The sequence below is a fragment of the Aegilops tauschii genome, chromosome 7 (genome assembly GCF_002575655.3).
Source record: "Aegilops tauschii subsp. strangulata cultivar AL8/78 chromosome 7, Aet v6.0, whole genome shotgun sequence".
In the NCBI taxonomy this organism is placed as follows: Eukaryota; Viridiplantae; Streptophyta; class Magnoliopsida; order Poales; family Poaceae; genus Aegilops; species Aegilops tauschii.
Window position 1 is genome coordinate 443,846,362 of NC_053041.3, and position 71,130 is coordinate 443,917,491.

General features: G+C 47.4%; 4 protein-coding genes, 1 long non-coding RNA gene, 1 other non-coding gene and 1 pseudogene across 6 annotated transcripts; 6 read left to right on the forward strand and 1 right to left on the reverse strand.

The window, feature by feature from the left end:
- The first annotated feature begins 19,790 nt into the window (after window positions 1-19,790).
- On the forward strand, window positions 19,791-20,782 carry LOC109735995 (uncharacterized; annotated as a pseudogene).
- Window positions 20,783-21,530: 748 nt separating this feature from the next.
- LOC109735994 (uncharacterized) lies at window positions 21,531-23,417 on the forward strand. The gene is made up of 2 exons (XM_040394021.3): window positions 21,531-22,406; window positions 22,557-23,417. The coding sequence occupies exons 1-2, from the start codon at window positions 21,531-21,533 to the stop codon at window positions 22,914-22,916; spliced, it is 1,236 nt and encodes a 411-aa protein (XP_040249955.1). The 3' UTR covers window positions 22,917-23,417.
- Window positions 23,418-30,624: 7,207 nt separating this feature from the next.
- LOC123494946 (uncharacterized) lies at window positions 30,625-35,579 on the forward strand. The gene is made up of 3 exons (XM_073504230.1): window positions 30,625-31,756; window positions 33,883-33,910; window positions 34,206-35,579. The coding sequence occupies exons 1-3, from the start codon at window positions 30,625-30,627 to the stop codon at window positions 35,566-35,568; spliced, it is 2,523 nt and encodes an 840-aa protein (XP_073360331.1). The 3' UTR covers window positions 35,569-35,579.
- A 1,487-nt stretch (window positions 35,580-37,066) lies between these two features.
- LOC120970037 (U2 spliceosomal RNA) lies at window positions 37,067-37,261 on the forward strand. The gene has a single exon (XR_005764808.1). It is a non-coding gene; the product is annotated as a U2 spliceosomal RNA (small nuclear RNA).
- On the forward strand, window positions 37,087-37,760 carry LOC120969389 (uncharacterized). The gene is made up of 2 exons (XR_005763549.2): window positions 37,087-37,430; window positions 37,554-37,760. It is a non-coding gene; the product is annotated as an uncharacterized lncRNA (long non-coding RNA).
- Window positions 37,761-39,510: 1,750 nt separating this feature from the next.
- On the forward strand, window positions 39,511-44,943 carry LOC109735997 (exocyst complex component EXO70E2). Its single transcript, XM_045230625.2, has 2 exons — window positions 39,511-41,611; window positions 43,524-44,943. The coding sequence occupies exon 1, from the start codon at window positions 39,949-39,951 to the stop codon at window positions 41,425-41,427; it is 1,479 nt and encodes a 492-aa protein (XP_045086560.1). The 5' UTR covers window positions 39,511-39,948; the 3' UTR covers window positions 41,428-41,611; window positions 43,524-44,943.
- Window positions 43,536-47,967, reverse strand: LOC109735996 (uncharacterized). Its single transcript, XM_020295205.4, has 3 exons — window positions 45,189-47,967; window positions 44,167-44,384; window positions 43,536-44,051 (listed from the first exon to the last, which is right to left on the reverse strand). Exons 1-3 carry the CDS (start codon window positions 47,859-47,861, stop codon window positions 43,967-43,969), a joined length of 2,976 nt encoding a protein of 991 aa, XP_020150794.3. The 5' UTR covers window positions 47,862-47,967; the 3' UTR covers window positions 43,536-43,966.
- Window positions 47,968-71,130: the final 23,163 nt, after the last annotated feature.

The following is a 71,130-nucleotide window of genomic DNA, read 5'->3' on the forward strand; positions in this document are numbered from 1 at the left end:
AACCCACAATTCATCGGATCTCGACAAACACACCGCAAAAGAAGAATTACATCAAATAGATCTCCAAGAGAATCGAGGAGAACTTTGTATTGAGATCCAAAGAGAGAGAAGAAGCCATCTAGCTAATAACTATGGACCCGAAGGTCTGAGGTAAACTGCTCACACATCATCGGAGAGGCTATGGTGTTGATGTAGAAGCCCTCCGTGATCGATGCCCCCTCCGGCGGAGCGCCAGAAAAGGCCCCAAGATGGGATCTCACGGATACAGAAGGTTGCGGCGGTGGAAATAGGGTTTTGGCTCCGTGTCTGATGGTTTGGGGGTGCATAGGTATATATAGGAGGAAGAAGTAGGTCGGTGGAGCTACGAGGGGCCCACGAGGGTGGAGGGCACGCCCAGGGGGTAGGCGCGCCCCCTGCCTCGTGGCTTCCTCGTTGGTTGCTTGACGTCCACTCCAAGTCCTCTGGATCACGTTTGTTCCGAAAATCACGTTCCCGAAGGTTTCATTCCATTTGGACTCCGTTTGATATTCCTTTCCTTCGAAATACTGAAATAGGCAAAAAAACAGCAATTTGGGCTGGGCCTCCGGTTAATAGGTTAGTCCCAAAAATAATATAAAAGTGTATAATAAAGCCCATTAAACGTCCAAAACAGAATGTATAATAGCATGGAACAATAAAAAATTATAGATACGTTGGAGACGTATCAAGCATCCCCAAGCTTAATTCCTGCTGGTCCTCGAGTAGGTAAATGATAAAACAGAATTTTTGATGTGGAATGCTACTTAGCATAATTTTCAATGTAATTCTCTTATTTGTGGTATGAATATTCAGATCCGAAAGATTCAAGATAAAATTTTAATATTGACATCAAATAATAATACTTCAAGCACACTAACAAAGCAATCATGTCTTCTCAAAATAACATGGCCAAAGAAAGTTATCCCTACAAAATCATATAGTCTGGCTATGCTCTATCTTCATAACACAAAGTATTTAATCATGCACAGCCCCGATGACAAGCCAAGCAATTGTTTCATACTTTTGATGTTCTCAAACTTTTTCAATCTTCACGCAATACATGAGCGTGAGCCATGGACATAGCACTATATGTGGAATAGAATGGTGGTTGTGGAGAAGACAAAAAAGAAGAAGATAGCCTCACATCAACTAGGCGTACCAATGGGCTATGGAGATGCCCATCAATAGATATCAATGTGAGTGAGTAGGGATTGCCATGCAATGGATGCACTAGAGCTATAAGTGTATGAACACTAGTATATGGAAGTGACAACATAGGAGACTCTCTATCATGAAGATCATGGTGCTACTTTGAAGCACAAGTGTGGTAAAAGGATAGTAACATTGTCCCTTCTCTCTTTTTCTCTCATTTTTTTTATTTGGGCCCTTTTCTCTTTTTTATGGCCTCTTTTTTTCTCTCTCTTTTTTATTTTTCGTCCGGAGTCTCATCCCGACTTGTGGGGGGATCATAGTCTCCATCATCCTTTCCTCACTTGGGACAATGCTCTAATAATGATGAACATCACACTTTTATTTACTCACAACTCAAGAATTACAACTCAATACTTAGAACAAAAATATGACTCTATGTGAATGCCTCCGGCGGAGTACCGGGATATGCAATGAATCAAGAGTGACATGTATGAAAATTATGAACGGTGGCTTTGCCACAAATACGATGTCAACTACATGATCATGCAAAGCAATATGACAATGATGGAATGTGTCATAGTAAACGGAATGGTGGTAAGTTGCATGGCAATATATCTCATAATGGCTATGGAAATGCCATAATAGGTAGGTATGGTGGCTGTTTTGAGGAAGGTAATGGTGGGTGTATGGTACCGGCGAAAGTTGCGCGATACTAGAGAGGCTAGCAATGGTGGAAGGGTGAGAGTGCGTATAATCCATGGACTCAACATTAGTCATAAAGAACTCACATACTTATTGCAAAAATCTATTAGTTATCGAAACAAATTACTACGCGCATGCTCCTAGGGGGATAGATTGGTAGGAAAAGACCATCGCTCGTCCCCGACCGCCACTCATAAGGAACACAATCAATAAATAAATCATGCTCCGACTTCATCACATAACGGTTCACCATACGTGCATGCTATGGGAATCGCAAACTTTAACACAAGTATTTCTCAAATTCACAACTACTCAACTAGCATGACTCTAATATCACCATCTTCATATCTCAAAACAATTATCAAGTATCAAACTTCTCATAATATTCAATGCACTTATAAGAAAGTTTTTACTAATCTTGGATGCCTATCATATTAGGACTAATTTCACAATTAAAGCAAACTACCATGCTGTTTTGTAGGACTCTCGAAATAATATAAGTGAAGCATGAGAGAACAATAATTTCTATAAAATAAAACCACCACCGTGCTCTAAAAGATATAAGTGAAGCACTAGAGCAAAAACTATATATCTCAAAAGATATAAGTGAAGCACATAGAGTATTCTAATAAATTCCGAATCATGTGTGTCTCTCTCAAAAGGTGTGTACAGCAAGGATGATTGTGGTAAACTAAAAACAAAGACTCAAATCATACAAGACGCTCCAAGCAAAACACATATCATGTGGTGAATAAAAATATAGCTCCAAGTAAAGTTACCGATGGACGAAGACGAAAGAGGGGATGCCTTCCGGGGCATCCCCAAGGTTTGGCTTTTTGGTGTCCTTGGATTTACCTTGGGGTGCCTTGGGCATCCCCAAGCTTAGGCTCTTGCCACTCCTTGTTCCATAATCCATCAAATCCTTACCAAAACTTGAAAACTTCACAACACAAAACTTAACAGAAAATCTCGTGAGCTCCGTTAGCGAAAGAAAAGAAAACACCACTTCAAGGTACTGTATTGAAATCATTCTTTATTTAAATTGGTGTTAAATCTACTGTATTCCAACTTCTCTATGGTTTATAAACTATTTTAATAGCCATAGATTCATCAAAATAAGCAAACAACACACGAAAAACAGAATCTGTCAAAAACAGAATAGTCTGTAGTAATCTGTATCTAACGCAAACTTCTGGAACTAAGAAAAATCTACCAAAATAGGACGACCTAAATAATTTGTTTACTGATCTTCTGCAATTGGAATCAATATTTTATCACGTTCTGGTGATTTTAAACAATTGTTTTCGTGAACAGAAAGTTTCTGGAATTTTCAGCAAGATCAAATAAGTATCATCCAAGAAGATCCTATAGGTTTAACTTGGCACAAACACTAATTAAAACATAAAAACACATCTAACCAGAGGCTAGATCAAAGATTTATTACTAACCAGAAATAAAAAGCAAGAAAATTAAAAATAAAATTGGGTTGCCTCCCAACAAGCGCTATCGTTTAACGCCCCTAGCTAGGCATAAAAACAAGGATAGATCTAGGTATTGCCATCTTTGGTAGGCAATCCATAAGTGGCTCTCATAATAGATTCATAAGGTAATTTTATTTTCTTTCTAGGAAAGTGTTCCATGCCTTTCCTTAACGGAAATTGGAATCTAATATTTCCTTCCTTCATATCAATAATTGCACCAATCGTTCTAAGGAAAGGTCTACCAAGAATAATAGGACATGAAGGATTGCAATCTATACCAAGAACAATGAAATCTACGGGCACATAGTTCCTATTTGCAACAATAAGAACATCATTAATTCTTCCCATAGGTTTCTTGATAGTGGAATCCGCAAGGTGCAAGTTTAGAGAACAATCATCAAATTCACGGAAACCTAACAAATCGCATAAAGTTTTTGGAATCGTGGAAACACTAGCACCCAAATCACACAAAGCATAGCATTCATGATCTTTAATTTTACTTTTAATTGTAGGTTCCCATTCATCACAAAGTTTTCTAGGGATAGAAACTTCCAACTCAAGTTTTTCTTCATAAGTTTGCATCAAAGCATCAACGATATGTTTAGTAAAGGATTTAGCATGGATTGCAACAAGGAAATACAATCTATCAAACAGCAATTATCATAATTAAATTCTTTGAAATCCAAGATAGTGGGTTCATTGATATCTAAAGTTTTGACCTCTTCAATCCCACTTTTACCAAATTTTGCATCAAGATCTAAAAACTCCAAATTTTTGGGACGCCTTCTAACTAAAGTTGACTCATCTCCAGTCCCATCATTATCAAGATTCATATTGCAAAACAAAGATTTAATAGGAGACACATCAATAACTTTTAGATCTTCGTCTTTATTCTCTTAAAAATTAGAAGAACACGCTTTTACAAACCAATCTTTCTTAGCACGCATCCTAGCGGTTCTTTCTTTGCACTCATCAATGGAAATTTTCATGGCTTTGAGAGACTCATTGATATCATGCTTAGGTGGAATAGATCTAAGCTTCAAAGAATTAACATCAAGAGAAATTCTATCAACGTTCCTAGCCAACTCATCAATCTTAGGCAATTTTTCTTCAAGCAAGGCATTGAAATTCTTTTGCGCAATCATAAATTCTTTAACACTAGTCTCAAAATCAGAAGGCATCTTATTAAAATTTCCATAAGAATTTTTGTAGGAATTACCATAATTATTAGAGGAATTACTAGGGAACGGCCTAGGATTAAAGTTTCCTCTATACGCATTGTTACCAAAATTATTCCTACCAACAAAATTCACATCCATAGATTCGTTATTATTCTCAATAAAGGTAGATAAAGGCATATCATTAGGATCAGAAGAAACACTCTTATTAGCAAACAATTTCATAAGTTCATCCATCTTTTCACTCAAAACATTAATTTCTTCTATCGCATGCACTTTTTTACTAGTAGATCTTTCGGTGTGCCATTGAGAATAATTAACCATAATATTATCTAGGAGTTTAGTAGCTTCTCCTAAGGTGATTTCCATAAAAGTGCCTCCCGCGACCGAATCTAAAAGATTTCTAGAAGCAAAATTCAATCCGGCATAAAAATTTTGTATAATCATCCACAAATTCAAACCATGAGTAGGGAAATTACGTATCATTAATTTCATCCTCTCCCAAGCTTGTGCAACATGTTCATGATCAAGTTGCTTAAAATTCATAATATCATTTCTAAGAGAGATGATCTTAGCGGGTGGAAAATACTTAGAGATAAAAGCATCTTTGCACTTATTCCAAGAATCAATACTATTTTTAGGCAAAGATGAAAACCAAGTTTTAGCGCGATCTCTAAGAGAAAACGGAAATAGCTTCAATTTAACAATATCATTGTCCACATCTTTCTTCTTTTCCATGTCACACAAATCAACAAAGCTATTTAGATGGGTAGCGGCATCTTCACTAGGAAGGCCGGCGAATTGATCTTTCATGACAAGATTCAGCAAAGCAGCATTAATTTCACAAGATTCAGGATCGGTAAGAGGAGCAATCGGAGTGCTAAGAAAATCATTGTTGTTGGTATTGGTAAAGTCACACAATTTAGTATTGTCTTGAGCCATCATGACAAGCAAGCAATCCAACACACGAGCAAACAAGAAGCAAGTGAAAAAGAGGCAAACAGAAAAGAGGGCGAATAAAACGCCAAGGGTGAAGTGGGGGAGAGGAAAACGAGAGGCAAATGGCAAATAATGTAATGCGAAGGATAAGAGTTTGTGATGGGTACTTGGTATGTCTTGACTTGTGCGTAGACTCCCCGGCAACGGCGCCAGAAATCCTTCTTGCTACCTCTTGAGCACTGCGTTGGTTTTCCCTTGAAGAGGAAAGGGTGATGCAGTAAAGTTGCGTAAGTATTTCCCTCAGTTTTTGAGAACCAAGGTATCAATCCAGTAGGAGACCACGCTCGAGTCCCACGCACCTACACAAACAAATAAGAACCTCGCAACCAACACGATAAAGGGGTTGTCAATCCCTTCACGGTCACTTATGAGAGTGAGATCTGATAGAGATGATAAGATAATATTTTTGGTATTTATATGGTAAAGAGTAAAAGTAAAGAAAGCAAAATAAACGGCGCCAGAAATAGCTTGTTGTCGGGAGATTAATATGATGGAAAATAGACCCGGGGGCCATAGGTTTCACTAGTGGCTTCTCTCAAGATAGCATAAGTATTACGGTGGGTAAACGAATTACTGTCGAGAAATTGATAGAATTGAGCATAGTTATGAGAATATCTAGGTATGATCATGTATATAGGCATCACGTCCGTGACAAGTAGACCGACTCCTGCCTGCATCTACTACTATTACTCCACACATCGACCGCTATCCAGCATGCATCTAGAGTATTAAGTTCATAAGAACGGAGTAACGCTTTAAGCAAGATGACATGATGTAGAGGGATAAACTCATGCAATATGATATAAACCCCATCTTTTTATCCTCGATGGCAACATTAGTCCACCTGTCGTTGAGCAGATCTTAGTCAGCTTGAAGCTGCTGCTGTTTATTTTTCAGGCTCCTTGCAGTGGCTATCAGCCGGCGCTTAAAGCGCTCCTACTCAAGAGGTTCCTCAGGCACGATAAAGTCTTCGTCGCCGAGGCTCACCTCATCCTCAGAGAGTGGAAGGTAATTACTGTCCTCCGAGTCTTCGTTTGCAGCCTTTTCGTCAGGGCCAATTTGCCCATCTTCCCTGTCGTCCTGTTCGGAGGTTGGCTCGACGGGGTTTTCTTGGTCTTCGGCGTCGTCCGGAGTATTATTGTCTTCGGTGCCAGTATTGCTGTCTTTTCCACGGCGTGATTTAGAGCGGCGCCGCTGACGTCGACGCTTTGGTTGTATCTCAGGAGGTGTATCCTCAACTGGATTTTTCTCGTTATCGCTGTTACCTTCTTTGGGTGTATCCACCATGTACACGTCATACGAAGAAGTGGCCGTCCAGCATCCGGTAAACGGCGGGTTTTGGGCCTGCTCTTCTCCAGCATCGTCGTCCATACCGTCGATGTCTTCGGAGCCGTAATCGGGCATGTCGGTTAAGTCCTCGATAGTGGCTATGAAGTGGGTGGTGGGTGGGACGTAAAATTCCCCGCTCTCAGCCCCTAGTCCGGGCTGGGCGTAGTTCGGACGTCGCCCCTCTGTAATGACGAGGGATCACATTAAGTCCAGGGCCTCGCTTAAAGGCGAGGTTTGGCCAGGGAGAAGAGAGTCCGTGGAGTATGGCGGGAAGGAGGCCCCTTGGCCGAGCTGACGCGGTACCGACTCCGAGGATTCGGAGCCAGTGTTCGGAGACGAGTCCGGTTTCAAGATGATTGCCGGTGATTCTACTTCCTCCGATTCTCCCGTACTAGGCTCAACAGCCGCAGAGAGTCCGGCGGGATCGGGAATCCCGTCTTCAGACCTGGTGATGCGCTCTGGATCTAAGGCCAGAGCAAAAGTCGGGGTCGCGAACCCTTGGAGGACCGAGTCTCCTCGGATATCATCGACATAATCCAGATTTCCGAAGCTAATCTGGTGACCTGGGGCGTAGCTGTCGATCTGCTCTAGATGGCCAAGCGAGTTGGCCCGCAGTGCGAAGCCGCCGAACACAAAGATCTGGCCGGGGAGGAAGACCTCCCTCAGGGCAGCATTGTTGTAGATGACAGATGGAGCCATCGAGCCTTTTGACGATGACACAGTGGAACTCTCAATGAAAGCACCAATGTCGGTGTCAAAACCGGCAGATCTCGGGTAGGGGGTCCCGAACTGTGCGTCTTAGGATCGATGGTAACAGGAGACAGGGACACAATGTTTACCCAGGTTCGGGCCCTCTCGATGGAGGTAATACCCTACTTCCTGCTTGATTATCTTGGATGAATATGGGTTACAAGAGTTGATCTACCTCGAGATCGTAGTGGCTAAACCCTAGATGTCTAGCCTGTATGATTATGATTCTAATTGTCTCTACGGACTAAACCCTCCAGTTTATATAGATACCGGAGGGACCTAGGGTTATACAGAGTCGGTTTACAGAGGAAGGAATCTTCCTATCCGAATGCCAAGCTTGCCCTCCACGCCAAGGAAGTCCTATCCGGACACGGGTAGAAATCGTCTGTCTTCTATCTTCACGGCCCATTAGTCCAGCCCACGTCACATAGACCGGACATCCGAGGACCCCTTAATCCAGGACTCCCTCAATCTTCGTAGAATATGTAGGAGCCAATATGAGCATCCAGGTTCCGCTATTGGTTATTGACCGGAGAGGTGTCTCGGTCATGTCTACATAGTTCTCGAACCGGTAAGGTCCGCACGCTTAACATTCGATGACGATTTAGTATTATATGAGTTATGTGATTTGGTGACCGAATGTTGTTCGGAGTCCCGGATGAGATCACGGACATGACGAGGAGTCTCGAAATGGTTGACAGGTAAAGATTGATATATATGATGATAGTATTCGGACACCGGAAGTGTTTCGGAGTGTACCGGGTAGTCATCGGAGTACCGGAGGGGGTACCGGACACCTGAAGTGTTCCGGATAGTATCCGGTATTTATCGGAGTCCTGGGGGAAATAATGGGCCTTATGGGCCATGAGAGGGGAGCACACCAGCCCACTAGGGGTGGTGCCCCCCCTTTAGGTAGGAGGTCGAATTGGAGAAGGAAGAGGGGGTTCGCCCCCCCTTTCCTTCCTCCCTTCCCTCTTCCCTTTTCCTCTCCGGTGAAATAAGGAAGGGGGGCGAATTGGGATAGGACCCCAAGTAGGATTCCTCCTACTTGGGGCACCCCATGGCTGCTCCCCTCCCCCTCCCACCTTTATATATGTGGGGAGGGGCGCCTAGAACACACAACAACAATCGTTAGCCATGTGTGGCGCCCCTTCCACAGTTTACGCCTCCGGTCATATCTTCGTAGTGCTTAGGCGAAGCCCTGCGCACATCACTTCACCATCATCGTCACCACGCCGTCGTTTTGACGGAACTCATCTTCTTCCTCGACACCTTTGCTGGATCAAGAGGACGAGCGACGTCATCGAGCTGAACGTGTGCAGAACTCGGAGGTGCTGTATGTTCGGTGCTTGATCGGTCGGATCTAGAAGAAGTTCGACTACATCAACCGCGTTGTCAAACACTTCTGCTTTCAGTCTACGAGGGTACGTGGACACACTCTCCCCCTCTCATTGCTATGCATCTCCTAGATAGATCTTGTGTGAGCGTAAGATTTTTTTTTGAAATTGCATGCTACGTTTCCCAGCAATGACTTCCAGGACAGGATTACCGTACCACTCTGGTGCGGTACATGTTCTGGTCGACCTTCGAGGTTCAATAGTAACTTGATCCGAAGTTTAATGATCATCATCATCATTAGCTTATTCTCTAGTTGTTGTAGGCATCACGGGAACGGTTTTCTCTGATGAGCTACTTTCCAATTCGAGAGAAGGTACAATTACCTCATCAAGTTCTAATTTCCTCCCACTCACTTCTTTCGTGAGAAACTCCTTCTCTAGAAAGGACCCATTCTTAGCAACAAAAATCTTGCTTTCGGATTTGTGGTAGAAGGTGTATCCAATAGTTTTTTAGGGTATCCTATGAAGACGCACTTCTCCGATTTGAGTTCGATATTATCAGGCTGAAGCCTTTCGACATAAGTGTCGCAACCCCAAATTTTAAGAAACGATAGCTTAGGTTTCTTGCCAAACCATAGTTCATACGGTGTCGTCTCAACGGATTTAGACGGTGCCCTATTTAACGTGAATGCGGCTATCTCTAATGCATAACCCCAGAATGATAAATGCAAATCGGTAAGAGACATCATAGAATGCACCATATCTAATAGAGTACGGTTACGACGTTCGGACACACCATTACGTTGTGGTGTTTCAGGTGGTGTGAGTTGTGAAACTATTCCACATTGTTTTAAATGAAGGCCAAACTCGTCACTCAAATATTCGACTCTGTCATCAGATCGTAGAAACTTTATTTTCTTGTTACGATGATTCCACTTCACTCTGAAACTCTTTGAACTTTTCAAATGTTTCATACTTGTGCTTCATAAAGTAGATATACCCATACCTACTTAAACCATCTGTGAAGGTGAGAAAATAACGATACCCGCCGCGAGCTTCAACACTCATCGGACCACATACATCGGTATGTATTATTTCCAATAAGTCATTAGCTCGCTCCATTGTTCCGGAGAACGGAGTTTTAGTCATCTTGCCCATAAGGCATGGTTCGCAAGTATCAAATGATTCATAATCAGGTGATTCCAAAAGTCCATCCGCATGAAGTTTCTTCATGTGCTTTACACCAATATGACCTAAATGGCAGTGCCACAAGTATGTTGCACTATCATTATCAACTTTGCATCTTTTGGCATCAATATTATGAATATGTGTGCCAGTATGATCGAGATTCAATAAACCATTTACATTGGGTGTATGACCATAGAAGGTTTTATTCATGTAAATAGAACAACAATTATTCTCTGACTTAAATGAATAACCGTATTGCAATAAACATGATCAAATCATATTCATGCTCAACGCAAACACCAAATAACATTTATTTAGGTTCAACACTAATCCCGAAGGTAGAGGGAGTGTGCGATGGTGATCGTATCAACCTTGGAATGATTTCCAACACACATCGTCACCTCGCCCTTAACTAGTCTCTGTTTATTCTGCAACTCCTGTTTTGAGTTACTAATATTAGCAACTGAAGCAGTATCAAATACCAAGGGGCTACTACGAATACTAGTAAGGTACACATCAATAACATGTATATCAAATATACCTTTGTTCACTTTGCTGTCCTTCTTATCCGCCAAGTATTTGGGGCAGTTCCGCTTCTAGTGACCATTCCCTTTGCAGTAGATGCACTCAGTTTCAGGCTTAGGTCCAGCTTTGGGCTTCTTTACGGGAGTGACAACTTGCTTGCCATTCTTGTTGGAGTTACCTTTCTTTCCCTTGCCCTTTTTCTTGAAACTAGTGGTCTTGTTAACCATCAACTTGATGCTCTTTCTTGATTTCTACCTTTGCCGATTTCAGCATCACGAAGAGCTCGGGAATCATGTTCGTCATCCCTTGCATATTATAGTTCATCACGAAGTTCTATTAGCTTGGTGATAGTGACTAGAGAACTCTGTCAATCACTATCTTATCTGGAAGATTAACTCCCACTTGATTCAAGTGATTGTAGTACCCAGACATTCTGAGCACATGCTCACTAGCTGAGCTATTCTCCTCCATCTTGCAGGCAAAGTACTTGTCAGAGGTCACATACCTCTCGACACGGGCATGAGCCTAAAATACCAATTTCAATTCTTGGAACATCTCATATGCTCCGTGGCGTTCAAAACATTTTTGAAGTCCCAGTTCTAAGCCGTAAAGCATGGTGCACTAAACTATTAAGTAGTCATCATATCGATCTTGCCAAACGTTCATAATGTGTGCATCTGCTCCTGCAATAGGTCTGTCACCTAGCGGTGCATCAAGGACATAATTTTTGTGTGCAACAATGAGGATAATCCTCATATCACGGACCCAGTCCACTTTATTGCTACGATCATCTTTCAACTTAGTTTTCTCTAAGAACATATAAAAAACAGGGGAGCTATCTCGCGAGCTATTGATCCATAATGTAGATATGCAAGACTATTAACACTAAGTTCATGATAAATTAAGTTCAATTAATCAAATTACTAATGAACTCCCACTTAAATAAACATCCCTCAAGTTATCTAAGTGATACATGATCCAAATCAACTAACCCATGTCCGATCATCACTTGAGACGGGGTAGTCATCAATGGTGAACATCTCTATGTTGATCATATCTACTATATGAATCATGTTCGACCTTTCAGTCTCCAGTGTTCCGAGACCATGTCTGTACATGCTAGGCTCGTCAAGTTTAACCCAAGTATTCTTCATGTGCAAAACTGTCTTACACCCATTGTATGTGAACGTAGAGTCTATCACACCCGATCATCATGTGGTGCTTCGAAACGACGAACTCTGGCAACGGTGCATACTCGGGGAGAACACTTTTATCTTGAAACTTAGTTAAGGGATCATCTTATAATGCTACCGACATTCTAAGAAAAATAAGATGCATAAAAGATAAACATCACATCCAATCAAAATATGTGACATGATATGGCCATCATCATCTTGTGCTTTTGATCTCCATCTCCAAAGCATCGTCATGATCTCCATCGTCACCGGCTCAACACCTTGATCTCCATCGTTGCGTCGGGGTCATCTCGCCAACTATTGCTTCTACAACTATTGCTAACGCATAGCGATAAATCAAAGCAACTACATGGCGCTTGCATTTCATACAATAAAGAGACAACCCTAAGGCTCCTGCAAGTTGTCGATATTACAAAACATGATCATCTCATACAACAACGTATGTCACATCACGTCTTGACCATATCACATCACAACATGCCCTGCAAAAACAAGTTAGACGTCCTCTACTTTATTGTGTTGCAAGTTTTACGTGGCTACTACGGGCTTCTAGCAAGAACCGTTCTTACCTACGGCAAAACCACAACGGTGATTCATCAAGTTTGTTGTTTTAACCTTCTTCAAGGACCGGCCGTAGTCAAATTCGATTCAACTAAAGTAGGAGAAACAGACACCCACCAGCCACCTTTATGCAAAACTAGTTGCATGTCTGTCCGGGGAACCGGTCTCATGTGCGTGGACATGTAAGGTTGGTCCGGGCCGCTTCATCCCACAATACCGCCGAATCAAAATAAGATGTTGGTGGTAAGCAGTATGACTATCACTGCCCACAACTCTTTGTGTTCTACTCGTGCATATCATCTACGCATAGACCTGGCTCGGATGCCACTGTTGGGAAACATTGCATGAAAAACAAAACAAAAATTCTACGCACAAGCAAGATCTATCAAGGAGATGCATAGCAATGAGAGGGGAGAGTGTGTCTACGTACCCTTGTAGACCGTAAGCGGAAGCGTTAGATAATGCGGTTAATGTAGTCGAACTTCTTCGCGCTCCAACCAATCGAGTACCGAATGTACGGCACCTCCGCGTTCAACACACGTTCAGCTCGGTGTCATCCTCCGCCCTCTTGATCAAGCAAGACGGCGAGGTAGTGGATGAGTTCCGGCAGCAGGACGGCATGGTGACGGTGATGGTGAAGTGATCTCCGCAGGGCTTCACCTAAGCACTACGAAAATATGACCGGGGGTGTAAACGGTGGAGGGGCCGCCGCACACGGCTAAGCAATTGTTCTAGGTGTGCTAGGCGCCCCCCTCCCACATATATATAGGTGGGAGGGAGAGAGGATAGGCCAAGGGGCGCCCCAAGTAGGTTCGAATCCTACTTCGGCTCCTGCCCTTGGCCGCCCCCTCCCCCCCCCCCCCCCCCCCGCCATATTTGCCGGAGGGGGGAAGGAAAGGGGGAGAGGAAGGAAGGGGGAGGCCGAATCCCCCTTCCCTTTCCCCACTTGGGCGGTTGCCATGGGGGGTGCGCCAGCCCCTTGTGGGTTGGTGTGCTCCCCTCTAATGGCCCAATAGGCCCACTAACCTCCCGGGGGTGTCCGGTACTCCGATGACTACTCGGTACACTCCGAAACACTTTCGGTGTCCGAATACCATCGTCCTATATATCAATCTACCTCTCGACCATTTCAAGACTCCTCGTCATGTCCGTGATCTCATCCGGGACTCCGAACAACATTCGGTCACCAAATCATATAACTCATATAACACTATATCGTCAACGAACGTTAAGCATACGGACCATACGGATTCGAGAACTATGTAGACACGGCCGAGGTACCTCTCCGGTCAATAACCAATAGTGGAACCTGGATGCCCATATTGGCTCCTACATATTCTATGAAGATCTTTATCGGTCGAACCTTATGACAACATACATAATTCCCTTCCATCGGTATGTTACTTGCCCGAGATTCGATCATCGGTATCTTCATACCTAGTTCAATCTCATTACCGGCAAGTGTCTTTACTCGTTCCATAATACATCGTCTTGCAACTAACTCATTAGTCACTTTTCTTGGAAGACTTCTTATGATGTGTATTACCGAGAGGGCCCAGAGATACCTCTCCGATCTTCGGAGTGACAAATCCTAATCTTGATCTATGCCAACTCAACACAGGGCTGGCCCTGGCGTATGGCCAGAGGGGCGACCGCCTAGGGCCCAGGCATAGAGGGGGCCCATGATCCAGCAAACAAATACAGTATTAGATTGGGAAAAACAAGGGAGAAAACAAAAGAGATGGGCTAAGGCCTAATTGCCTTGGCTGATTACTAGCTAGATGAAGCGTCGGACCGCCGGCTGGCTGCACTCATCAATCGCATCGCTCCGTGCTTTCGTCTCTTTGTCAAGATCGGCCGTCGCTAGGGATCCTTTGTCAGCCTACTCTTGCGCCGCCACCGTGCGGCCTTGCCGGCGACCCTTCGGCCAGTACCTCAACTTCAAGTAAGCACCAGCCCCCTTCGCGTTTGGATTTGCTTCTAGGTTTCCGATGTCTGTCTTTTACTAGAAGCTATCATTTTTTGTGTCCCTTGACTAAATTGCAAACTGTTGGAGGTTAACATGCCGCCATGCAGTCCGTGGTTCAGAAGGAAAATGATAGTCATCTTTGAATGACAAACTGGACCGTGTATGTTCAAAGATTTATCGATGTCATCATATTTTGTTAGATCTAGGATTTGGGATTGGGGTCGTTGCTTTGGAGGGGGGAATGTGTGGTACTGCAATCTATTCATGGCGCTGTTGCGCTGCCTGGGCCTGTATTCATCCATCCTCAATTTCAGTGTACATGATTAGGGTTCTGATGTACAAATTTCAAATTCTTTTCTCCATAATTTTAGTAATTTTCCGACAATTATTATTAGACATCTCAAATTAAAGATGCATGGTTGAAAGTTTATTTTTAATATATTGCAAATGAAGTTATATATATTACGTATCAAGCACACACACACATACATACATACATACATACATACATACATATATATATATATATTTGTTTACGTATCAATCATATAGTCTTAGGACTTAGGGGGCCATGTTGCCGAGTTCACCCTAGGGCCTTCCGAAACATAGGGCCCGCCCTGACTCAACAAACACCTTCGGAGATACCTGTAGAGCATCTTTATGATCACCCAGTTACGTTATGACGTTTGATAGCACACAAGGTATTCCTATGGTATGCGGGAGTTGCATAATCTCATAGTCAGAGGAATATGTATTTGACATGAAGAAAGCAATAGCAATAAACTGGACGATCAATATGCTAAGCTAACGGATGGGTCTTGTTCATCACATCATTCTCCTAATGATGTGATCCCGTTATCAAATGACAACTCATGTCTATGGTTAGGAAACATTAACCATCTTTGATCAACGAGCTAGTCTAGTAGAGGCTCACTAGGGACACGGTATTTGTTTATGTATTCACACATGTATTTAAGTTTCTGGTCAATACAATTATAGCATAAATAATAAACCTTTATCATGATTTAGGAAATATAATAATAATCATTTTATTATTGCCTCTAGGGCATATTTCCATCAGCATATAGGTTGGCCCTTAATCTTAAGGATACGGAGAGTGATCTGGGGAATTCTAGTGTGGCCGTAAATAGAGAGAGGAGCCTATGAAATATTATTTGGAAGGCTAATGTTCCTCGGAAAATTAAAAAATTTACTTGGCGGGTTGCCTCTAACCGTCTAGCTATACAAGTTAACGGGGTAAAACACCACCAAGCTATCCTAGGTACGTGCTCGATCTGCGATGTTGAATATGACTCTATTTTCCATGCTTTTTGGTCTATTGCCCTAAGGTTTATACGTTGCGCATGGTGATGAGGGAGGTTTGGAATTTACTGGCTGAAGAGATCTTAAATACTCGAGTAAATTGCATAAAACCACCACTTTGAGAGCTAGGTTTGCGAAAAACACTAGGATACAGTTTCTCTGCAGAAAGCACCACGTCTAGCGTAATTCTTTTGCAAAAACCACTGATCGGCGGATCAGGCCACGTTAAGTGAGTTTATGACAGTTGGGGCCCATTTTTTGCCTACGTGGCATAACATTTCGTGTCAGATCAGTGTTAATCTAAATTTACAAACGAGTCCTTAGATTTTACACAGACACCCCTAAATAAAAAAACATAAACGCAATCCCCTCCCCAGGCGCATCAACCCCGACGCCGGCCCTCCGCCCCTCCTACGCCTTCTCGCGCTCGCCGGCGAGCGACGACGACCGTGCCTCACCGCCATCCCCTCCCAAGGCGCATCAACCCCGACGCCGGCCCTCCATCCCGCCTCCCTGCTTCCTCGCGCTAGGCCCCGAGCGCCTCACCACCGGAGCTTCGGCGAGCCAACGCCGATGACCACCAGGGCCCCGACGCCACCAGATCCGGCCGGCCTCCGCCGCCCTTGCCCGTTCCTGGCCGGATCCCGCTGGTAGAGCCCCGTCCCTGCTGCCTCCTCTACATCGACCGCCGCCTGTGGCCTCCTCTGCCTCGTCCTGTTCTGGATCGAGGAGAGCGACGACCCGATCCATCGTCCTGTTATGGGGTCGCGCCCATGGAGGCTTGGGGCGGCAGATGAACCTCGCCGGCGTCGAGGTCGAACAGCTCCTCGGCCAGCAGGCGGCAAGGGGAGGGCCACGGGAGGCGTCCTCTGCCTCGTCCTCTACCTCGGTGCAGCAACAGCGACGGCGGCCTCTGCCTCGTCTGGGGTCGGGATGGGGGCTGCCAAGGTTGGAACGGGTGGTGGCCATGGTCGGGAGGGGCGACGGCGGTCGGGGTCGGGATGGGGGCCGCCGAGGTTGGAACGGGTGGTGGCCGGGGTCGGGAGGGGCGACGGCGGTCGGGGTCGGGATGGGCCTGCGACAAATTTGTTTGGCAAGGAGAGAAATTTGGGGGGCTTTTTCGCATGAAACCTAAACTGTTATGCCACGTAGGCGAAAAATGGGCCCCACATGTCACAAACTCACTTAACGCGGCCCGATCCGCCGATCAGTAGTTTTAGCAAAAGAATTACGCAAGACATGGTGTTTTCTATAGAGAAACTGTATCCTAGTGTTTTTCGCAAACCTAGCCCTCAAAATGGTGGTTTTATGCAATTTACTCTAAATACTCGGGCCGGACTGGTTTCTTATTTAATTGGATCAGTTAAGTTCGCCTGTGAGCGAACAAACGATATTCATGTTCCGAGAGCTTGGTACTTGAGGAATGACTTGATCTTTGGTAAAGGAAAGAAATCTATCGAGTTTTGTTCAAAATTATTGGGCTTCGTTCACGTCTTATCATGCAAACATGTCGGTTGAGGTGAGTGGAAAGGGTAAGGAAGTGGTCGGCGGGGTACAACCCATTAATAATAAGGAGAGGAATTGTGTTCCTTGGCAGGCCTCTCACCTGAGAATTCTTTAAGATTAATGTTGATGTAAGTTTTTTTGGAGGCCCTTAGCGCTGCGAGCGTGGGTATAGTAGTCAAAAATCATACCGGAGAAGTTATCATTTCCACTTGGGATTATATTGGTGCTTGCTTCAGCGTAGAGGAAGGGAAACTTAGAGCGACCCTCTCTGGCCGTTATATCAGTATCACTCTTCACAAACGCATAATTTTGAAAACTGACTGTTCTTTTGTGGCTTCCTTTCTTGCACATCATAATATAGACATGTCAAGCCTGGTTGATCTAAGGAAAGAAACATTGGGTATCTCCAAGATGATGATGAATTTAAAAATCTCCAAGATTAACAAGAAGGCTAATATATGCTGGCGCATGAGATTACGAAGTTTAGTTTTGATAATAAGTCTGATGGTATTTTTATTAATAGTGTTCCGCCCTGTGGGCAAATGTTGTAACGAATGATTGTATGGATGTTTTAATTATTTAATATATGGGTGGGGTTTTCAAAAAAAAACATGGATCACAAATGAGGCATGAGAATAATAAGCCATGTCTCCACCAAACTTGCAATACACATACAACTAATATAAAGGGTGGACCATGTATAATGCAATTCATGTGTCACAAAGTATGTAATGGCAACAATGCAGGAGGAGCCGGTGCCGCGAGACTCGTCGGATTGCAAAGTCACTGGCGTTTCTGAAACATCACTAGTGTTGCATTTTGTAAAACATCGCCGGCGTTGCAGAGGCGCGAGTCTGCGAGCTCACGGGATTGCAACAACATCAATGTTTCTGAAACATGGCCTATATTGCAACGCTTTGCAACCTCACAAATGTTTTTGAAATAAATCTCTTGTTGCAATAGCGACGGCCGCGAGCCAGAGATAGAAGAGGGGTTGTACAGTGAGCAACATAGATCGAACGACTCGCGACCCGACTGATCTTTTTAAAAACATCAGCCGGCTTACCCGTAGCACGCCCTAAAAACATACATTAATTTAGTGGGTATTTCTGAAGAAGAAAAATGCTGCAACGGCATGGAGACCATACTACACCGTGACTCCATGAAAAAGGTAAGAGCAACTCTAGCAGACCCCGTAAAACCGCGACCCGCATAAGGCGCTTACAGTTCGATAAAGAACTGTTTTGCGGGTCGAAATCGTGCGCAGCAGAGTAGAACCCGTATATAAAACTGCATAATTTGAAGAAAAAAAACTTTCACGGGAGAAATTGCAACCACACTAGTTCATCACATACAGCATGATCATTCATAGTTCATCATCATATACTACATTATCATACATACTACATTCTACTACTACCAAAGGGGGAAGATCTCGCGGCGGCGAGGCCGAGGTCGATGTACCAAAATGGACGAGCTCGCGGCCGAAGACGACGCGGTGGAGGAGCCCAGTCCTCGTCGGAGACGAGGTCGATGAACTTCTCCCTCTGCTCCTCACGGATGCGCCGCCACTCGTCGTCCTTCTCCTTCGCGGCAAGGTTGGCCGCGACTGCCTGCTTGAGGACGAGGCCGTCCAGCTCCTCGTCGTGGCGCCGGCGCTCCGCCTCCTCGCGCAAGCTCCGTTCGGCAATGGCGGCCGCGGCTGCGTCGAAATCGGCCACAAAATCTTCGGGCCCGACGACCCCTCGGCGCTCGATCTCCTCCGGCTCCTGCTTGACGGCGACGACCTCGATCTCCTCCGGCTCCTCCGACCACTCCCTCTTCACGGGGAGAAGCCTCGCGCCGGAAGAGGAAGAGCTCGCGGCGTGGGAAGATCTCGCGGCGGAGGACGAGCCCGCGGCCGAGGAGGGCGTACGCCCGTGCCGACGGTCGTACTCCTCCGTCTCGCGAACGAGGAAGCTCGGCGGCGGCTCGAGGCCCTTGTTCGTCCACCTGCTCGCCGCGCGCTTCCTCGCACCGTCCGAGAGGACACGCTGCTCGCGCTCGGGGTTGCCGCCCCCGCCGGAGCTACTACCGGAGCTCCACGTGCGGCCCCACATGGCGGCTGGAGGCGGAAGGGGCTCACCGGCGGCAAGAAATGTGAGGAGTGGAGTGGGGAATTGCGGCGAGACGTGGTGGCGAGGGGATAGGGTTTCGACCCGTATCTGCCCTGTGAACCCGTAGATATACTGCTTTGGGGTGGGGGGAGGGAGTTGTGGGCTGCGGTAAAAAAAATTACGGGCTGGGCGAGTATACGGGCTCTGTTCTGGCCAAAAATTTGGGCCAAGCCCGTATACTCGCCGAAATTTTGCTGGTTCGCGACATATACATGGTCTGAGAGTTGCTCTAAACAAGGCAAAGTTCCACTCGTTCATGCATGCGACAAGGAGCACGGGTAGGTACAGAGTCAAACATATGCACCTTTTGTGCATGAGGAAGGCCACATGGTATGCATGAGTCAACCGCAGATCATTGTTAGTTACCTGCTGTATTTCGAAATTTCCTACAAAATAGACGGAAAAATAATAATCTCGCTGAGTCTTCGTTTGACTGAACATTTGTGCTGCAGTCTGTCCTATTTATACCTGCTCTAGCTACGAATTAAACAGATAGGAGAGGTAGGGAGCACCTATCGCACGATCAGTATGATCTTAGTACCACCAAGCAGGTCACAACAACGCTTCCAGTGCCGATCATCAAACGCAGCCGCCGCCCTCCATCTGCTACTTCTCGGTGTAGCACTGGCAATGGCGAGCGGCACCGCAAGGGCACACGCCGTCCACGCGCCGTGCTGCAACCTTCTCCAGGGGGTGAACCTGGTGCCGTGCCTGGCGATGGCGGCGTCCGGCGGCGGCGCCGTCAACATAAGCGCCGCCTGCTGCTCGTCGCTGAACCAGGCGCTCGACGCCGGCCGCCGTTGCCTGTGCTCGCTGCTGCTGGCCAACGGCGTGCTCGCCGGCCTCGTCGCCACCCTGATCCCCACGCTCCCCATGGTGCTGCCGCTGCCCGGGTGCTACCTCTACGCGCCTCCTCTCGCGGCCTGCCAAGGTGACCATTCGCACAAATCTTTTCTTGCATCCGCCCGGGCATGGACGCTAACGCCGAGTAGTTGCTTCCCCTTTATCTTGTTGGTTTCAGTGACGTTGCTGCAGACGAGTTATGATGCGCCGCCGGCGTCGGCATCTGTGGCTGCGGGCGTGGGGGATGCTGCTGGCGGCGCGGTGGATCCGCCGCCTCCTCAGGCCGACATTGCGCCGCCGCCTAAGAATGGTAGTGTGGCTGGGACGAAGGATGGTGGGAGGACGGACGGGAGCGGCGGCAATGGCTCTAGGGAGGAGCAGAGCGTTAGAAGGAGCGAAGCATGCCGACGGCCCGGCGTTGGTGAGGGTAGGATGTACATGCTCATCTTGTGGTCATGGCTGTATTTTTGTTCGACTAAGTTGCCTGTCCATGGTTTCATAGGATTAATGATCGATCGATTAATCTGAATGACTTGGGCAATGCAGTATCCGTACCATGGATCTCTCTGTCTTCTCTCTCTCTCTACAGTATTTTACAAATTTCAGGAACATCCATGGAACCATAGGTGCCATGCACACAAAAGCAAACTAATTTGCACACACCAATGTTTTATTTTATTAACGCTAATGAAAAGAAAAACAAGGACGAAGCAATAAAAAAAGGCTATTACTTTGCCAGTAGCCACCTCTTTGATGAACCATATGATCTTGATCCAACGGTCTAGATTAGACCGCTCCCATCACTAACCTTCCTATATGCATTTCCACAAGAATGTCCCATACACGGTCTTCGTCCGGTTGTCCGTTAATTAACTAGGCAATTCTCTTCTGCTTAATTGATCAATTGCATCGTTTCAAAAAGAAAAAAATGTCTCCGTACTGCCAACACCGAACCATTACATGCCAGCAGCAAAACCATGCCAGTAACAGGTGTGGAGACGCACACCAATTAGAATTTCCGTTCAGTCTATTTAGCTTGTGTCCCCATCCAAGCATCCACCATGTCCCAGTCAGCTTCTACCGTTGGCCTCCGACATGAAGGAAAGTTCACGGGTTTTTCCCTCCAAAGGAAAAAAAATCTAAGCCTGTCACATCCAGGGGTGAGTGTGGCACCCCGTCCTTGTGGTCTACAGTAACCCACTAACATCATATAATTGCACCTTGACAGCTGTTTTGCGCTCCCAATCAAGTCACTCTGACGCGCTTCCCCGCGACGCGGCAAAGAAGAAAGAAAATCGACCAGTTAATAAGGAAAAAATGACACACACACACACACACACACACAGAGCAGCCCCACCCCAAGGCTGTGTACCAAACGAGCCGACGACCTTGCTATGCTACCCAAGGGACCAGAGTCGAAACCAACGCGGCAAAGATAGGGAGGCAGTTTCTGCAAGGACGCGGTTGAGAAGAAGCTTACCGAACTCAGCAGCTACTTGCTGTTGCAAAACCTCAGCCCTTGCAGAATCACCGAGTTGGAACTTGGAAATGGCGTTTCCAAGGAGCCCTGATTCCAGTATGAGCAGCTATGCTTCCACTCTGACGCTGAGCAGCTGCCCCAGCTCCTATATCTCCATAGGCAGCAGCAACCCAAGCTCATTTACGGCCTTCGCAATAATCCCCACCGGTGCCGGCGATCACAGCCCAGCACTAGCAGCCACAGGAGCTCCTGGATTCACACAGGGAAAGAAGCTTCAGCAGCATCAGGATCCTCCGGAATCAGAAGCAAAGTTCCCTAAGCAAGAAACTAACGGCTGGGAGCATCCATACCTCTGTTCACCATCCAAGCAACTCAAGAACGTAAGCACTTCCATCAAGGAGATCAGTCGCTGGGCAAGATCTTCGCCGGGAGTAAAGGTGAACTCAAACATCCGGCTCTTGGAGTCTGTACTTTCTTTGATACAAGTGGTAACTTCGACAGCACCACACCCAGATCACATCGTCGACATGATACGGGTCCATGATGCGCTTGCTAACCTGTTGCTTGTCCTGCCCAAGAATATCTTCCCTTTACTGGTGCAAAGTTTTGCTCAGATTGTAGATGAATTAAGCCCGAAAGGAGGTGCATCTTTATCAGCAAGGTTCGAAAAGACACTGCATGATTTGCGAAGAAGCATAAGGAGTGGTCTTCAGGTACTCAAAGACATGATCTTGGACTATACATCTGACGTAGTCCCTCAAGGTGGTGGTATCCATGAGATCACCAAATACTTGTTAAAATACATCATGTCACTTCTGGACAATGGCACCTCTCTCAAGATCATACTTGTCGGTGATGAACAGGATGGCAAGGTTGCAATGCGGACGCTGCAAGATAATGTTGCTACCTTGATCTCTCACTTGGAAATTATGCTTGAGAAAGAATCTCATCGCTATCAAGATGCAGGGTTAAAACAAATGTTCATGGTGAATAACGTGAACTTTGTGCTGCATCAAGTAGAAGGCTCAGAGATAAAGTATCTTCTAGGAGATGATTGGGTTCTGAAGCACCAAGACCAACTGAAGGACCACATCTCATCGTTCATCAATATTTCTTGGGAATCTGTCATGTATTGCTTCCATGTAAAGACCAACAAAATCTCAATCTTTTCTAGCCTACCAACACTGCAAATATTTAACCTGGAATTTGAGAAAACTTACTAGACTCAGAAGACATGGAAAGTTGAAAATCCTCTGCTCCGGTCCAATATGCGTAAATCAGTATCAGAGAAGCTTGTTCAGGCTTACAGTACATACCTTGAGAATCACAAACACAAAGCTCCAAAGCTTATGAAGTACACCCCTGAAGATCTTGACGAGCTGCTGTCAGATCTGTTCGAAGGATAATGGGCGTAGCTAAAAAGAGGAGAAAGCACAGATGCATCTGACAAATCGTTGTCAACAAATCTGAAGGATAAATGGCCCCTTGAGCTAGGAGGAAGATCCTATTTAGATGCATGCTTCCAAAGCTTGCGTAGTGAATATGGAAGTGTAACTGATATATCCTTGATATGTTAAGATTGAACTGTACCTGAGGTTCTAGAAGCTGTGTGGTTGCTGCAGTTGTGTGGTTGCTGCAGTTGTATGGTTGCTGCAGTGTGAACTATGTATAAAATTTTCAAGTAAACAACTAACACATACTACTGTTTTCTGCACCAAGAAAAACAACTCTCGAATCAACCAACAGAGTGTGGCATGCCACCGCGCACTAGATGGTAACAGGAAGTAGAGAGACACGATGTTTACCCAGATTCGAGCCCTCTCGAAGAGGTAAAACTCTACGTCCTATTTGTATTGTACTGATTGTGGATGGGGTACAAAGTACATGAGGATCTACCTCGAGATCGTATGAATGAGTTCTAACTTGCCTCTACAGACTAAACCTCTCGGCTTATATAGGGACCGAGGGGGTACCTAGGGTTACACATGGTCGGTTACATCTAGAGATAAGCATGCCGATCATTTGAACATGCCTTAAAATATACGCCAAGTATTCGGAGGATTCCAACTTGAGTACGCCGAGTGCCATAGCTTACGGGCCCCATTCTTCGGTTGTTGGTGATCCTCGGCCCAGCCCATGAATGATAGGCCGACGTGGTGAGTCCCCCCCCCCCTAATCCAGGACATCGTCACCTGGAGCAACTCGCCACTCCTCGGCAAGCTGGCTTGGAGCAGCGTGCTGAACGACGTATCGGCTTGGAGCTTCTGCCTCCGCGAGCTGGCCTGCAGCGGTCTGGAGCGTCAAGGGAGGTGTAGCGGAGAGTTGCCTGGCTCGTATCCGGCGGGCTCGACGGGGCACCTATCCGGCTTTTATGCCGGAGAACTTGTCTTCCTACTCGCCGGGTGCCATGGAGATTGTGGAGAAAATGGTGTGCAAGGAGAAGATGGGAGCGGAGTGTGGTGCGATTTTTGCCCGGCGTCTAGCATCAATAGCAGTGGGACGCGGGCAAGGAAGGGGGTTTTGGTGGGCCAGGGCGATCAGACACGGGCATGACAGCGGTGCGGGCGCCCTCAAAACCCTCCTAATTTGTCTTGGGTTTGCAGGAGAAATTGCGTTCGGACCGTCGAGCGGACCGTTACAGGCCCACATTGGATGTCACAACACGTCCGGACCACGCGGTCCGGACGTATGTGGGCGGTTTGAGGGTCGGCATTGGAGATGCCCTAACTGATGTATATTTTGGTTATTTTTATATCTGCATCATCGGTTGGAGCTCTAAGACCAAAAGAACTCAAATATTACATCCACCAAAATTCTCCTTCATGCATCTCTCCTATACGTTCTTCTCTTCACAAAATGATTGCCTGATACTCAGCTTCCGGTGCTGGCCGCCCAACATCAAGTCAATATGTCACATCGAGTGGTCATTGTCTGGTACCTCATCCTTCTGGTTTATAATCAGCCACTTCAAATTAGTTAAGTACTTCCTCCGTTTCAAAATAAGTGACTCAACTTTATACTTACTTTATAAAGTAAGTATAAAGTTGAGTCACTTATTTTGGGACGGGGTGTACTGTCGGCGTCCCCCCGTCTAACTCCCCCCGTCCCCTGCGTCCCTCTCTGAGGCGACTCGGGGGAACCCTAGCTCCCTCCGCCGCCAGCCCTCCTCCACCCTCCCTCCCCCCTCGCCGCCGCCGAGGGACACAGCTGGGCAAAGCCCAGGCAGTGTCGGCGGCGGCGGGGCCTCTCCCTGGCGCGTCTCTCTCTCTCCCCTGGCGGCGGCGCGAGTTCTTCCGACGGCGGCTTGGCGGCGTGGCGCGGCGGAGCTCCGGCGATGACTCGGTCCTACGGCGGGGTGGAGGGCAGGGCACTGTCCAGTGGTGCTGCCTCCACAACGGCTGCGGCTTGGGGCCCTTGACCCCGATCCGATCTGGATCTGGTGGTGCTTGGGCCTGGGCCATGGAGGCTGGCGAGGCGTGGTGTTCGTCGGGGCTTGTCGGCCTCTAGGCACCATGGGGGTGCTGGCGGCGACGCATGCCCGGCATGGTGATGCTGGTGGACGTGGTGGTCATCTTCTTCCAGAGATGGCCGGCCAGAGGCTTGGTGATCGGATCTCGAGATCCATCATCTAGTCCCGGCTGCGAGTTGGGGGGACATGGCTGCCGGTGAAAACCGAGCCGACGGCAGGCGATGGCGGCGTTCTCGCCGTGACCTTGATGGAGGCATCGTCGTGTAACTACTGTCGACCCACTCGTGCTGCTCCGGGGGAAACCCTAGGATCTGGTGTTCCAGATCGGACGATGGCGGCACTGCGGTGTCGTTTCTCTCTTGGGAGCATCGTTTGTGGAGCAGCGCTGGAAGTCAGAGGCAGGAGGTGGAGCGGCTTCGTCTTGCACGGAGCTCCGGTGGAGATGTCAAGTCATGCCTGACCGACAGGTGTTACGCTTTGTCATGCCTGGTCGGCAGGTGCTACGCCGACAGATCTTCCAAGGACTTCAAGCTGTGTCGGTTGGTGGTACTTGGCAGCATGGCGCTAACGTGTATCAGTGGCGACCACGACGTGCTCAGCTGTTTGCGCGCAGGGAGGAGGTGCCGTTGGGCGCCGTGGTGGCGCCGACGATAGCTAGGCCGAGCAAGGTTGATGCATCAGTACAGTTCTGAAGATGGAGCGGTGGAAGTTGGCGGCGGCGGCCTCTGAGAGCACGCCGGACCAGTGTGTGCCCCAGACCCAGCAAGGGCTAGGTTGGGGTCTCAGGTCTTAGATGTTAGGCTTGGCTGCGCTGTCTGTTTGGTATTAGGCCCAAACTATCTGCGCCCCTTCATCAACTGGATAGGTGTAGCGACAGTTTGTTGCTTAGACGGCGGCTTTAGTCTTACTGTTGTATGACTTTGTAAGGTCTTGTGATAATAATTAATAAAGTGGCCGTATGCATCACCCAGATGCAGTGGCCGGGGGTCATCCTCCTTTTCTAGAAAAAACTTATTTTGAGACGGAGGGAGTACTACAGTAGCTGTTTTGCGGTGCCCACTAAGCCATTGACGCGCTTATCAGTTTTTTGCGAGAAACACGGTTGAGAGGAAGCTTACACGAGTTCAGCAGCTAGTTGCTGGTGCAAAACCTTAGCCAGTCCCTGCAGAATCGCCGAGTTGGAAATGGCGTTCCCAAGGAGCCCTGCGGTGAGGGAACGAAGAGGGAACGGATGGCGACCGGGCGGGCGACCGGGGCTGCGACGTCCCTAGCCTCGGGTGATCGACGGCGCGTCGGAGGCCGGTTTTGGGCCCTTGCCGATTCCGACGAGGAAGATGCGGATGGCGACGGGGATGGGATCCCGGCGGTTTCTCCACAGTCACCGACTCCGTCAGATCTCATCTGTGAGTTTTTTTCATTCAGGGTATGACGAAGATGAAGTGGCAACGACGATCGACAGTGTTCTGCCACCTGATGATCCGGCAAGAATTGGACTACACGCGGGAGAGAAGAAAGAGATGATCCGTCGCGTAGTTCATCGGAGAACGGCGGTGACGGCAATCAGACCGTGGAAGGGTCCCCTCCCTAAGGTAAGTCTTCCAAATCTTACACTTTTCGATTTGATTAGGCCGGAGTCATGGATTATTGTTAAGAGGAAAAAAATGCGCATCGGGCAATCGCTCTTCGGACGCCGGCGGCGGCATCCTCGCGGGCTGTGCAGGCGATCGGGATCTCAGCGGTGCGGGCGCACCATTTGAATTGCCTCCCGGGCCGCGATGGGCCGGCTCTGAGTGAATTGGGCCCGCGAGTGGATGGGCCGGGGTTAGCTGGGTATGTGGCCCAGGCTAAACCGGTCCCTATACCCCTTCGCTGCGCCGCCCCATGCACGACTCCGATCGATTCTTCTCCTGTGAGTTCGCCGTCGCCTAAAGCTAGGGTTCCACGACGCGGCAAGCCGGGGTTCCGTGTGTGTGGTTCTGGAAGAGCCAGACGAATCCCTCCCCTCGTGGCCATGGCTGACCGCGGGGCTGCTGCGCTGCCGGGCAAAAAAACCCGCGATGGGTGGAGCTGGCCGCGGTGGGACTGCTCCGTTGCCGGGTGCTGGCGCCGGGCGTGCTGCCCCGGCTATGACTGGCCCTAGGCCGCAGGTGGGTGACGGGGCGACACATGGCTCCGTGGGGCACGGCGGTGGTCTCCCGGGCGCTCGGCCTCCGGTGCAGGTCCTGGTAGCGCAGCCGGCGACGTGTCGGGTGGAGTGAACTACGCTCCTCGTCCACCAGTGTAGAGCTCGGCTACGATTGCTGCTGCGGGCAGGGGCGGTACGGCCCAAGGATCGGGGCCGCCGCCCCCAGCAACCGGCCTTCAACCTCGGGCGGCGCCGCCTCATTACGTCGCGAGGCCGCCGCAAAAGCGACCTGGTCCGGTGCAAACTCCGGCACTGACGCCTCAGAACGGGGGTGCCGGAGGTGTTGGTGGACCGCCCCAGGGACAATGGGGTGACGATGGATACGATGCATATGGTGATGGCCAACACCGTGGTTCCTCGTCGACAGGTGGTGGCCACAGGTATGCTTGGCAGAGTGACGGCTCAGCTGAGAGGCCGTTTTACGGTCCTCCGGGTGATTTTGTTGAGGGGGCGTCTGGCCCTAACCATCGGCAGCGAGGTGGATACCGTGGCTCTCGTGGTGGTAGAGGGGGTCGGTTCCGTAACCATCAGCCTCCTCCGCCTGTTGTCGTCCAGCCGACGGCCTCCGTGGGGGGGCGATCTCGGACAGACGCCCGCTCTGTCTGGACAGGCGATGGAGGTGGTGACTGCGCTGGCCAATGCGGAGGTTCCTGAGACTAGGACCGTAGTGACGGGCTCGGCCGAGGCTGCGGACAGGTCTGATTCTGATAGGGCGTCCAAGTGGGCGCGTAAGAAAGAGAAGATGCTTTGTTACCGATGTGACGAGAAGGGCCACTTTATTGCTGAGTGTGTGTGGCGGAGCTATGTGATACTTGCGGCAAGCCAGCGCATGCTTCGGGGGAATGCCCGATTCTTCGTGATCAAATGCCGGCTATCACTATGTATGGAGTGTACTACGCTGAGCTGATGTTCTTTGAGTCTCCCAGTGCGAGGGAGATCCCAGAGGAGGCCCAGAGCTTGACCACTGGGGTTTTGAAAGTAACCGAAGGTGAGGTCTCTGAGAATCAGATTGTGCAGAGGCTCAAGGAGTTAGCTCCTGGTGACTTCCAGTGGGACCTTGTTAGTATCGAGGCCAATATGTTTAAGGTGGATTTTCCTTCTGTTGAAGATTGGCAGAGGGTTCTGAGCTTTGGGTTGTGTAGAGTGCCTGGCACTGAGTGCATCCTGGAGTTCCATGAGTGGAGGAGGGTTGAGCCTCAGGGTAAGCCTCTTACTCAGGTCTGGTTGCGTTTCTCCGGGGCTCCCTCGAAGCCGATGCAGGATGCTCGAGTCGTTGCTAGCTTGGGAATCTTGGTCGGGAAACCTGAGAGAGTGGATATGGCCTTCACCCGAGCTCACGGAGTGGCCCTTTATTGGTGAGTGTTCTGGATATTGAGTTTGTGCCTGATGTGGTTAAGTGGACATATAGGGGCCAGATATTTAATCTTGAGATTGAGTTTGAGGATGCCAATCTCTTCGCTGAGGCCATTAATGGGTCTGATGTTGACATGCACGAGGGAGACGACGACCTGACATGCACGAGGGAGACGACGACCCGGGTGCTAAGGAGGCGCCCGTGGACGAGGCTGGACGCGAGGTGGCTAACGGGTCGGCGCCCGTTCCTCAGACGCCCGGAAACGGGGCGGCACCATCTTCTACGGTGCCTATGAGTTCCTTGAGATTTGGGTCGTTTGAGCCAGCTTCTGCTCCTCCCCGACTTTGGAGTGAGAGGTTGGAGTCCGATGATATGTGGGAGCGCGCGCTGCCTGCACTGGATTTTGATGTTGCTGAGAGTCCCGTGCTTGGGGACTCGGAGGTGATTCTTCCTGTGACGACCTCCGTCGAGGGAGGGGGAGGCGATTGGGCAGGTGGCCCCTCTTTCTCCTTCTCTGATTGTTGACTTACCTCAGGTGACAGAGCCGATGATGGCAGTTGTGACTAGGGGAGGGAGTCCGGGGCAGGTGGCTTCGGTTCCTTCTTCTCCTCGGGCGGTGACGGAGCCGGTGTTGACGGCTGTGTCTAGAGGAGGGGGCCCGGGCCAGGTGGCTTCGGCCCCTTCTTCTCCTCTCGCGACAACGGCGGTGCCGAGGGGAGGGAGCCCGGGGCAGGTGGCCTCGGCTTCCTCTTCTCCTCTCGCGGCGACGGTGGTACCTAGGGGAGGGGGTCTGGGGCAGGTGGCCTCGGCTTCCTCTTCTCCTCTTGCGATGACGGAGCCGCTGCTGGCGACTAGGCCTAGGGGAGGGAGTCCAGGGCAGATGGCCTCGACTCCCCTCTCTTCTCTGGCGGCTAGGGTGGCCGCGCCTCCGGCGGCGCCCGCGACCCCCACCAGCCAAAGGGCCGGGACGGCATGGGAGCACGGGCAAGAGGCCCGTCTTCCGTCCTCCAGCGCCCCTGAGTCCCCGGACCACGGTTCGAGGGCACCTCGGGTTTTGACCGTTTCTCGGGAGGAGGTCATTGCGTATGGAGGGATTCAGGATCCGGTTTCTGCGGGGAGACGGATGAGCTGTCGTCTCCAGGAACATCCGGAGGTTGATGCCATGCAGCACCGGTGCGCCATGAGGGCGGCCAAGCTTCGTGGTATTGAGGCCACTACTGGTATGTCGGTCAACATTTCTAATTCCATTTTGCATTTTACTAATAATGAGATTATTAATAATGCAAGTCAATTAGGAGTTTCACTAGGAAGAAATGATAGTGAAATCTCTAATTTCGTTAATGATATTCTTGATTTGGAAGCGGAACGCGCTTTAGAAATGATTCGTAACTTAGCTGCGGTCAGGCCTATGAATGATTCCGAGATAGATGCGCTGGGAGTCAGGGTGCTCGATAATTTTTGTGCGGATCTTGCACCATCCTGTCCTGGGTCAGAGGTAGAGGATGATACCTTTGATGAGGTAGTAGTTAGGTTCACGGAGCCCGGTTGTGAGGACCGGGTGGAGGATCAAAACAAGCCTAGACGCAAGTGGAAGCGGAAGGTCTATCCTGCGTCGGCGGTGCGTAGGAGTGCTAGGATCCGAACTACTAAAAAATTTCATGATGAAATATGGAAAGAATCTTTTGGAATAGCAGAGGTCTTAAGGACTTGGCTAAGAGAAGGTTTCTTGCAGATGCGTCTATCGAGCATAGGTTGGATTTTATTGCGCTTTCGGAAACTGGTAGAGAAAATTTCTCTCCCCAGTTTCTTAGTACCTTATCGGGTGGTGTCGATTTTGATTGGCATTGCTTGCCTCCGAGAGGAAGGTCGGGTGGGATCTTACTTGGAGTTAGATGCGATTCGCTGGAAGTACGGAGTGTGGTGATGGGTGACTTTGCAGTTAAGTTCCGGGTTAAGTCCAAGGTTGATGGGTTCAATTGGGCTCTGGTGGCGGTTTATGGTGCCGCACAGCCCGAACACAAACCTGACTTTTTGGCAGACCTTGTTCGAATTTGCGGTTCTGAACAGCTCCCAATACTGGTTGGGGGTGATTTCAACATTATTAGAAGAAGAGAGGAAAAGAACAATGATAACTTCGACGGCAGGTGGTCGTTCATGTTTAATACCATTATTGAAAGCTTGGATCTGCGAGAGATAGAGCTTTCAGGTAGAAAGTTTACCTGGGCTAATACTTTTCCCACTCCGACGTTTGAGAAGCTGGATCGAGTCCTTGCGAGCGTCGAATGGGAACAGAAATTCCCCTTGGTTACGGTCCAGGCGCTTTCGCGCGGTATTTCTGACCACACGCCTCTGCACGTGGACTCTGGTGAGGCCACTCGCATGGGGAACAAAAATTCTTTTTCATTCGAAATGGCATGGTTTGAACGAGAAGGCTTCTTGGATTTGGTAGCCAGGGAATGGGCTAAGGATGCAGGAGGTAGGACTGCGGTCGAGCGTTGGCAGAATAAGTTAAGACACTTGAGAAGTTTCTTGTGTGGGTGGGCTAAGAATCTTAGTGGGATGTATAAGGTTGAAAAGGAAAGGCTCCTTACACTTATTCAGTCCCTGGATCTCAAAGCCGAGTCCACGATTCTTCCAGCCACGGAGCTTCATGCAAAGCTTGAGGCAAAGATGAGATTGAAAGAGCTTCTCCGTGAGGAGGAATTGAAGTGGGCTTTGCGGGCTAAGGTTCGCAAAGTCGTCCAGGGGGACGCAAATACTCAGTTCTTTCACATGATCGCTAATGGCAAGCATAGAAAGAAGAGAATCTTTCAGCTTGAACAAGACGAAGGGACGATTCTAGGACAAGAAAATCTAAAACTTTACATCACCGAATACTATAAGCAGTTGTTCGGGCCTCCGGAGGATAGTTGTGTATCCCTGGATGAGTCTAGAATTGAGGATGTTCCTCAACTTGCTACTGATGAGAATGACATTTTGACCGCCCCATTTACGGAGAAGGAGGTGTTTGATGCTATTTCTCAGATGAAAAATAATAAAGCTCCAGGGCCGGATGGTTCCGGCGAAGTTCTATAAAAAATGCTGGCACATTATTAAGGGGGATTTGTTACCGATGTTCCATGATTTATTCTCTGGACAGCTTCAGCTATTTCACCTGAATTTTGGAACAATAACCCTGCTTCCTAGGAAAACAGAGGCTGTGAGGATTGAGCAGTTCAGGCCGATCTGCCTCCTCAATGTTAGTTTCAAAATTTTCACCAAGGTTGGGACTAATAGGCTCACGCAAATTGCGCATTCTATGGTGCAGCATTCCCAAACTGCTTTCATGCCGGACAGAAACATCTTAGAAGGGGTTGTGGTCCTTCATGAAACGCTCCACGAAATTCACTCGAAAAAACTAGATGGAGTCATTTTTAAGGTGGATTTCGAGAAAGCGTACGATAAAGTCAAATGGCCTTTCTTTCAACAGGCCTTGCGTATGAAAGGTTTTGATGAAGCCTGGCGACGCCAGGTAGATTCGTTCACGCAAAAAGGGAGTGTTGGAATTAAAGTAAATAACGACATAGGTCATTATTTCCAGACACATAAGGGCCTGAGACAAGGAGATCCGATGTCTCCTATTCTGTTCAACATAGTAGTTGATATGTTGGCAATTCTGATAGGAAGGGCTAAGGAGGCTGGACAGGTGGGTGGACTGGTACCTCATTTAGTTGATGGTGGTGTGTCTATCCTACAGTACGCCGATGATACGATCATCTTTATGGAGCATGACTTGGCAAAAGCGAGAAATATGAAGCTGGTGTTATGCTTATTTGAACAATTGACCGGGTTAAAGATTAATTTTCATAAAAGCGAATTGTTCTGCTTTGGTAGAGCCAATGACGAACAAGAGGCTTATAGGCAATTGTTTGGGTGTGATTTGGGGACTTTACCTTTCACGTACTTAGGCATACCAATCCACCATCGTAAGCTGACAAACAGAGAATGAAAGTGTATCGAGGACCGCTTTGAAAAAAAACTGAGTTGCTGGAAGGGCAAGCTCATGTCATACGGAGGCCGATTAATTCTGATAAATTCGGTCCTCGCGAGTATGCCTATGTTTCTCTTGTCGTTCTTTGAAGTCCCAGTTGGAGTAAGGAAAAGACTGGACTTTTATCGATCTCGTTTCTTTTGGCAGAGCGATGAACTAAAAAGAAAATACAGACTCGCTAAGTGGGATATTATCTGTCGACCAAAAGACCAAGGGGGTCTTGGCATTGAGAATCTTGAGGTCAAGAACAGCTGTCTTCTCAGCAAGTGGCTGTCGAAGTTATCCGTCGAGACTGATGCCACTTGGGCGCAGTTTCTCCGTAGCAAGTATCTTCACTCCAAAACTTTGTCCCAGGTGACCGCGAGGCCGACTGACTCACCTTTTTGGAAAGGTCTTATGAGAGTCAAATTAGCCTTTTTAATAGGACAAAGTTTATTATCGGTAACGGTGCTAGCACACGATTCTGGGAGGATACTTGGCTAGGAGAGACCCCCCTTGCGATTCAATATCCGTCTCTGTATCGTATTGTTCAACGACGTGATGCTTTCGTTGCAACGGTACTTCAATCCATTCCCCTTAATATTCAGTTCAGGAGGACGCTAGCCAGCAATCGTTGGGAAGAATGGCTTCATCTAGTGAGTAGACTGATGCAGGTTCAGCTGTCTCAACAGCCCGATAAATTACGCTGGAAGCTTACTAGGTCTGGAGAGTTTACAGTTAAATCAATGTATCTTGATGTTATCAATTCGAGCTCTATTCCTAGATCCAAATATGTTTGGACTGTCAAAGCTCCTTTGAAAATTAAAGTGTTTATGTGATTTGTACATAAACAAGTAATATTAACCAAAGACAACTTGGCAAAGTGTAATTGGACAGGACCTACTAGGTGTAGTTTCTGTGATCGGGATGAAACTGTCAAACACCTTTTTCTGGATTGCCCGTTGGCCAAAGTTCTATTGCGAACGGTCCACATTGCATTTAATATTACTCCTCCGAGTTCTGTCAGCACGTTATTTGGAACGTGGCTTAACGGGATAGAGTCCGAAATAGCGAGACACATTCGCGTAGGAGTATGTGCTTTATTGTGGGCAGTCTGGAACTGCAGAAATGATTTGGTTTTTAACAGAACAACAAATATTCATTTGTTGCAGGTTATTTCCCGAGCCACTGCGTTGATCCGTATGTGGTCGTTGCTCACTCCGACGGAGGTCAGGGAGCGTTTGGTTATTGGATCTATCCGCTGGGAGATGGTAGCACGGGATATATTCAACCGGTTTGGATGGCGTTCATGTAATAGGATAGGCAATTAGTTTACCTGTCTTTCTTATGCCAGCCGGTTGTGGCTTTTTGAGGCTAGTTTGTTTCTAGCTCTTTGGCTTTGTGAGCTTTCCTCTATTTTCGTTGAGACTTTAAGACCTTATTGAACCTATTTGTTTATTTATTAAAGTTAGCCGTATGCATCGTTCTGATGCAGAGGCCGGGGAGTCCCCCTTTTCGAAAAAAAGAGCCCTGCTTCCACCGTGAGCAGGTATGCATCTACTCCGACGCCGAGCAGCTGCCCCAGCTCCTCCATCTCCACAGGCTGCAGCACGCCTGCCACCTCAAGCCCCTTCGCCGTCGCAGCAAAAAGCCGCGCCGTGATCCAGTGCATAATTCCAGCCGTCATGATCCAGTACATGGCCGGACGTGCCGGTGATCACAAGCCGGCGCTAGCAGCCACAGGCACACCTGACTTCACACAGAGAAAGAAGCTTCAGCAGCATCAGGATCTTCTTGAATCAGCAGCGAAGTTCCCTAAGCAAGAAATCAATGGCTGGGAGCATCCAGACCTCTGTTCACCATCAAAGCTGCTCAAGAACGTAAGTACTTCCATCAGGGAGATCAGTCGCTGGGCAAGATCTTCAACGGGGTCAAAGGTGAACTCAGATATCCGGCTCTTGGATTCTGTATTTTCTTTGATACAAGTGGTAACTTCGACAGCACCACACCCAGATCACGTCGTCGCCATGATACGAGTCCACGAAGCGCTTGCTAGCCTGTTGTTGGTCCTGCCCAAGAATATATTCCTTTTCCTGTTGCAACATTTCGCTCAGTTTGGAAACGCACTGCATAACTTGCGAAGAAGCATAAGGAGTGGTCTTCAGGTACTCAAAAACATGATCTTGGACTATACATCTGACGTAGTCCCCCAAGGTGGTGGTATCCATGAGATCACCAAATACTTGTTGAAATACATCATTTCACTGCTGGACAATGGCAGATCTCTCAAAATCATACTTGTCAGCGATGAACAGGATGGCATGGCTGCAATGGAGACGCTGCAAGATGTTGTTGCTACCTTGATCTGTCACTTGGAAATTATGCTTCAGAAAGAATCTCATCGCTATAAAGATGCAGGGTTAAAACAAATGTTCATGGTGAATAACGTGAACTTTGTGCTGCATCAAGTAGAAGGCTCAGAGACAAGGTATCTTCTAGGAGAGGATTGGGTTCTGCAGCACCGAGACCAACTGAAGGACCACATCTCACGGTTCATCAACATTTCTTGGGAATCCGTCATGTATTGCTTCCATGTAAAGACCAACAAAATCCCAATCTTTTCTAGCCTACCAACACTGCAAATATTTAACCTGGAATTTGAGAAAACTTACTGGACTCAGAAGACATGGAAAGTTGAAAATCCTCTGCTCCGTTCCAATATGCGTAAATCAGTATCAGAGAAGCTTGTTCAGGCTTACAGTACATACCATGAGAATCACAAAAACAAAGCCCCAAAGCTTATGAAGTACACCCCTGAAGATCTTGAAGAGCTGCTGTCAGATCTGTGTGAAGGATAATGAGCATAGCTAAAAAGAGGACAAAGCACAGATGCATGTGACAATACTTGTCAACAAATCTGATGGATAAATGATCCCTTGAGCTAGGAGGAAGATCCGATTCAGATGCATGCTTCCAAAGCTTGCGTAGTGAATATGGAACTGTAACTGATGTATCCTTGATATGTTAAGTTGAACTGTACCTGAGGTTCTAGAAGTTGTGTGGTTGCTGCAGTTGTATGGTTGCTGCAATGTAAACTATGTATAAATTTTGCAAGTATACAACTAACACATACTACTGTTTTCCGCACCAAGAAAAACAACTCTCGAACCAACTATCCGCTAGTAGTTGGTTATAAAGAGTTGCATTTCTGCTGGGTATAGTTCTGTTGTAATATTCAGCAGATGTTGTGTCGACGGGGGCTGCACTTTAATTTCTTCCCAGTTGATGGCAACATAGGCATTCATCCGCGCAGAGTGGTTCGGTTTGGAAAGGAAGAGAAAGAAAGTATCGCTGAACATGTGGTTACTGATACAATTCTGACTAAGAATAAATTCAGGAAGTGGCTGGCACACTGAACTGACAGGAACAATGGAAAGACTTCTCTGGGAGCAATGCTAATTGGGGTAGTTTAGATTTCGTTTCAATAGCTTTCACAGGTTCATCGAGTCCTTGAAGTAAAACCCCTGAACACCCAAATGACAAAAACTTGCTTTTATTATATTATTATTTAAATAAACTAATTTAGGAAACGTTGTTAACCAGATATGAATTATTGGATGAGTTGCAGGAGCCAGCAATTGTTTTTTTTTTTGAGAAAAGGTCGGTAGGCCTTTATTGAGTGGATAAAATGTTTACAGGAATAATAGCTGCATCATGCGGATTCCCTAACCAAATATGTCTTCCCACAGGGAGGATGACACCATACCTAGCTAGCCTATGAGCCTCAAAATTTGAAACTCTAGATTCATAACTAAAATTACACAACATGAAAGCTTGAGAGGTTTCTTTCAGCTCCTTTATAATGCTTCCATAATTGCCTCCTGCTCCTTGCTGAATGTGTGCTATGACCTGTTTGCAATCATAAGTTACATGAATGTACTGCAAACCAAGATCCAACGCCAAAGACTGAGCTTCGCGGCACGCCATCGCTTCAACTGTAGCTGGATCAGTTGCGCCTTGGACGACCAGAACAGATGAGCCCAAGTAGCTTCCATCGCGGTCGCGGCATATAGTTAATTAACTATTAACTCGTTTACCAGTACTTGACAACTAATTATGTACTACCCTGATCAGGCCATGACTATGAGTTAAGCCACATAATTGCCGGCCTGTTGAGGCATCTGGGCTACTATTCTTTAGTTGGGCCAAGAGTCCAAAACGGAAGCAATGGTAGGGAAACGCACAGGCAGGTTTCTAATGACTCACTGTTAACTTGTTTAGTCCCACCTCGCCCGCGGAAGCAGCGCAGTCGGCCAACAGAGCTATAAGAGGAGGCAGAGGGCAGGGTTCTAAAGCATACCATTCTCGGCCTTTTGGCTAAGATCAAGTGTAGTATCTGTTTTTATCAGTTAATATCTGATATGTGGGCCATGTGCCCACAATGATATTAAATTTATTTTTTATGGGGAAGGGTCCACCACACTAGCTTGCTAGTGGGGCCTTTCGTGTGTACAAACTAAACAATTTTGGATTTGTTTGGACTCAGCTGAAAGCAATTTCTTGTTGCTAGCTGCATCATCAAGCAGGTTATCCATTAAAAAAATCCAAGCAGAAGATTTAATAGGATGGTTTGCCTATGAATGTGTGAGATTGCTTTCCTTCTAAACAGAACCTATCTATCAAGTTTTATGTGCTGGTAGAGTTGACCTTCTGAATATTTGTAAGTGATGGCTTTCTGTACTATATTAAGTTCAGTAGAATAGCACTTCACCCCTATATGAAGAATGCATATGAATCGAAGAGATTTATTTGTACTCACCTGAAATCAGTTTCTTGTTGCTAGGTGCGTCATCAAGCAGAAGACAAGGATGGTTCAACGATTGTCTTACTTCTGAGTAGAACCTGTCTCTCGTTTTCTAACAGAAGGAACCTATCTATCAATATTTAAGTGCTGCTATAGTTGATCTTCTGAATATTTGCAAGTGATGGCTGTCCGTACTATTTATTTCAACAGAATAGCACTGCATCCCTATGTTTTTGACACCCCCAACGGCCGGGCACCCCAAACCCTCCTCGTACGTCCGGGCGGACGGCCCGGTCAGTGACGGGTCACAAAAAAGTGAACGCCCAGGCTGACCGGCACTCCTCATATCTAGCCCAAATCTAGGGCGGATATGGGGGCGCTCGAGCGCGTCTTCCACGTCGGACCCAGCCCACGTTGGCCCACCCGACATCACATATATTCCTCCCCATCGGCTATCAGGGCCAAACCCTAGCCACTTCACTCCACTCCCCTCCGCCACCCAAGCTCCCGTTTGGCGATCTCCGGCCTTCTCCGGCATGGCGGGCAGGGGATCTGACGACGAACAATACAGATCCGTCGACTGGGGTGTCGTCCCGTGCGGTTTAGAGGAGGCAATGGCCGTCCGCATTGCACTCCGCCGCTCCCGGGGGGACAGCGCCCCACCGACGGCGGGATTTGTCCAGCGCGGGTCCATTGTGTCGGCGTATCGGGCGCTCGGATCCTCCGGCGATGGATCATCACGATCCTCTCCGGAGCCTTCCAATCTCCCTTTCCCCATCATCGGTCCGTCGGAGTATGAATCCTACCGGGACCTGTGTGCCCGCCGTGGGATGAGGGCGGCCGAGGCCCGCCTCGCTGCCAACATGGCGGTGGAGGAGGAGGCTGATGCGGCGACGCGGGGGTAAAGGAGGAAGCCATCCACGGCCGCATTGTAAAGAAACGGCATTGGAGGAGCACACGCATCCTGGCCCAAGAGCAAAATCGGGCGGTTCATACCATGGCCAGATTGCCCCCCCACCCCCACCCCCCCACCCCCCCAAGGAGGAGGACAATAACGGGTCAGACATCTTCGGTGATGAGCAAATCCGGCTCGATCCGTACTGCATCTTCAACCGCTACTTCCGCGAGAAGGACGAATTTTGGTATACAAAGCCTATAAATATGGTACGTATATGAATATGCAGGAATATTTCACTCTTGAAAGGCATGATGAGCAAGGGCGCTGGGAAGGGCAAGGGCAGCCGTGGATGATCTTCTCCATAGCTGGCATGTAGGTTAAACATGCCAGTTTTTGGTAGTCCGATGGCAATGTCTTGATGTAGTAGTAGGACGTGTGTAATGCATCGTTGATGTAAGTTGCATGAGTTTGTATGAATTTGAGGTATGTTAATTGAGGTGTTCGGTTGTAAGAAGGGAAATTTGAGACGTGACCAGTTAGTGTCCGCGGACGCATTGAGGGGTCGAATTTGTCAAGTCTGGTTGTAGATGCTCTTATAGCATGACGATTTGAGAGATTTTTTAAGAAAATGCTAAGGGAAAACGTTGCTCATTCGTGTGAGCCTTCCTGCGGGAAAGTTCATTTACACAACACAATAGGGAACGACAAGTCAATGACCTAACCTTGTAACTTTAAGAGTGTCTGCACGTTGCAAAGAACATAGGAAGCCATTACATACTAGGGGGGTAGATAAGGCATGTGACTACAGACCCTAAGAAAAATTCTGGATTTTTTGTGAATGTTCATAAGGCATGTGACTACAGACCCTAAGAAATTTAGATCCAAATTCAAAACACACATTGCGAAACAAGAAAGACAAATCTAAAATGAATAGTGTCAAAACAAGACAAAACATGAATAGGGTCACATATGAATTTGTCGTTTTTGTTTCTCAATGTATGATTCAAATTTTGATCTGAATTTTTTAGGGGTTATGGACATATGTATTGTGAACATCCATAAAAAAAGAATTTTTGAAAACATCTGAATGTGATTTTTCGAAATTTGGAGCATGGAAAGGGTGGTCACCTGATATCTTACCCATCAACCGGGTTCTTGCAGAATATGCATATTTAACCCAATCCAATATAAGATCCACAAAAAACTCAACAAACATATCCATCAAAATTACCCCTTCATATCTCTCCTATACATCGTTCTTTTCTTCACAAAATGATTGCCTGGTACTCGGCTTCCGCTGCAGCCGCCAATATGTCACATCGAGTGGTCATTGTCTGGCACCCTCATCCTTCTGGTTTATAGTCAGCCACTTAAAATTAGTTATATACGGAGAAGCTGTTTTGCGGTGCCCACTAAACCATCGACGCGCTTATCGGTTTTTTGCGAGAACGCGGTTGAGAGGAAGCTTACACGAGTTCAGCAGCTAGTTGCTGGTGCAAAACCTTAGCCAGTCCCTGCAGAATCGCCGGGTTGGAAATGGCGTTCCCAAGGAGCCCTGCTTCCACCGTGAGCAGCTATGCTTCTACTCCGACGCTGAGTAGCTGCCCCAGCTCCTCCATCTCCACAGGCTGCAGCACCCCTGCCACCCCAAACCCCTTTGCCGTCGCGGCAATAAGCCCCACCCCAATCCAGCACATAGTTCCAGCCGGACGTGCCGGTGATCACAAGCCGGCGCTAGCAGCCACAGGAACTCCTGAATTCACACAGGGAAAGAAGCTTCAGCAGCATCAGGATCTTCTGGAATCAGCAGCGAAGTTCCCTAAGCAAGAAAACCCAGCACTAGCAATCACAGGAGGTACGGAATTCATACAGGGAAAGACTCTTCAGCAGCATCAGGATCTCCTTGAATCAGCAGCGAAGTTCCCTAAGCAAGAAATCAATGGCTGGGAGCATCCAGACCTCTGTTCACCATCAAAGCTGCTCAAGAACGTAAGTACTTCTATCAAGGAGATCGGTCGCTGGGCAAGATCTTCAACGGGGTTAAAGGTGAACTCAAATATCCGGCTCTTGGAGTCGGTATTTTCCTTGATACAAGTGGTAACTTCGACAGCACCACACCCAGATCACGTGGTTGCTATGATACGAGTCCACGAAGCGCTTGCTAACCTGTTGCTGGTCCTGCCCAAGAATATATTCCCTTTCCTGTTGCAACATTTCGCTCAGTTTGTAGATGAGTTATGCCCGAAAAGAGGTGCATCACTATCAGAAAGGTTTGGAAACGCACTGCATGATTTGCGAAGAAGCATAAGGAGGGGCCTTCGAGTACTCAAAGACATGATCTTTTACTATAAATCTGACGTAGTCCCCCAAGGTGGCGGTATCCATGAGATCACCAGATACTTGTTAAAATACATCATGTCACTTCTGGACAATGGCACCTCTCTCAAGATCATACTTGTTGGTGATGAACAGGATGACAAGGTTGCAATGGAGACGCTGCAAGATACTGTTGCTACCTTGATCTCTCACATGGAAATTATGCTTGAGAAAGAATCTCATCGATATAAAGATGCAGGGTTGAAACAAATGTTCATGGTGAATAATGTGAACTTTTTGTTGCATCAAGTAGAAGGCTCAGAGATAAGGAATCTTCTAGGAGATGATTGGGTTCTGAAGCACCGAGACCAACTAAAGGACCACATCTCATCGTTCATCAACATTTCTTGGGAATCTGTCATGTATTGCTTCCATGTAAAGACCAACAAAATCCCAATCTTTTCTAGCCTACCAACACTGCAAATATTTAACATGGAATTTGAGAAAACTTACTGGACTCAGAAGACATGGAAAGTTGAAAATCCTCTGCTCCGGTCCAACATGCGTAAATCAGTATCAGAGAAGCTTGTTCAGGCTTACAGTGCATACCTTGAGAATCACAAAAACAAGTATCAAAGGCTTATGAAGTACACCATCGAAGATCTTGAAGAGCTGCTGTCAGATCTGTTTGAAGGATAATGGTCATAGCTAGAAAGAGGACGAAGCGCAGATGCATGTTAAAAATACTAGTGCAACACGTCTGAAGGATAAATAATCCCTTGAGCTAGGATGAAGATCAGAAGCATGCCCCCAAAGCTTGTGGAGTAAATATCGAACTGTAACTGGCATATCCTTGATATGTTAGGATTGAACTGTACCTGAGGTTCGTTGTGTGGTTGCTGCAGTGTAAAATGCTTAACATGCAATTTCTCTAATGATTATTTACGCTTGCTTGATTGCACCAGTCGAGTAGAACTATAGCTTTATATGTGGTCATGAAAATAGGTCTTCGAGCTGAAGTGGCTGCCACCTGACCTGATAAATTTTCCACAAAGAGGAGTTCCAACTTTCCAGTCCCATTTGGACCAACTAGAAGGTCATACATGCTTTGCCGCACCATGAGTGTCATGGTTGGAGACTAGGAGAACGTGGACCTTGGTCCTACAGCCACCGGCTGCACACATGACATAAGACATATGGCAGATGCACCCATATCTATCTCTAAATTATTTCTCTATCATCTGCTAAGATTACTCTCCCATTAGACAAGATTTGTTACCTTAAGTTGGAGATTGCTTTCTCAAGCCTAAGTTAATCATCAGGCAATCATGTATTCAGTACTCCCTCCGTTTCTTTTTAGTCTACATATAAATTTTGTCTGAAGTCAAACTTCGTAAAGTTTGACCAACTATATAAAAAAAATCAACATTCACAATATGAAATCAATATCATTAGATGCATCATGAAATTAATTTTCATACTATGTAACTTTTGCATTGTAAATGTTGATATTTTTCAAGATAACTTTGGTCAAACTTTGCGTAGTTTAACTTCAAACAAATTTTATACGCAGAGTAAAAAGAAACGGAGGGAGTAAATTCAAGCAATAAGAAACCAACTTCACCTATGACCTAAACCCATTCCCAACCAAGCCTCCCCACCAGGCCATATTCTCCCAGTTGCGTGCCTTGATACACAACAATTAAACTTGTTGACTAGAAGAATAACTCAATGACAGCATGGAATCGTGGAAGGATTTATAGGAAGTAAATTCCACCAGCAGATTAAGCAGTCTAAGAGCAACAGGAATGAGTATGATCTCCATAAGAAACAAACAACATACACTTCATTCCAAACCTACAGTAGCTACTTTAAACTTTTAATGGTCATTTGGTTCCAAAATGAAGGGTGAGTGAACATGTTGCCTCTCCGCATAGCACATTACTACATATTTTCTGTGACCAATGGATGTACTCCCTCCGTTCCTAAATATATGGCGTTTTGGCAGTTCAAATTGAACAGAGGGAGTAGTTGATAAAATTAAGCAACGTTCAAGCAAATATGCATGTTTAGGAACTTGGTACCAAAACTGAAAAGGTTAAAGAGCCAGTGGTGCGAATCACTCATAATATTGCCGAATCGATCCACTTACTCATATGTGTAATGGTCCACTGTAATGCGCTGACTGTGTGCATGAGAAAAGTCTAACATTTACATTAGATTGAGCTACAGGATTAATACTATTCTGTTACGTGTATACTGGTTTTAGTTCCAATTGTTTCATAGTAAAAAAAAATCATGTTCATCTGTCCCATGAAATATATGCTGTCAAGTTTGCCAGTATGATTCACTAACAGGACTAAGGCTGTGTTCGGTAGTATTCCGCTCTTTCGCCAGGGAGCGGAGCGGGCGGAGCGCCTATTTTGCCGCTCGCCAAAATTGTACTGGATGCCGCTCCGCTCCGCTGCAGAGTTACGGAGCGGAGAGTTTCCGAACGGCCCCTAAGTTTAGGTCCCATCTTCCCTTGGATTTGTAAGCCAAGTATGGTTTATGGCAATACGCTGATGGATTGTACAAAAATGTTCACTGAAACTTACTTCTTTTGCAATTGCTGCATCTTATAAATATCTTTCGATCAGATAAAAATAGCAAGGTTGTAATTCTGAAGTAACATATTGAGTTGTTTTTTTGGCGGGGGAAGTAACATATTGAGTTGTTACTGTTGGTTTTTAACAATATTATACTTATCCCCTATTGCTGCCTAATTCTGACTATTTTTCTTCATTTATTTCTAGATTTTGCAGACCAGAAGGTACATATAACTTTATTGCCACCTCTGCTCCAAAATAGATGCCACTTGGACAATGACATGGTTCAAAGTATATACCTATGAGACTTTGCTATTTTTGACTAAACTCTCATAAGGATGCTCCAACTTAAATGGAATAGGACCTATAAACTGTCAAGTATTTGTAAAATACTGGAGCACCATCCGGTTGGCCTATATTTTACCAAGCTCTTTTCCATGCAGCCTGGTTAGCTCAACCCCCTTCATCAGCAACAGAGATGAACTTCAGATTGACGAGAGAAGTTATCCTCTTCGGTTGATGCCTGTACTGCAAATATTGCCACTATTCCTCACCAAGAAATTTGCTGCACATTAATTGGGTGCAACTCTCCAGAAACTGCCTTAATGCCTATGCACAAAGGAAACGAAGAGGACATTACTTCAAACACTTTATGCACATCTGTCACCAGTGGGTTCCTCTGAGTCTTTATTTGACACTGAATTACTTGGCTTACTACGCTTCGACAATGATTTTCTGTAAAGGAAGTGCAGTGGACAGTTTCAGACAAGTGTGTGTACATACCAATCACACAGTCATTCTATATGATCTTTGACTTAATAAAAAGGAGAGTTCTGAGGAAAACATCGACCTCTTTGTGGACTTCTTGGCAGCAGCTACACCCATCTTCGTCTTCGACTTGTCAAAATCAGTTGATCCCTCATGCATGGCACTATAGTTGTGCATATTGGTTTTAGTTTCTGTTGCGGCTGCCTCCATCCTTTCGGAAGCTTGGAATTTGAGTTTTAACTCTTCCTTCCTCATTGTATGGGTATTGAACCTACTTGGCTGAGATTCCCTAAGAATACCCTTCAATAGAAACATGACAACGCCAGGATTCAGGAACAAACAAGAGAAAATATGATAATAGTATTACGGCAAGCTGCAAGCATCATGCAAGTAAATGTAAACCAGCGATTTGCACTCTGAGGAAGAAGACATGCCAGTGCCACCATGTAATTGGAAAGGTTGTCATGCTTCATAGTCAACACACACGGAAGCAGTCAGAGACTGCGCGACCAGATATGAACCTCTAGCGCAACCTTTAAAAAGTTTAAATGGATGAATATGTGGTTACAAAGTCCATGGATCTAAGTGACTGAGTTGAAGGACGATGGGTGCATTTTACTCATTGGAGGACCAGCTCAAGGATTAGGTCATGGTTTTCTTTAAATTATTACCTATGCAAACCAGTGATGTACAGTCCGATCCAAAATAGGGTGTTCGAGAATAGTTACTGAAAGCCATTTAATCTTATGTTACTTACATTTTGAATCACTTGTTCCCTGCAGCATTTTGTGGGAGTTACTGCAAAAGTTCCTGTATTACTCACAAGTTATATATAGTTCACTATGTCCAGAAAATTCTATAAGTTCCTACTTACAATGTTTTTTGCACACTCAACAGTTCATTAGTTTACAACTAGCACCTACCATTTTCCTAATCCTTCTACACTAGTGTTTTTATCTGGTCCTTGTTAGAAAGATGACCTTATGACGAATTCCAAACTACGAACGATACTGCTGAAAGAGCACCATATTAAAATCGTCTTATTGAAACATATAAGTAACAGCTCTGAAAGGATATTGCAAATCAATAGTTTCTTACTGATACCTCTGAAGATAGCGTTCCAGCAGGTGAACCTGCCTCAACAAGAGGTTTCATGTTTTCAGCTATTGGTGCATCATCAGGTAAACTTGCCATGGGAGTTGTTTCTGGAATTTCTTCTCTTGTTTGAGATCCTTCGGTGTGAAATGCCTTTGTCTGATTTTTTCTTCTTGTCCTTCTAACATTCTGGCTACTGTTTTCCTGACCAACCATGCTGCTATTGTGAGCGACATCTTGTTCTGTGACTCTTTCTGCAGCTCCCTGATTAGTTTGCACTTTCTTCAGCCGTTTGCGTGCCGCTCTTTTAGTTTTCTGTACACCATTTGATTGATCAACCACAATGCTAGTTCCAGGTACACCACCTTCTGCTGACAACTTTGCTCCAGGTACCTTGTCACTGAACATTTCTTTCTGTAGTTCCGCTTTATCCTTTTTAAGATGCCCTCTCGCTTCTTTGTTGGAGGAAGTGATTTTCACTTCCTTCTCTGATATTTCAACTTCTGTACCTCTGTGTTGAACTGTTTCTTGTAGGATGTATAATGGAGATGTGTTAGCTTCATCAACTGTTTCTGAACTAGTCTTTGTCTCATTGTGTACTACGGCTTTCTTATGGTTCTTCGCATTTGCATAAATTATCTCTTTGCCATCATGGTTGGATGGTTCTGGTTCTTGCATGGATTGCATGTTATATGTCATCAAATCCACAGGCTTTTCACTGATTCTCTGAGGTGATTCCATAGTTGATATATCGGTCATTAGTGGATCTTTACATGCTTCTTTACCTATTATGCTTACAGAATGAGCAAAGCCTTCACAGTTAGCCATCTGAGCATCATTTGCAAAGGCCATCGGTACTTCAGTTTCTTGCATGCAATTGATATCATTTTCACTATTGGCTAGGGATGCTCCATTGTATTTCAACCCAGATGATGAAATGTTAAAGCAATTAGGTGAAAAAACATCAGCAGTTTCTGGGACAACATTATTGATGATCTGCTGAGCACTACCATTTATACAAATCATCTGTTTGTCACAACTGAACAGCTCAGATGGTTCTAGTCCTTGAATACTAGCAGCTATCTCCGCGAACTGTTCTTTTCTTTCAAACTCAGGTGATGGGGTATTGATGGTATTAGGACTCACATTATGATCATCTGCAGAACAAATATGTAGTTCTTTTTCTGCTGCATGTATGACAGAAGTTTTATCCTTTGCATCAGCTGTGCCCTCATCATTATACCTGAACTCAGGCTGTTCAATTTCTCCAATAACAAACTGATCTTTTACACATGTGTCTATGGTTGGTGCTCCGTTCTTAAAATCCACAGGCTGCTTGACACTTTCCTCAGTAATACCATTGGAGGAACTAATATTCGGTAATTCACTACTGTCGAACTCTGATGCATCATCTACAGATTGTCTAACATAACTTGCTGAAATCCCTTCCTTGGTGGCAACTACTGGGTGGGGAAAGACAACAGAATTATTGTTTCCCCCTTTGCTTTTTCCAAGGTTTCCTTCTTCTAGAGTGTGAACATCAGTCACCATTCTTCTGATCTCGGTTATTCTTGCATTGTCATCATTTGCAACAGTACCGCAACTAAATATATTTCTGAAAGAAAACCGTTCTCTTGACATTTTGGCTTTTTTGAGGTTGTTCATCAATTCCCTCCTCTCTAACTGCGGCCTTACCAGTAAATCTCCTGGAAACTTATGTGCATTACTGATTACCTTGCCGTTACCCTTGTCCAATTGACCAGCTCTCATCCCTGGTCTAGGTGCGTGAAACGACTTTCTAGAAAAAGGTGCCTTGATGTTCCTCCAAATCAACTTCGACGCCATCAATACAATGCACACACCACAAAATGCTGCAAAACCACCCCGTGCAACAGCCCTTGAGGCAGTCCTATTTGTCTGCACAACTGAAACATCAGCATCCACACCACGCGATTCCTTCTTCTCGGTGGCTAGGAACCGAACCAATGAGCTATTCTTTGGAACCTCACGTTCGCCACTTTCAAACCCCTTAGCCATTACTCTTGCACGAGACAACATGGACTGCAAATCGCCACTCCCTTCTCCATCTGCATTTACACACCTGCTAACGATTTCATCCTCATTCACCTCAACGTGCACTGAATTGCCGTCCGGGTCTTCATATACACTGAATAGAGGACCGGTCCCATTGCCGCAGAGATGGCTCTCCTCCGAATCCCAATCCAAATCCTTCTGACCATCCAAGTTGGACCCAGCCACTGCATTCCCACTTGGACCGGCATCTAGACAAACAGAAATGCCCGATTTCTCCTCAGGATCCGGTAACGCGTGATCATCGGACGAAGCAGACTGCGGTTCTCCAGTACGACCAACCAAAGGAGGGAGGTCCTTGTCCAGCTGGTGACGAGAATCGAGGGCCTCGTGGCTGGGAGGGCGAACCACCAGCGGCGGCGAGGCCTTGTAGCGCAGCACGTTCCGGCGACGGGGCGGCGCGCGGAGCCGCCACGCCGGGACGAGGGCGGCCTCGCAGCGGGCAGCCGCGAAGCGCATCGAGGAACGGATTGTGGGGGCGGGGGCTAGGCGGCCGGGGGGTTTCGTGGGCGCGGGGGCGGGGCGGCCGGCGATCTGGCAGGGGAATCCGGGTGGCGCATGGAACAGAGAAGAGATGGAGGCGCTCGCCATTCGGGGCAGACGCGAGGCTAGGGGAGGAGGAGGAGGAGGGAGAGGGGTGGGATGACGGCCATGGCGGCGGTGGCTGTGGAGCTAAAACCCAGATGGGCTAAAATTCTTTTCGATCTTTTTCTTTGGAAACGACGGAGTGAGGGCCTGTCGCTTGCGCCGGTTCGGGCCAAAGCTCACGTTCCCGGCCGGCGTTAGAAGATTTACACTCTTCTCTGCCTTTTTTTCTTGCCGTGGAAGAGAAAAAAAAACTCTTGAGAGAGAGAGAGTCAACCTTGCGGCCTTTTTATTAACTATTCTTGCCTTAGCCATGATAAAGTGTCGAATACAAACCGAAGGAACATAAAACCAAGTCTTACATAATTTATTAAGGCAGCCATCTCTAGTTAAGTTGTGGGCCGCACGATTGACGGAGCGTCTAGCCCAGACCACATGAAACTCATTCAGAGAGGCAAGTAGCTCTTTGATCTCTTCAACAAGAGGACCATACCAGGATCTAACCAGCTCTAAACTCAATAGATTTTACCGTGCAAGAGAATGTTTTGTTAGGGCATCTTCGTTGGACCCTCGAACTGCCCGCAACCTATCCGTTCGATGGTTCGGATGTTATTTTTCTCGCAAACCGGAAGTATTGCGAGCATCCGGATCGCTGCCACGCAAGCATCCGACATCCCTAGCCCACCCAAACCCTCTTCTTCGCCCGTGTTGTGTTCCCACCCGAAGTGATCACCGCTGCTCCAGAGCGTCAGCGCCGCATTCATGCCGGCCCATAGTGGACACGACCTCTCATGTCGCTCCGGCACTGAAGTGGCGCTTCAGCCGAGAGCGCCGCTCAAGCCGCTTCTCGTTGCACGCGACTGCTCCGCGTTCAAACGACAGTTCGTCCGTCCGCCTTCCTACATTAAACATATGCGGGTGCCGAGGAACTTGCTTCGCCGACACCTGTTAGTATGTCTGCTACCTACCATTAACCACCTCGCTGCATGCCCTGCCATCCGCCCGCTATATAAACTCCAGGCTCAGCAACAGCCGCATCCAACCTCCTGCGTTCCTATCTCCTCTCGGCAGCACGTCCGACATGGCCTCCTCGAGCTCCAAAGACCTCTAGGACAGCCTCTCGTTCGAGCAGACGAAGGAGATCATCGCCATTGCAGTCGGCTAGCAGATCGGCAGACGGACGAGCTCACTGGAGGCCAGCGTTGTGGACGCCCCAATGGAAGAGGGGTCGACGATGAGCCGGCGCCACCGGCCCATACTGGCATTACCATGGGGCGAGGCCCATGCTGGCATCACCATGGGCGAGGCCCGTGCTCACTACACCGACATGGTGTTGGAAGAGCGGCAGGCCACGCTCCTGTAGGCGCAGGGCGACCAGGCCTACAACCTCCGCCTCCTCGACGAGCACCGACGCGCGGAGGAGCAACTCGCCGGCGGCACAGGCATCGCGCCGGACATGGACGTGGGCGAGCAGGAGGCGTTGTTCCAATCCTACCACATCGCCCACGATAGCCGTCGCAACCGCTGACGGTACTGCATCCATTAGATGGAGTTAGAAGCCGCCTTCAAGGAGATGGACGAGGCGACGGATGAAGTGTACGACAGGGACAAGGATGACTTCGCCAACTCTGCCTCGACCGCACCGGACGTGGACGTGGGCGAGCAGGAGGCGTTGTTCCAATCCTATCACACCGCCCGCGACAGGCGCGACAACTGCTGACGGTACTGCATCCATCAGACGGAGTTAGAAGCTGCCTTCAAGGAGATGGACTAGGCGGCGGATGAAGTGTACGACAGGGACAAGGATGACGTCGCCAGCTCTGCCTCGACTGTGCGCCGCCACGATGACAAAGTCAGCACGTCCATGGGCGCCTCCGGCAGCAAGGAAGAGTAGAGCATGGGAGGTCACCGACGCTCGAGTCCTAGGAAGGCCACCACTCCTCCCTCCCTTTGAAGCTAAGCTTGACTGGCTCATCATGTCGGCCGATTAATCGCTTGCAGGCTACGGAGGCGGGAGCTTCATTTTCTGGGGCTCATGGCCGGCCGGACATGGGGAACGGGCGCCAACATTCATTTAGACTAGGTTTAGAGTATGGTTTAGTTGAAATATGTCAAGCTGTAATGAATTTGCTCCGGTTTAGATAAAAAGCATATAGTTCTATGTAAAAATATCCAAATATGAATGAATATCGTCTGGTTTGTTAAATATGCATCAAATTTGTTCAGTTTCGTTAAATATCTTCCGAAATTTAACCGGACATTTGCAGCTATGATTGGATGGTCGGCCCCACATTAGTGTTTGCGGACTGGTCCCCCGGTCAGCAGACAGATGCAGTGTTTGGTTTGGGGGACAACATTGGAGATGCCCTCAGACACCACATGACACTTGTGATGAGCAATCTCAAAAATACAAGTGCAAAAGAAAAGGTTTGTTAACATACAAACCTTGAATATGCATGATCTGCCGCAATTCCAAAACAAGCATCGTTCGATCGTTTATGATACAAACACAAACGAAAGGCTGTCCAGCAGGGCCTCCCCTAAACCTAGGATATATGCCCGAGTTGTCCGGACTCACCAAACTCTGCCCATACGTGGAGAAGTGAGGGTTGTCCGGTCTGATGAGACATGGGCCCCATCTCAAACCCCAGAGCCCCCTTCATCCCTCTGCCTAACTTCCTTCTCTCATCCTCTGTTCCACCCCAACCCACGCCCAATCTAGTCACGCGCTCACCCGGATCAACGCCCCCGAACACGCTCGACGTCTGGACGCCACTCTTGGTACATCCTAGACCCCTGCCACAAATACAGTCCACCTCGTGCACCACTTGTTCAACGAAATGTCTAAAATAGAGTTTGACCGCTTTCTTATTGCACATTTGTGGGGTGCAAAAGATGGACATGAATGATGCTTTTTATTTACAATGAATTCTTCAAATTGTCGACATCGGACAAAGGTGACAACGACTATGGGTTTATGTTAATGTTGAGTATTCTCAGAGCATTAGAGAAGGAAGAGGAGCATGTTCTCAACTTCACGGGTTCTACATCAAGCGGGATAACTGATAACCAAAAAAGGGGAAAGGGTGACATCAATCTCTACACTGACTACTCATGGGACAAGCTGACATTTCATTAGGGCTTCTTTCATCCTCATTTTCAGATGAGTAGGCATGGGATTAGCGTTGTTGATGAGTATATCCGAATGACAGAGAGGTCATGTATTAAACCAATGGTCAGATTTCCACTTTAGTGGTGAAGGTGTATAGCAAAGAGTACTTGAGAGAATCAAATGTGCCGACACAGCCAAGCTTTTGGCATTTGGAGAATCAAGAGGGTTTCCCAGTATGCCTGGTTCCATCGCTTGCATGCACTAGGAATGGAAGAACTATCCAGTAGGTTCGTAAGGACGATACCAAGATCATACCTTGAAAGCCCACCATCATACCGGAAGTAGTGACATGACACAACCTATAGATTTGACACTCTTTCTTTGGCAAGCCATGGTCTCATAGCAACATCAACATGCTTCAGCGATCGCCATTGTTTGCAAGACTTTGTGTTGCAAGGCTCCCGAGTGCAACTATACCATCAAAGGACACGAGTACACCATGTGGTACTACGTTGCCGCTGGTATTTTTCCTTAATGGGTGACGATTGTAAAGACTGTCCCCGAGTCACAAGTGTCGGTGTCAAAACCGGCCGATCTCGGGTAGGGTCCCGAACTGTGCGTCTGAGGATCGAAGGTAACGGGAGACAAGGGGACACGGTGTTTACCCAGGTTCGGGCCCTCTTGATGGAGGTAATACCCTACTTCCTGCTTGATTGACTTTGATGAGTAAAGGGGTTACAAGAGTCGATCTACCTCGAGATCGTAATGGCTAAACCCTAGCGGTCTAGCCTATGTAAATTCTGATAGCCTCTACGGACTAAACCCTCCGGTTTATATAAACACTAGAGGGGCCTAGGGTTGTACAGAGTCGGTTTACAGAGAAAGGAAACCACACATCCGGACGTCTTCCATCCACGCAAAGGAGAGTCCCATCCGGACACGGGGGAAGGCCTTTTGCCTTGTATCTTCACGGCCCACCAGTCCGGCCCATGCTACACAGCCCGGACACCCGAGGACCCCATAATCCAGGACTCCCTCAGTAGCCCCTGAACCAGTCTTTCGATGATGATGTGTTCGGTAGGCAGATTGTCTTCGGCATTGCAAGACGGGTTCCTCCTCCAAATACTTCAAAGCAGTCTTCTGAATAAGAGAACTGTATCCGGCTCTGTACAACAGTTACAACCCTCAACCACAAGGGCACAATACTTAATCAAATAAGGTATGTCCACTGACAGCTTTTTCGGTGAAACGTTATGTCTGGCCTCTTTATTATTTCGAACCGCTTTTTAACCTCCCGCTTCGCGTTTCGAGGTGCAGCCTCTATTGACACGTCTTGTCAAAGCAGAGATCGTGTCCCCTTATTGCGGGATACTCATCAATATGGGTTTGGGTAATCCAACCGTGCCGTTCGCACGACCCCTTGGGAATAGGCGAGTTTTAAGGCTAGTGGGGCGGGCGCTTGACATTCATGGCCTATATAAGCGGATAAAGATCCCTTCTTTTCACCCCACGCCTTCTTCCTTCCTCAGCCTCCCCATCCTCGAGCTCCAGCGCCCAAGCTTCGATCTTTCCCACCGCCACCAACCTTTCCAGCCATGTCCGGATCCGGTTCTCAAGGCAAGTGGGTGGCCTCCTCCATGATGGAGAAGGACATCAAGGAGCTCTGGGAGGCGAGGTACTTGACCGCGGAAATCGCACACAGACTCCCTGCCAAAGAGCAAGTCATCCCCACTCTAGAGCCCGGTGAGAGGGTTGTGTTTGTCCCCCACTTTCTCCGCGGGTTAGGGTTTCCCCTCCACCCCTTCGTCCGCGGCTTGATGTTCTACTACGGGCTAGATTTCCACGACCTAGCCCCAAATTCGTGCCTCCACATCTCGGCGTTCATCGTCGTATGCGAGGCGCTACTCTGCATCCCCCCACACTTCGGCCGCTGGCTAAAAGTCTTCAATGTGAAGCCGAAGGTGGTCGACGGGCAGCATGCGGACTGCGGCGGAGCCATGGTGAGCAAGCTCTGTTGGGGAACGTAGCAGAAATTCAAAATTTTCTACGCATCACCAAGATCAATCTATGGAGTAATCTAGCAACGAGGGGAAGGGGAGTGCATCTACATACCCTTGTAGATCGCGAGCGGAAGCGTTCAAGAGAACGGGGTTGATGGAGTCGTACTCGTCGTGATCCAAATCACCGATGATCCTAGCGCCGAACGGACGGCACCTCCGCGTTCAACACACGTACGGAGCAGCGACGTCTCCTCCTTCTTGATCCAGCAAGGGGGGAGGAGAGGTTGATGGAGATCCAGCAGCACGACGGCGTGGTGGTGGAAGTAGCGGGATCTCGGCAGGGCTTCGCCAAGCGCAAGTGGGGAGGAAGAGGTGTCACGGGAGGGAGAGGGAGGCGCCAGGGCTTAGGTATTGCTGCCCTCCCTCCCCCCCACTATATATAGGGCCAAGGGAGAGGGGGGCGCAGCCTTGGCCCTTCCTCCAAGGAAGGGTGCGGCCAGGGAGGAGTCCTTCCCCCCCCCCCAAGGCACCTCGGAGGTGCCTTCCCCCTTTAGGACTCTCCCTTTTTTTCTTATCTCTTGGCGCATGGGCCTCTTGGGGCTGGTGCCCTTGGCCCATATAGGCCAAGGCGCACCCCCTACAGCCCATGTGGCCCCCCGGGGCTGGTGGACCCCCGACCCCTTTCGGCACTCCCGGTACAATACCGATAAAGTGCGAAACTTTTCCGGCGACCAAAATAAGACTTCCCATATATAAATCTTTACCTCCGGACCATTCCGGAACTCCTCGTGACGTCCGGGATCTCATCCGGGACTCCGAACAACTTTCGGGTTACCGCATACTAATATCTCTATAACCCTAGCGTCACCGAACCTTAAGTGTGTAGACCCTACGGGTTCGGGAGACAAGCAGACATGACCGAGACGACTCTCCGGTCAATAACCAACAGCGGGATCTGGATACCCATGTTGGCTCCCACATGCTCCTCGATGATCTCATCGGATGAACCACGATGTCGAGGATTCAATCAATCCCGTATACAATTCCCTTTGTCTACCGGTATGTTACTTGCCCGAGATTCGATCGTCGGTATCCCGATACCTTGTTCAATCTCGTTACCGGCAAGTCTCTTTACTCGTTCCGTAACTCACATCATCCCGTGATCAACTCCTTGGTCATATTGTGCACATTATGATGATGTCCTACCGAGTGGGCCCAGAGATACCTCTTCTTTTACACGGAGTGACAAATCCCAGTCTCGATTCATGCCAACCCAACAGACACTTTCGGAGATACCTGTAGTGCACCTTTATAGCCACCCAGTTACGATGTGACGTTTGGTACACCCAAAGCATTCCTACGGTATCCGGGAGTTGCACAATCTCATGGTCTAAGGAAATGATACTTGACATTAGAAAAGCTCTGAGCAAACGAACTACACGATCTAGTGCTAGGCTTAGGATTGGGTCTCGTCCATCACATCATTCTCCTAATGATGTGATCCCGTTATCAACGACATCCAATGTCCATGGTCAGGAAACCATAACCATCTATTGATCAACGAGCCAGTTAACTAGAGGCTTACTAGGGACATGGTGTTGTTTATGTATCCACACATGTATCTGAGTTTCCTATCAATACAATTCTAGCATGGATAATAAACGATTATCATGAACAAGGAAATATAATAATAACCTATTTATTATTGCCTCTAGGGCATATTTCCAACAAGCTCCCCAACACCACTTGGCCCAAAGGAGCCTTTGTGGAGACCGTGAAGGTGTGGCAGCAGGAGTGGTTCTACATCACTGAACCCCGCAGTACCAAATGGGCAGCCGCTCCTGCATTTAGATCCGGGCCCCCAATGCGGCTCGTGTCGTGGACCAACAGGGGTCTAGACTGGGGGTCGGCCGATGAAGTGATGATGCCGAAAAAGCGCATCAAGAGTATGATAAACAAGGACACCAGTTTCACCGACGTGATTCAAGTGATGCTCTTCCGCCAGATCCTCCCATGCCAACGCCGACCTCTCCGCATGTGGGAGTTTAATCCAGAGGGCCCGTGGACCCTGCAGCGCTTCTTCGGTACAACGCACGAAGATATCTGGAAACTTCTTTTCAAGGGCCAGAAGACGTGGCTGGAGAAGACCGAAGACATCGGTCCCGACAGCGCGAATCCGGCTACTGAGGTAAGTATTTTACTTCTGAACACAATTTCGGTCCATAAGTCAGAGGGTATACTGAGATGTCCATTCCTCGTTCAGGGCTGGACAGCGAAGGCGGAGCGGATCAGGTGTCCAGCGCCGCTACCCGAAGACCCAGCAACTCCTCTGCTAACAAGGATGTTGGTCCCGGCGCCCTATCAAGCGCCGGAGAAGAAGGCCAAGAAGAAGAGCAAGGAGGCCAAAGGTCCTCCGTCATAAAGGTACTTCGGACGCTATGTCCGGAGAGACTGTGGCTCCCTCCTCCCCCGAGGGAGATGAAGACGAAGAGGAGGAGGAGGCCGATAGTGATTCTCCCCTTAAGGGGGGGGGGAGAAGAAAAGGGCGGCCTCCGTAGACCCAGAGGCAGAGGCGTCCAAGAGGGGGAAGATCTCCCTCCGAGACGGCAAAAACTCGGATGCCGAAGCCATCCCTAAGTGGCGCCCCAGGTCGAAGCCCTTGGTCGCATCGTAAGTATCCACAGATGCTTTACACACATCCGGCCTTTTATAATTGTAATATAACATATTATATTGTGTGTTGAAGTCCGGCCCGCGATCTTCCCCAACCATCAACGTCCGAGGGGGACTCTCTAGCGCCGGAGATGGTGGAGAGCAAGACGCCTCCGCGAGTCTCTCCGCCAGCCACCAGGGATGACACCGAAGTGTTGTCTCGAAGAGCTTCTCCGGGCCGGGGGAATATGGGAGAGGCCGACAAGACGGCGTCGGTGGGTAACTGTCGGTGTCAAAACCGGCGGATCTCGGGTAGGGGGTCCCGAACTGTGCGTCTAGGATCGATGGTAGCAGGAGACGGGGGACACGATGTTTACCCAGGTTCGGGCCCTCTCTATGGAGGTAATACCCTACTTCCTGCTTGATTGATCTTGATGAATATGAGTATTACAAGAGTTGATCTACCACGAGATCCTAATGGCTAAACCCTAAAAGTCTAGCCTGTATGACTATGGTAATGATGTTGGGGAACGTAGTAATTTCAAAAAAATTCCTACGCACACGCAAGATCATGGTGATGCATAGCAACGAGAGGGGAGAGTGTTGTCCACGTACCCTCGTAGACCGACAGCGGAAGCGTTATCACAATGCGGTTGATGTAGTCGTACGTCTTCACGATCCGACCGATCAAGTACCGAACGCACGGCACCTCCGAGTTCTACACACGTTCAGCTCGATGACGTCCCTCGAACTCCGATCCAGCCGAGTGTTGAGGGAGAGTTTCGTCAGCACGACGGCGTGGTGACGATGATGATGTTCCACCGACGCAGGGCTTCGCCTAAGCTCCGCAACGGTATTATCGAGGTGTAATATGGTGGAGGTGGGCACCGCACACGGCTAAGAGATCTCAAGGATCAATTGTTGTGTCTCTGGGGTGCCCCCCTGCCCCCGTATATAAAGGAGCAAGGGGGAGGCAGCCGGCCAAGGGGAGAGGCGCGCCATAGGGGGGAGTCCTACTCCCACCGGGAGTAGGACTCCTCCTTTCCTTGTGGGAGTAGGAGAAGGGAAGGGGGAAGGAGAAAGAAGGAAGGGTGCGCCCCCTTCCCTAGTCCAATTCGGACCAGACCAAGGGGAGGGGTGCGGCCACCCTTGAGGCCCTTTTTCTTCTTTCCCGTATGGCCCAATAAGGCCCAATACGTATTCCCGTAACTCTCCGGTACTCCGAAAAATACCCGAATCACTCGGAACCTTTCCGAAGTCCGAATATAGTCGTCCAATATATCGATCTTTACGTCTCGACCATTTCGAGACTCCTCGTCATATCCCCGATCTCATCCGGGACTCCGAACTCCTTCGGTACATCAAAACTCAATAAAACTGTCATCGTAACGTTAAGCGTGCGGACCCTACGGGTTCGAGAACTATGTAGACATGACCGAGACACGTCTCCGGTCAATAACCAATAGCGGGACCTGGATGCCCATATTGGCTCCCACATATTCTACGAAGATCTTTATCGGTCAGACCGCATAACAACATACGTTGTTCCCTTTGTCACCGGTATGTTACTTGCCCGAGATTTGATCGTCGGTATCTCGATACCTAGTTCAATCTCGTTACCGGCAAGTCTATTTACTCGTTCCGTAACACATCATCCCGCAACTAACTCATTAGTCACAATGCTTGCAAGGCTTATAGTGATGTGCATTACCGAGTGGGCCCAGAGATACCTCTCCGACAATTGGAGTGACAAATCCTAATCTCGAAATACGCCAACCCAACAAGTACCTTTGGAGACACCTGTAGAGCACCTTTATAATCACCCATTTACGTTGTGACGTTTGGTAGCACACAAAGTGTTCCTCCGGTAAACGGGAGTTGCATAATCTCATAGTCATAGGAACATGTATAAGTCATGAAGAAAGCAATAGCAACATACTAAACGATCGGGTGCTAAGCTAACGGAATGGGTCAAGTCAATCACGTCATTCTCCTAATGAGGTGATCCCGTTAATCAAATGACAACTCATGTCTATGGCTAGGAAACATAACCATCTTTGATTAACGAGCTAGTCAAGTAGAGGCATACTAGTGACATTCTGTTTGTCTATGTATTCACACATGTATTATGTTTCCGGTTAATACAATTCTAGCATGAATAATAAACATTTATCATGATATAAGGAAATATATAATACTTTATTATTGCCTCTAGGGCATATTTCCTTCAGTCTCCCACTTGCACTAGAGTCAATAATCTAGTTCACATCGCCATGTGATTTAATCATCAATAATTCACATCACCATGTGATTAACACCCATAGTTCACATCTCTATGTGACCAACACTCAAAGGGTTTACTAGAGTCAATAATCTAGTTCACATCGCTATGTGATTAACACCCAAAGAGTACTAAGGTGTGATCATGTTTTGATTGTGAGATAATTTTAGTCAACGGGTCTGTCACATTCAGATCCGTAAGTATTTTGCAAATTTCTATGTCTACAATGCTCTGCACGGAGCTACTCTAGCTAATTGCTCCCACTTTCAATATGTATCTAGACCGAGACTTAGAGTCATCTAGATTTAGTGTCAAAACTTGCATCGACGTAACCCTTTACGATGAACCTTTTGTCACTTCCATAATCGAGAAACATATCCTTATTCCACTAAGGATAATTTTGACCGCTGTACAATGATCTACTCCTAGATCACTATTGTACTCCCTTGCCAAAATCAGTGTAGGGTATACAATAGATCTGGTACACAGCATGGCATACTTTATAGAACCTATGGCCAAGGCATAGGGAATGACTTTCATTCTCTTTCTATCTTCTGCCGTGGTCGGGCTTTGAGTCTTACTCAATTTCACACCTTGTAACACAGGCAAGAACTCTTTCTTTGACTGTTCTTTTTTGAACTACTTCAAAATCTTGTTAAGGTATGTACTCATTGAAAAAACTTATCAAGCGTCTTGATCTATCTCTATAGATCTTGATGCTCAATATGTAAGCAGCTTCACCGAGGTCTATCTTTGAAAAACTCCTTTCAAACACTCCTTTATGCTTTGCAGAATAATTCTACATTATTTCCGATCAACAATATGTCATTCACATATACTTTATCAAAAATGCTGTAGTGCTCCCACTCACTTTCTTGTAAATACAGGCTTCACCGCAAGTCTGTATAACACTATATTCTTTGATCAACTTATCAAAGTGTATATTCCAACTCCGAGATGCTTGCACCAGTCCATAGATGGATCGCTGGAGCTTGCATATTTTGTTAGCACTTTTAGGATTGACAAAACCTCCTGGTTGCATCATATACAACTCTTCTTTAATAAATCCATTAAGGAATGTAGTTTTGTTTATCCATTTGCCAGATTTCATAAAATGCGGCAATTGCTAACATGATTCAGACAGACTTTAAGCATAGATACGAGTGAGAAACTCTCTCATCGTAGTCAACACCTTGAACTTGTCGAAAACCTTTTGCGGCAATTCTAGCTTTGTAGATAGTAACACTACTATCAGCGTCTGTCTTCCTCTTGAAGATCCATTTAATCTTAATGGCTCGCCGATCATCGGGCAAGTCAACCAAAGTCCATACTTTGTTCTCATACATGGATCTCATCTCAGATTTCATGGCCTCAAGCCATTTTGCGGAATCTGGGCTCACCATCGCTTCTTCATAGTTCGTAGGTTCATCATGGTCTAGTAACATAACCTCCGGAATAGGATTACCGTACCACTCTGGTGCGGATCTTACTCTGGTTGACCTACGAGGTTCAGTAATAACTTGATCTGAAGTTCCATGATCATCATCATTAACTTCCTCACTAATTGGTGTAGGAGTTACAAGAACAGATTTCTGTGATGAACTACTTTCCAATAAGGGAGCAGGTACGGTTACCTCATCAAGTTCTACTTTCCTCCCACTCACTTCTTTCGAGAGAAACTCCTTCTCTAGAAAATTTCCGAATTTAGCAACAAAAGTTTTGCCTTCGGATCTGTGATAGAAGATATACCCAACAGTCTCCTTTGGGTATCCTATGAAGACACATTTCTCCGATTTGGGTTCGAGCTTATCAGGTTGAAGTTTCTTCACATAAGCATCGCAGCCCCAAACTTTAAGAAACGACAACTTTGGTTTCTTGCCAAACCACAGTTCATAAGGCGTCGTCTCAACGGATTTTGATGGTGCCCTATTTAACGTGAATGCAGCCGTCTCTAATGCATAACCCCAAAACGATAGTGGTAGATCGGTAAGATACATCATATATCGCACCATATCTAATAAAGTACGATTACGACGTTCGGACACACCATTATGCTGTGGTGTTCCAGGTGGCACGAATTTGTGAAACTATTCCACATTGTTTTAATTGAAGACCAAACTCGTAACTCAAATATTTTCCTCCACGATCAGATCGTAGGAATTTTATTTTCTTGTTACGATGATTTTCAACTTCACTCTGAAATTCTTTGAACTTTTCAAATGTTTCAGACTTATGTTTCATTAAGTAGATATACCCATATCTGCTCAACTCATCTGTGAAGGTGAGAAAATAACGATATCCGCCACGAGCCTCAATATTTATCGGACCACACACATCTGTATGTATGATTTCCAACAAATCTGTTGCTCTCTCCATAGTTCTGGAGAACGGCGTTTTAGTCATCTTGCCCATGAGGCACGGTTCGCAAGCATCAAGTGATTCATAATCAAGTGATTCCAAAATCCCATCAGTATGGAGTTTCTTCATGCGCTTTACACCAATATGACCTAAACAGCAGTGCCACAAATAAGTTGCACTATCATTATTAACTTTGCATATTTTGGTTTCAATATTATGAATATGTGTATCACTATGATCGAGATCCAACAAACCATTTTTGTTGGTGTGTATGACCATAAAAGGTTTTTATTCATGTAAACAGAACAACAATTGTTCTCTAACTTAAATGAATAACCGTATTGCAATAAACATGATCAAATCATATTCATGCTCAACGCAAACACCAAATAACATTTATTTAGTTTCAACACTAATCCCGAAAGTATAGGGAGTGTGCGATGATGATCATATCAATCTTGGAACTACTTCCAACACACATCGTCACCTCGCCTTTTACTAGTCTCTGTTTATTCTGCAACTCCCGTTTTCGAGTCACTACTCTTTAGCAACTGAACCAGTATCAAATACTGAGGGGTTGCTATAAACACTAGTAAGTACACATCAATAACATGTATATCCAATATACCTTTGTTCACTTTGCCATCCTTCTTATCCACCAAATACTTGGGGCAGTTCCGCCTCCAGTGACCAGTCCCTTTGCAGTAGAAGCACTTAGTCTCAGGCTTAGGTACAGACTTGGGCTTCTTCACTTGAGTAGCAACTTGCTTGCCGTTCTTTTTGAAGTTCCCCTTCTTCCCTTTGCCCTTTTCTTGAAACTAGTGGTCTCGTCAACCATCAACACTTGAAGTGGTCTCGTCAACCATCAACACTTGATGTTTTTTCTTGATTTCTACCTTCGTCGATTTCAGCATCACGAAGAGCTCGGGAATTACTTTCGTCATCCCTTGCATACTATAGTTCATCACGAAGTTCTACTAACTTTGGTGATGGTGACTAGAGAATTCTGTCAATCACTATTTTATCTGGAAGATTAACTCCCACTTGATTCAAGCGATTGTAGTACCCAGACAATCTGAGCACATGCTCACTAGTTGAGCTATTCTCCTCCATCTTTTAGCTATAGAACTTGTTGGAGACTTCATATCTCTCAACTCGGGTATTTGCTTGAAATATTAACTTCAACTCCTGGAACATCTCATATGGTCCATGACGTTCAAAACATCTTTGAAGTCCCGATTCTAAGCCGTTAAGCATGGTGCACTAAACTATCAAGTAGTCATCATATTGAGCTAGCCAAACGTTCATAACGTCTACATCTGCTCCTGCAATAGGTCTGTCACCTAGCGGTGCATCAAGGACATAATTTTTCTGTGCAGCAATGAGGATAATCCTCAGATCACGGATCCAATCCGCATCTTTGCTACTAACATCTTTCAACATAATTTTTCTCTAGGAACATATCAAAAATAAACACAGGGAAGCAACAATGCGAGCTATTGATCTACAACATAATTTGCAAAATACTATCAGGACTAAGTTCATGATAAATTTAAGTTCAATTAATCATATTACTTAAGAACTCCCACTTAGATAGACATCCCTCTAATCATCTAAGTGATTACGTGATCCAAATCAACTAAACCATGTCCGATCATCACGTGAGATGGAGTAGTTTCAATGGTGAACATCACTATGTTGATCATATCTACTATATGATTCACGCTCGACCTTTCGGTCTCCGTGTTCCGAGGCCATATCTGTTATATGCTAGGCTCGTCAAGTTTAACCTGAGTATTCCGCGTGTGCAACTGTTTTGCACCCGTTGTATTTGAACGTAGAGCCTATCACACCCGATCATCACGTGGTGTCTCAGCACGAAGAACTTTCGCAACGGTGCATACTCAGGGAGAACACTTATACTTTGATAATTTAGTGAAGGATCATCTTATAATGCTACCGTCAAACAAAGCAAGATAAGATGCATAAAGGATTAACATCACATGCAATCAATATAAGTGATATGATATGGCCATCATCATCTTGTGCTTGTGATCTCCATCTCCGAAGCACCGTGCTTGTGATCTCCATCTCCGAAGCACCGTCATGATCACCATCGTCATCGGCGCGACACCTTGATCTCCATCGTAGCATCGTTGTCGTCTCGTCAATCTTATGCTTCTACGACTATCGCTACCGCTTAGTGATAAAGTAAAGCATTACATGGCGATTGCATTGCATACAATAAAACGACAACCCTATGGCTCCTGCCAGTTGCCGATAACTCGGTTACAAAACATGATCATCTCATACAACAAATTATATCACATCATGTCTTGACCATATCACATCACAACATGCCCTGCAAAAACAAGTTAGACGTCCTCTACTTTGTTGTTGCAAGTTTTACGTGGCTGCTACGGGCTTAGCAAGAATCGTTCTTACCTACGCATCAAAACCACAACGATAGTTTGTCAAGTTGGTGCTGTTTTAACCTTCGCAAGGACCGGGCGTAGCCACACTCGGTTCAACTAAAGTAAGAGAGACAGACACCCGCCAGTCACCTTTAAGCAACGAGTGCTCGCAACGGTGAAACCAGTCTCGCGTAAGCGTACGCGTAATGTCGGTCCGGGCCGCTTCATCTCACAATACCGCTGAACCAAAGTATGACATGCTGGTAAGCAGTATGACTTATATCGCCCACAACTCACTTGTGTTCTACTCGTGCATAGCATCAACGCATAAAACCTGGCTCTGATACCACTGTTGAGGAACGTAGTAATTTCAAAAAAATTCCTACGCACACGCAAGATCATGGTGATGCATAGCAACGAGAGGGGAGAGTGTTGTCCACGTACCCTCGTAGACCGACAGCGGAAGCGTTATCACAACGCGGTTGATGTAGTCGTACGTCTTCACGATCCGACCGATCAAGTACCGAACGCACGGCACCTCCGAGTTCTACACACGTTCAGCTCGATGACGTCCCTCGAACTCCGATCCAGCCGAGTGTTGAGGGAGAGTTTCGTCAGCACGACGGCGTGGTGACGATGATGATGTTCCACCGACGCAGGGCTTCGCCTAAACTCCGCAACGGTATTATCGAGGTGTAATATGGTGGAGGGGGGCACCGCACACGGCTAAGAGATCTCAAGGATCAATTGTTGTGTCTCTGGGGTGCCCCCCTGCCCCCGTATATAAAGGAGCAAGGGGGAGGCAGCCGGCCAAGGGGAGAGGCGCGCCATAGGGGGGAGTCCTACTCCCACCGGGAGTAGGACTCCTCCTTTCCTTGTGGGAGTAGGAGAAGGGAAGGGGGAAGGAGAAAGAAGGAAGGGTGCGCCCCCTTCCCTAGTCCAATTCGGACCAGACCAAGGGGAGGGGTGCGGCCACCCTTGAGGCCCTTTTTCTTCTTTCCCGTATGGCCCAATAAGGCCCAATACGTATTCCCGTAACTCTCCGGTACTCCGAAAAATACCCGAATCACTCGGAACCTTTCCAAAGTCCGAATATAGTCGTCCAATATATCGATCTTTACGTCTCGACCATTTCGAGACTCCTCGTCATATCCCCGATCTCATCCGGGACTCCGAACTCCTTCGGTACATCAAAACTCAATAAAACTGTCATCGTAACGTTAAGCGTGCGGACCCTACGGGTTCGAGAACTATGTAGACATGACCGAGACACGTCTCCGGTCAATAACCAATAGCGGGACCTGGATGCCCATATTGGCTCCCACATATTCTACGAAGATCTTTATCGGTCAGACCGCATAACAACATACGTTGTTCCCTTTGTCACCGGTATGTTACTTGCCCGAGATTTGATCGTCGGTATCTCGATACCTAGTTCAATTTCGTTACCGGCAAGTCTCTTTACTCGTTCCGTAACACATCATCCCGCAACTAACTCATTAGTCACAATGCTTGCAAGGCTTATAGTGATGTGCATTACCGAGTGGGCCCAGAGATACCTCTCCGACAATTGGAGTGACAAATCCTAATCTCGAAATACGCCAACCCAACAAGTACCTTTGGAGACACCTGTAGAGCACCTTTATAATCATCCATTTACGTTGTGACGTTTGGTAGCACACAAAGTGTTCCTCCGGTAAACGGGAGTTGCATAATCTCATAGTCATAGGAACATGTATAAGTCATGAAGAAAGCAATAGCAACATACTAAACGATCGGGTGCTAAGCTAACGGAATGGGTCAAGTCAATCACGTCATTCTCCTAATGAGGTGATCCCGTTAATCAAATGACAACTCATGTCTATGGCTAGGAAACATAACCATCTTTGATTAACGAGCTAGTCAAGTAGAGGCATACTAGTGACATTCTGTTTGTCTATGTATTCACACATGTATTATGTTTCCGGTTAATACAATTCTAGCATGAATAATAAACATTTATCATGATATAAGGAAATATATAATACTTTATTATTGCCTCTAGGGCATATTTCCTTCAAATGAATATATCTGCTATCCGGACTACGCCCTCCGGTTTATATAGACACCGGAGGGATCTAGGGTTACATAGAGTCGGTTACATAAGAAGGAATCTTCATATTTGATCGCCAAGCTTGCCTTCCACGCCAAGGAGAGTCCAATCTGGACATGGATACAGTCTTCGGCCTTCACGTCTTCACAGCCCATCATTCCGGCCCATGGATAACAGGCTAGACGCCCGAGGACCCCTTAGTCCAGGACTCCCTCAGTAGCCCCTGAACCTGGCTTCAATGACGAGGAGTCCGGCACACAGATTGTCTTCGGCATTGCAAGGCGGGTTCCCCTTTTTCCGAACTCCAAGATAGTCTTCAGATGCGATGATAGTATCCGGACCTGTCACACACCATACACAACCGCAGAGAGAATATATTTTTACATTACGTCTGATCGGTCATAATTCCGAACCGTTTTTCGTTTGCTGCTCCACGTTTCGAGACGCGGTTGCCATTTAATCTTACGTTACTTACATTTTGAATCACTTGTTCCCTGCAGCATTTTGTGGGAGTTACTGCAAAAGTTCCTGTATTACTCACAAGTTATATATAGTTCACTATGTCCAGAAAATTCTATAAGTTCCTACTTACAATGTTTTTTGCACATTCAAGAGTACATTAGTTTACAACTAGCACCTACCATTTTCCTAATCCTTCTACACTATTGTTGTTATCTGGTCCTTGTTAGAAAGATGACCTTATGACGAACTCCAAACTACGGAACGATACTGCTGAAAGAGCACCATATTAAAATCGTCTTATTGAAACATATAAGTAACAGCCCTGCAAAGTATATTGCAAATCAATAGTTTCTTACTGATACCTCTGAAGATGGTGTTCCAGCAGGTGAACCTGCCTCAACAAGAGGTTTCATGTTTTCAGCTATTGGTGCATCATCAGGTAAACTTGCCATGGGAGTTGTTTCTGGAATTTCTTCTCTTGTTTGAGATCCTTCGGTGCGAAATGCATTTGTCTGATTTTTTTTCTTCTTGTCCTTCTAACATTCTGGCTACTGTTCTCCTGACCAACCATGCTGCTATTGTGAGCGACCTCTTGTTCTGTGACTCTTTCTGCAGCTCCCTGATTAGTTCGCACTTTCTTCAGCCGTTTGCGTGCCACTCTTTTAGTTTTCTGTACACCAGTTGATGGATCAACCACAATGCTAGTTCCAGGTACACCACCTTCTGCTGACAACTTTGTTCCAGGTACCTTGTCACTGAACATTTCTTTCTGTAGTTTCGCTTTATCCTTTTTAAGATGCCCTCTGGCTTCTTTGTTGGAGGAAGTGATTTCCACTTCCTTCTCTGATATTTCAACTTCTGCACCTCTGTGTTGAACTGTTTCTTGTAGGATGTATAATGGAGATGTGTTAGCTTCATCAACTGTTTCTAAACTAGTCTTTGTCTCATTGTGTACTACGGCTTTCTTATGCTTTCAATGCGGGCGTGGGTGACCCAACAGCGCCGTTCGCACGGCCCTTGGGAATAAGCGAGTTTAAGGCGAGTGGGGAGGCGCTTCATATTCATGGCCTTTATAAGGGGATAAGAATTCCCTTTCTTCACCCACACCTCGGTTCCTCCTCAACCCTTCCGTCCCTAAGCTCCAGCGGCCAAGCCTTTAGCCTTTTCCTTGTCCGAGAAAGCACTCCCAAGATGTCCGGATCCGGGGCTGGAGGCAAGTGGATGGCCTCCTCCGTCAAGAAGAGTGATATCAAGGAGATCCAGGAGGCCGGATATCTGGCCAAGGAGATCGCTCACAGACTCCCGGACAAGGGACAGATCGTCCCTACTCCAGAGCCCCACGAGAGGGTTGTGTTTCTTACACATTTCGTCCGTGGGCTGGGCTTCCCTCTTCACCCCTTCGTCCGTGGACTGATGTTTTACTACGGGCTAGACTTCCATGACCTAGCCCCTAACTTTATTCTCAACATCACGGCATTCATTGTCGTGTGCGAGGCTGTTCTCCGTATCCCGCCTCATTTTGGCCTATGGCTGAAGACCTTTAATGTGAAGCCGAAGGTGGTGAGCGGCCAACAAGCAGAGTGCGGAGGCGCCATGCTGGCCAAGATGCCCAACGTTACCTGGCCCGAAGGCACATTCACGGAGACGATGAAGGGGTGGCAATCGAGGTGGTTCTATATCACCGAGCCGCGCGACGCCAACTGGGCGGTGGCCCCCGAATTCTGATCCGGAATCCCGATGCGGCTCACCTCCTGGCAAGAGAGGGGCCTAACCTGGGGTCCCTCGGACGAGCTGTCTGGGCTCCAGATGTGCGTCCAGAATATGATAGACAGGAAGATCAAGCTCGTCAACGTGGTCAAGGTCATGCTCATCCGTCGGATCCTCCCGTGCCAATGCCGGACTTGCTATCTGTGGGAGTACGATCCGGCCAAGCACCATACGCTACTAGAGCTCTTCGGCACGACGCACGAAGAAATCTGGAAGGTGCTCTTCAAGGCCGGCGAGACACAACCACCCACGACCGAAGATCGCGGGCTTAGCTTAAAACGCCAGGCTAACTCGGTAAGTTCTCTTAATGTTTTCAAGGAGTACCCTTTACTAGCATATTTTGAGAAAAAGCCTAAGCTTTCCTACCCCCGTTTTTAGGCTTGGATCATGGTAACAGAGGAGATTAACTGTCCGGCTCCGCTGCCCGAAGACCCAGAATTCCCATTACTGACAAGAATGCTTTTTCCCGCACCTTATGAGGTGCCAGAGAAGACGGCCAAGAAGGCGGCCAAAGGGGCCAAGAAGGGCCCTTGCCGAAAAGGCACTTCGGACGTGACGTCCGAAAACGAGACTTCCTCTTCGTCTGCTGACGACGACGACGAAGCGGAAGAAGAAAACGACTGCTCACCTGAAGTGGGGAGGAAGAAGAGAGCGCCCCCCACGAATCCGGAGGCGAAAGCGCCTAAGAGGGTTAAAGGCTCCCTCGTGGATAACTCCGCGTGGGATGTTGATAGCAGTCCGGAGCGACCTCACCGGACCAAGCCTCGGGCCGCCTCGTAAGTACCAGAATCCGAAAATGCCTGGCTTTCCCGGCTTTGTGATATTGATATATCTTAAACCTTGTCATTGCAGTCCGGCATGCGATGGCTCCCCGCGATCCTCGACAGAGGGATCGCTAGACTCAAAGGAGATGGCTAGCATTTCTCTGCCACCTGCGCATTCCGTCTCTCCCAAGGGTGGCGACGAGGTGGTGTCGCAAAAGACCTTCCCCGACCGGGGGGGCTTCCGGAGATCTACGCGGCTCCGGAGTCCAGCGAACGACATTCCTCAAAAGGAGGGAATGTGCCTATTCCGCCGGTGACCTCTGTCCAACCAGAGGCACCAGATAATCTTCTGGAGGCGCTACGAGGCGCCTCTATTGTGGATGAACACCGCGCCCTTATGGGCACGGTAATAGAGAAGGTTCAGTTCGTCAAAAGCGGACTGACCGAAGCCTGTACTAGCCTTCTATCGGGCTTTGAGGTAAGTAATGTGGTTGTAGGAAAAATATCACCGTATAGATAGTAGCCCCTGATGCTCTGTTTGGTGTTTCGGGAAGAAAAAGCCGAACAGAGGGTCAAAAATAAATATCGCAGGGAGTCTAACATAAATTGTCTATGTGAATAAGCAGGTATCGCTGCAGGCTGTCACCACTCGTGCTGCGGAGGTCTCCGGACTCAAGCAGAAACTGGAGCGGGCCGAGGAGGAGCTCGGCCTCATGAAGAAGCAGCTGGAGGATAGCCAAGGTATGCAGTAACCTGCGGGTATATTTTAAGAAAAAATGAACAGTCCGTCCGGACTAAGATGTCACAAACTTTATTAGGGGTCACGACCGAGGTGGCAGCCCTCAAGAAGGCGTTAGCCGAGGCCGAGGACAAAGCAGCCAAGGAACGCGCCGCGCGCGAGAAGCACGAGGCCCGGGTTGGCGAGGCGCAGCAACAGCTCTAGGGCGCGATCGAGAGATTTGAGTCCCTGGAGCGCGATTATAAGGCACAAGAGTCTGAACTGGCGGAGGCCCGCCAGAGCGCACATGATGCACGAGCCGAAGCCCAGAACGCCCTCCAGGAAATTCAGGCAGCCGAGGAGATTGCAGCGGGTAAGTCTTTCACCATGCAAAGCAAGTAAGTAGAAGAAATGTTCCTTGTACTTATCCGAATTTGGGTTTTCCAGGGGCATTTATGGATCTGCCGCGCAGTATATCAGATGCTGCCGAGCATTATAGAGCCGAAGAAGGAATGTCTACGGAGAAGCTATTCTGGTCCCAATATCTTGGATCCGAACATCCGGTGCCCTTCAGCGACCAGCTAAAGCAGTTGGTCGAGCTGCACAAATCGGCAGAGGTAGCCATGAAGGACCTGATAGTCTGGCTATGGCCTGCCGAGCCTTTACCTAGCAGCTATTTTGTACTTGTTAAGCGGCTTGTAAGTGCATGTCCGCGGCTCGAAGCCGTGAAGCGGTCGGTCTGTATTGAAGGTGCGCGTATGGCCTTTGCCCGCGTCAAGACGCATTGGGCAAAGCTAGATGCCATGAAGCTGATGACCGAGGGGCCCCCGGAGGGCAAGGAGCATCGTTGACCCGAGCTCTATTTTGATGGTGTCCTAGAGGGGTCCCGCCTTGTGGCGGAGCAATGCTCGAAGGATGTCATATTCCCCTGAGAACATTTGTATTATATTGTCCTGTAATATGGAACAATGATGTTATGTAATATAATGCTTGCGATTTACATTTTACCTCCTGTGCGGCCGTTTATGAAATCTGAGGGTTGACCAGTCGTCGGCTTCTGCCCCCACGTAGATAGTACGGGGGTGTTCGGGATAAATCTAAACACTCTTTACTCCACATTCTGGTCCTTAAAGGAGGTGTTTAGCGCAACGAACAAGGCAATCAGACTATGCGGGCTTTACCGCCCTCACTTAGCCATAGGAGTTTGAAAATTAAGAAAGTCGGCGAAGCCCGTGGTATTCGGAAGGCCGAACTAGGGGCGTTGTACACGCCTAATTGGGGGAACCGATTCTTCGCAAGAAGCGAAAAAAAATCTCCAACGATTTGGGACCTCTCGAACAGCTGACCAGCTCTCGCCGCATCATGACAGTCAGTTTCCGGCTTTCTCTACTGAGGTGCTCATCCGGAAGAACCGGGACACAATCGCAGTAGTTCTCCCTTTACTACCCTAGCCGATATAGCGGAACATAAGGTAGTAAGCACAGGAGCCGGGCAACCCAACTATTGACCAAAGACATGATTCAGAGCCGATGCATATAATTCTATAAGTTCGGGGTGCCGAACTATACTGTAAAAGTGTTCGGACTTTTTATTGCCGTAATGTGGGGCATAATGAAGCCCTTGGCGTAGTAGTACGTACCATGGTGTACGTGTGCCATGAGTGATAAATACATAGGTGAGGAAACAGTAAAATTAAGCAATAAGCCGACGCCACTATTTATTCACCATTGTTATGTAATTAGTACGTCGAGGCGTACTTTGTGCAAGTAATGCGATAAGCTAGTAAGGCTATTTAACATGCCGCAACCAAGGGCGAGCTGCGTGCGGGTATGTAAAACAAGTATGTCAATCGTTTAGTAGAGACCACCTGGGGATTCCCTTGCATGCCAGAGCTCCTTGCTTCCTTGGTGTGTTCTGCAAGCGGACCGTCCTGATGGACCTCGAAAAGAGAAAAACCCGAAATGAAAAGGAAAAGTAAAGGTGTGCAAATCCCAGGGTCGGTCAAGCCGCATTGTGGATCGCGAGCGAGTTATGCCTCCGTCAGTGCCCAAGGGGTTTTGAGTGCGTAGTTATGTACGCGCGGTACGAATGCCGCTTCCTCGTCGGGGCTGGGACGGAAGCCGAATTACTAATTCAGCTCTTGACGAACCGAGCTGCCATTTGTAGTGTAGTCCGGACCTTCTTAAGGATGTCCAGGGGCTCGGCGGCCGGATTATGGGGCCGCTTGAGAAGGCCTCTCTGTGCTTCTGCTGCTAGGGCAGCGGTGTGCTCCTCTGTGCGGAGGGAACGTTCCGTGTTTCCATTTATTGTAATGACGCCGCGTGGACCGGGCATCTTGAGCTTGAGATAAGCATAATGTGGCACCGAGTTGAATCTGGCAAACGCAGTTCGTCCGAGCAATGCGTGGTAGCCGCTGCGGAAGGGTACGATATCGAAGATTAGCTCTTCGCTTCGGAAGTTATCCGGGGAACCAAAGACCACCTCCAGCGTGATTGAGCCCGTACAACGGGCCTCTACGCCTGGTATGACTCCTTTAAAGGTAGTCTTTGTGGGTTTGATTCGTGAGGGATTAATGCCCATCTTCCGCACTGTATCCTGATAGAGCAGGTTGAGGCTGCTACCGCCGTCCATTAGGACTCGTGTTAGGTGAAATCT

What these genes read in the sequence shown, in the direction of transcription:
- LOC109735997 (XM_045230625.2), top strand. Translation starts at nt 39,949, where the DNA reads ATGGCGTTCCCAAGGAGCCCTGCTTCCACCGTGAGCAGCTATGCTTCT.
- LOC109735996 (XM_020295205.4), bottom strand. Translation starts at nt 47,861, where the DNA reads ATGGCGAGCGCCTCCATCTCTTCTCTGTTCCATGCGCCACCCGGATTC. An exon ending in CTGGAACGCTATCTTCAGAG is followed by an intron (nt 44,385 to 45,188) that starts GTATCAGTAAGA and finishes TTTCTATTGAAG; the next exon opens with GGTATTCTTAGGGAATCTCA. An exon ending in GCCAAGAAGTCCACAAAGAG is followed by an intron (nt 44,052 to 44,166) that starts GTCGATGTTTTC and finishes CTTCCTTTACAG; the next exon opens with AAAATCATTGTCGAAGCGTA.
- LOC109735994 (XM_040394021.3), top strand. Translation starts at nt 21,531, where the DNA reads ATGACACACACACACACACACACACACAGAGCAGCCCCACCCCAAGGC. An exon ending in GCATAAGGAGTGGTCTTCAG is followed by an intron (nt 22,407 to 22,556) that starts GTACTCAAAGAC and finishes GGTGATGAACAG; the next exon opens with GATGGCAAGGTTGCAATGCG.
- LOC123494946 (XM_073504230.1), top strand. Translation starts at nt 30,625, where the DNA reads ATGGGTGACTTTGCAGTTAAGTTCCGGGTTAAGTCCAAGGTTGATGGG. An exon ending in TAAAGCTCCAGGGCCGGATG is followed by an intron (nt 31,757 to 33,882) that starts GTTCCGGCGAAG and finishes CATTTGTTGCAG; the next exon opens with GTTATTTCCCGAGCCACTGC. An exon ending in CCGAGCCACTGCGTTGATCC is followed by an intron (nt 33,911 to 34,205) that starts GTATGTGGTCGT and finishes GTTCTGATGCAG; the next exon opens with AGGCCGGGGAGTCCCCCTTT.